Genomic DNA, 62,639 nt, shown 5'->3' with positions numbered 1-62,639 from the left:
TATTACAGTCTGGCTGATACGAACCCAGACTTTCTATGTGTGTTACCATCTGTTATAACAGTCTGACTGATATAAGCCTGGACTTTCTATTTGTGTTACATACTAAGTCTCACAGCCTGACTGAAAAAGCCAGGACTTTCCATGTGTGTTGCCTTCTAATTGTTACAGTTTGGCTGATATGAAACCAACTTTGTATGTGTGGTACCTTCTGTTGTAACAGTCTGACTGATATAAGCCTGGACTTTCTATGTTTGTTACATACTAATTGTGAAAGTCTTACTGATATAAGACTGGACTTTCTATGTGTATTACCTACTAATTGTTACAATCTGACTTATATAAGCCCGGACTTTCTATTTGTGTTACATACTAAGTCTCATAGCCTGACTGAAAAAAAAGACAGGACTTTCCATGTGTGTTACCTTCTAATTATTACAGTCTGGCTGATATGAACCCGAACTTTGTATGTGTGTTACCTTCTGTTGTAACAGTTTGACTGATATAAGCCTGGACTTTCTATGTGTGTTACATATTAATTGTTACAGTCTGACTGATATACGACTGGACTTTCTATGTGCGTTACCTACTAAATGTTACAGTCTGACTTATATATGCCTGGACTTTCTATGTGTATACATTAAAAGTTATACTAACTGTTACAGTGTGGCTGATATAAGCCAGGACTTTCTATGTGCTACGTACTAATATTAGTGTGGCTGATATAATTGCTACCGTCTGACAGATATACGCAAGGACTTTCTATGTGTGTTACATGTACCCACTAATTTTTACAGTCTGACTTGTATAAGCCCAGGTTTCCTATGTGTGTTACCTACTAACTGTTACAGTCTGAATGATATAAACCTTGACTTTTTATGTGTGTTACCTTTTAATTGCTTCATTCTGACTGATACAAGACCGGACTTTTTATGTGTGTTACCTACTAATAGTTACAATCGGACTGATATAAGCCCGGACTTTCTGTGTGTGTTACCTACTGTTACAGTCTGACTGTTATAAGCCAGGACTTTTAATGTGTGTTACATGCACGAACTAATATTTCAGTCTGCCTGATATTAGCCCCGGTTTTCTTTGTGTGTGTTACCGACTGTTACAGTCTGAATGATATAAACCTCCTGGTCTTTCTATGTGTGTTACCATTTAATTGCTAGTCTGACTTATATAAGCCCAGACTTTCTGTGTGTTACGTACTAATAGTTACAGTCTGACTGATATACGCCAGGATTTCTATGCGTGTTACAGATTAACTGTTAGTCTGACTGATATTACCCTGGACTTTCTATGTGTTTTACCATTGTTACAGTCTGACTGATGTAAGCCGGTTACCGGCACTGTTATAAGCCATGACTTTGTGTGTTACCTACTAATTCTTACAGTCTGATTGGTATAAGCCTGGACTATCTATGTGTGTGTGTCATATTAAATGTTACTGTCGGACTGATATAAAGCAAGAGTTTCTATGCGTGTTATATGTTATAATTACACTCTGACTGATATAAGCCTGGACTATGTGTGTAACCTACTGTTAAAATTGGACCAATATAAGCCCGGCCTTTCTATGTGTGTTACTTTCGGATTGTTACAGTCTGACTGATATAAGCCTGTACTTCTATGCCTGTTACCTACTAATTTTCAGTCGGATAGTCGGATTTTCGAAAGTGGCGAATTTTTCTCGTGCACGATTGTCACTTGATATTTCGCTCCCCCCAAAAAAATATTGGTAAAAAAGCCTCTGATGTTCCCATGACCCCATAATTGACAACTTGATTACCTTTCCCAAGCCAATTAGGGTTTTACAATAAACAATCATGACCAATGTTTTGATTGCATCACCTTATTATCCCGACAAACAAATTAATTAACGGTAATGATTTGTTTGTTGAGCGCTGTGACACGTTCTCAAAGTGTCATCGTATGTATTTACAATGGAAAGATGTTTGGATTTTTCAATCACAGTTCGAATCGCAACTATGTCTGCCATTACGAACTATTTTAGTTCGTCGTCACATGACAACGTACCTAAAGGTCAAAGTCTAAAAATAAGTCAACTACTACAAACAGTCGCAGTGATCGACTATTAAAGTCAAAATTTAAACCAGAGTGGTCAAAGATATTTCCATGCATATACTACATAGATGGGTATTACCACTTTGTCAGAAATAAGCATACTTGATGACTCACAGTGAAGCTTACAGGAGATGGCCAAATGCCATATAGTGTTAAGGGCATTAAGTATACCAGTAAGAACCGCTTCATACTTGATCCAAACAACAAACCTAATTGTTAAATGTGGTAGCCCATGTATGTAACAAAAGAATGTAACCAAGAGACAAAGACCAGATATAAAAAAAACAGAAAATCACCACAAAGAACATAAAGTAACTAAAATAATACACACAAAGTAACAAAAGTAAATAAACAACTCGGACGCCACTAAAAACTTGGAGCATGGACCATGTGCACCGGTAGGGTAGCAATCCTCTCCTTTTCTAGAAACACCCGCTGAATTGCTCATAAAAAGTCAAGTCCATGGTAGCCTAAAGAGGAAAGGAAAACTATGACACATTGAACAAATCAGTTTTCATGGTGCAAATGGATACATGTACATGTAAAACTGCCAATCAGAAAACATTGATCCCATAATCACTCTAACTCACAGCAAGGATATTGAATTCACCCCTGAAGGCATACAAATATAGTTTCATAAAATGTTTATTTTTCATACCAAGCCAATTACAAAAGTTATATAAAATCAATTTGAACTAGAAATAAAATTCAGAATACTTGAAAAATTCAAGAGCAATAACTTTTCTCTTAAAATAAACAAAAAACAAAAAAAACAAAAACAAAACAATTAGACAAATGATTAAAGAGTGAAATGTCTTCATAAAGTTTTTGAATTAATAATTTTGAATTGAAACTTTACATGTACTTCATACATTATCATAACTGCCATATGGACATTTGTACCGGTAAGTTATTGTCACAGCGATTTTAAGTAAGAGTCCATGCAAAGACCAGGCAGTTGGTGGCACATGACTAATTTTGTTTTCAATAAATTTTCTTCCATTTCATGTCCCAAATGTATCCTTTCTCAAAATAAACTAGTTAGTTAGATAAACTGCAATGAATGAAGAGAAATAAATTACATAGAAAGCATTGAAATTTGTTATGAAAGAAGACAACTCTATTTCATGCAAAATTTGGTTGCTTTGTTTTAACATTTTAAAGTCATTTTCTAAGCAATTTACTGTAGATTTCAAAAAAATCTCACGGACATTCAGAGGATACAAACATTGTGCCACCAACATCATATGACATAGGATCTGCCTGGGTTTTACATAGTCAGCCTCTTAAAACTTAAGGGGACGACATTTGATTCCGAAGGAAGAATGGGTTGAGATGTCAGTTTTTGATAAACAAGACCGCCTCGACTAAGCTGAAAATAAATCACCCAGATTAATTGATTATGTAAATAAATATTCTGACTGAAGCATACTTAATCAATCTGATTTATTGCAATTGAAAGGTACATGTATTAAAAAATCTGTCCTTTGAGCTCATGAAATAAATATACTGTCAATCGAAATTTTAATTTCTCCACTCTTCACAGTGGAGTCACTCATGTCCTCCACTGTGACTCCACCGAAGTAAAAACTAAGATAAAATTGCCCAATTTTAATAGTTTTCAATAATTTTTCTCTGTCCTTTACAGAAATGTTATTAAACTACATAATAAGTATTAAATATATCTTGGCATAAAGACAGGAGAAGTTACAGACAATTTTTGAAATGGTGACTCCACTCAAAACATCTCCACTATGGAGAGTGGAGAAATTAAAATTTGTGTTGACAGTAGTGTAAGTTGCCCTGCAACCTTTTGCAAATAAATATTCTGACTACTGAAAATGTGCACCCAACCCCTTTCCAGAATCAAATGATTGTCCCCTAAACTTGTCTTCCATTACAATCACAAACAAAACTTTATGTATACAAATTAATGACCTCTATTTAATAAGTGTAATAGTAATTTCAATCTTTAAACATATCATGTAAGTTCAAACAAATAACAAATAATAAAGACACAGTTTATAATACATGTATACATGTATGTACATATTTGAAAAACCCATTTTGTGCTAAGTTCACTATAAAAAATTCTTACTATACAATGTCCATCTACACAAAAAAATCAATAAACATCCAGCCTTTCATGAATTTCATCTAAAAACTCAAAAGCCACAACAGATGATTCCATGAATTGGCAAAATCTATCAAAATATATCCAGTGGTTAATAACAAAATTCAAATTGAGTGCATCCATATAGATTAATTCATATCAGACTTGTGCATCATAAACATCATGTCTCATCTTTGATGATGATGAAATTGAAATATTAGGTTTTTCATTAGCATTATGAATATCCATATCTATCATGATGAAATGTGTTGGCCTCGTCCCTAATGGGAAAATCTAAATTCACCAAGCGTGTAAAATCCACCATCCACCGGGCCTTGTCCATCTAAACAAATTAATACTGTCCTAGCCCATCAATAGAAAAAAACTCCAAATCATTCTACATGCACCATTCAAACTACATGTACATGTTATAGTCTTGTTAGTCATAAAAATACTACATGTAACTGGCATTGTTGATCACAAGCATCATTCAACATTAGATTTTCCTATTAAATTGTCAGAATTCATTAGATTTGAACTAATTATAAAATACAGGTGTAAGTGTTAACATAAGTACAATGGCGGATCCAGGGGTTCAGTGTGTAACTCCTCCTGATTTTTTTTTTTTTTTTTAATTCTTGCAATCTATGGACCTTAAGGAGCAAATAATAACCTGGCACCACTCCCCTTTTTTAAAAATTTCTCCATCCACCCCTGTTAGTGCTAAATATATATATAACAAATACACATACATACAAATACATTGTATATATCAACAACAACTGACAAAACAAAATCTGCATTTTACATGTTGTATATGTAAATCAATGAATTGGAGATATTTCTATATACAATGTATTATTGAAGTTGCAAGTACATGTAATCAATGTTGAGGGTAATTTAATGTCCTTAGTAGTATCTTTCAATTATATACAATACATGCAATTCATATTTCCAGAAAAAAGATATAGTTTGTAACAAAAGTTCAGAAATAAATCAATCTTTAAAAAAAAATCCATTTTAGTCAAAGCAATGAAGACTTGTAAGGAGATCTCATGTTGCCAAAAAAAATTCTATTAAATTAATTCAAATCATGACTAAAAAACGCTACATATACATTACATGACAGTACTTTTTATATTATTGTTTTAAAGAAAGTTATTTTTAAAGACCTACATGTACATGTAAATACTGTGTATGAATAAATCACTAATACATGTACTTAATTTTTACCACATTCATATTTTGATGTTGTACATGTATGGTGTTGGATATTTACACAAAGTAACAGAATTTTTGATTTTATAAAAATATCTTAATATGCTAATTTTTCACAGTCCTTTGCTTCAAAATTCTCAACAACTAGCCCGAATAATAGAGGACAGTATAGGATTCAACTAGCCCCGCTAAAAGCGATTTTAGTTTGTAAACAAGAAAAATCAATTTATTTAGAAACATGAAAATGCAAGTATAGACAACAAAAGGCTAAAATTATTTTCAATGATGACACATCTATACTCGAATTCACCTCCGAATTCAGCTCCGCCCGATTTCAGTTTTTTTTTTTTAATTATCTTGTAAATTACACATAAGTTCCTTAAAAAAATTGCCATTTTATTCATGTCATTCTTTACTACAACTCTCATACAATTATTTCTCGTTCTTACCTTCCAGATCGAAATATTTCCATATTTACACATGTATTTTTTCTACGAAAATTTTGCACTGAACGTATTGTTTATCTCACAATTGAAGAGCTGAAATACCAAGATTTCCTGTCATATTTCTGCTCTTTAGGTTTAGTGAAAGAAAAAACCCGAAATTATGAACATTATTACAACTGATACCCAACATCAGACTCTCACACCACATATAGTATCGAATTTGCAGGAATATGGCGGGAAATCATGGTATTTCAGCTCTTCAATTGTGAGGTAATAGGGAACATCACAAAATATCCATAGAAACAAAGATGGCGGGTAAACAATACGTTCAATAGAAAAAATAAATATGGACATATTTCTATAAATTAAAAAAAAACTGAAAACAGGCTGAGGTGAATTCGAGTATAGAGACTAGATACATGTATTTGACAATCTTGATGAAGACCAACACTGATTGATCAAAAAACATAAAATAATTTTTAAAAAATCATTTATTTTATTCTGTACTCAAATATTGTTAAGATTTTTGAAAATGAATTCCAAAAATTAAATCATGTTTCTTTTCCTTTAATCAAGTTAATTGTCATATGAAGAAATGTATGTTTATTTATGTCTGACAATTAAGAAAAAGGTAGAAATGTCTGATAAAAAATAAAACATGTTTTCTTACCTTGAAGTTGAAATTGAATTAATCTCAATAATTTGTTTATCTCAGTGATGGTTCTCCAAATATGTTCATTTTAGTTGAAGCAATGAAGACTTATAAGGATATCACATGTTGCCAAAAAAATTCTATTAAATTAAATAAATTTCATTTATTTAGAAACATGAAAATGCAAATATATACAACAAGCAAACATTATTTTCAATGATGACACATCTACATTTAGATACATGTACATGTATTTGACAATCTTGATGAAGACCAACAGTGATTGATAAAAAAATATCAATTTAATTTATTTTACACTGTACTCAATATGAAATTTCTGTACTATTTGAAAGATTTTTTAACAATAATTATCATATTTTTGTAATCTTATGGCTTTTATGCCAAGATAAAAGTAGAAAGTTCTGTCAAATATTGTAAAGATTTTTGAAAATGAATTCCCAAAATTAAATCATGTTTATTTATATCTGACAATTAAGAAAAAGGTGGAAATGTCTGATATTATTAAAATTACTTTAGAAAAACAAACCCTATATGTAAAAAATATTTAATTTTTTATGAGAATTTTGCAATGAACGTATTATTTATCCGCCATACCTATTATCTCACAATTGAAGAGCTGAAATCCCATGATTTCCCGTCATATTTCTGCTATTTACATTTAATGAAAGAAAAACCCGAAGTTCCGAATGAAAATGTTAAAACTGGTACCTAATATGAAACTCACCACATATAGTATTCAATTGGCAGGGAACCAGAAATATGGCGGGAAATCATGGTATTTCAGTACTTCAATTGTGAGATTGTAGGGAACATTTCAAAATATCGATAGATACAAGATGGCGGATAAACAATACGCTGAGTGCAAAATTCTTGTAGAAAAAATAAATATGGAAATATTTCGATCTTGGAGGTAAGAACGAGAAATATTTGTATGAAAGTTTTAGTACAGAACAACATGAATTAAATGGCAAATTTTTTAAAGGAACTTATGAGTAATTTAAAAGATAATTAAAAAAAACTGCAAACAGACCGAGGTGAATTCGAGTATACATGTAAAACAATAAAATGAATTCCAAAAATTAAATCATGTATGTTTATTTATGTCTGACAATTAAGAAAAAGGTAGAAATGTCTGATAAAAAATAAATCATGTTTTCTTACCTTGAAATTGAAATTGAATTAATCTCAATAATTTGTTTATTTCAGTGATGGTTCTCCATCAAAAGTCAATATACAGTAAATATCCTGACCACCTTATTCACATCAACAACAGTGAGATGATGGTTCACTTTATCATAATGTACACACCGAGGGCCACACAACTCATCATCTCCACTGACCACAACTTCATGTTTATCTCCATCCCTTGAAATTAGTAATAAATTATCTTTGTTATAATTACACACAAAAATATTCTGGTGTTCATCCATTGATATTCCATAAGGCCGTGACATTGTATTGTGATCCTCGAATGTAAAGATAACTCTGAGATCAGAATCTAAGACAGTAACTGTGTCGTTGTTGTAGCTAGGACAGGTATAACATATTCTGTTGCCATCTGTGTCTATATATGACTCACCACCATTAACAGTCTGGTCATCATGGAGTTTGTCTATTTTTTCTGTATCTATATTAATTTTTCGGATTCCTACCCAAGGTACACAGAAGTATAAATGTCCATCACTATGTGTAATTCCTCTGACATCACTCTTTATCTGAAGTGTTTTAATGATTTTACTCCTGTCTACATCTATGATGGAGATTGTTTTATGGCGAGGATTAGAAACAGCAACATGGTTCTCATTAATTACTGTTACATCCCATGGTCCTCCTCCATTAAATCTGACTGATGATTTGTGTTGACCATTACTGTGTAGTATGTTTACTACACCATTCTCATAATCAGCCAACACCAGGAGTCCATTAGGCAGCCTACAACAACCATAACACCAACCTTGATCTACTGTAAACTGTTGTTTAAGTGTCAGTTGTCTGGGGAATCTTGTCTTCACCTCTGCCTGACCCATGTTTGGTTTGTTTATGTCTATGGATGTTGTATTTTTTTCTTTTGATACTTTAATGTCACACAGAGTTTTTATTCCAAAAATTGTGTCGTCTGCTGTGATGTTTTCATTCATTTCTATGTCTGTATTATCCATGGCTCCTTTTTCAGATAATTTATGTAAGATTTCTTCTGATTCTTGGACTTCTCTCTCCATTTGTTTTGTTGCAATGAATGTTTCGAAATTTGATACATGGTTCTTAATGAGTTCTTCCTGTTCCAATAATTCACCAAGTTTTCTTTTATTTGATTCCAGGATTTTTGTGGTGGCTTTGATTTCATTTATATTTTCATTTACAACTGACTCTAACTCTGATAGTGTTTTGTTTTCTAGTTTCTTAATTTGATCAATAAGATTTTTTGTTTTCTTTTTCACCTCTGTTGATAGTTTTTCCTTCTTTTTCTGTAGTTTTTTCACATTTTCTTCCCTATCAATGATTGCATTCAAGACAGCTTGATGATTTGTTTTTATATTGGTCCACAAATCCTCGAAAATTGCAGATGATTTTACTTTACAGATGACATCTTCTATTTCTAAAGTGTCTTTACACTTTTTATGGGACTTCAGTCGACACTTTTGACAAATAACAGAGTCATGAGATCTACAATAATATTGATATCTTTGCTTGTGTTCTTCACAGTCGAGTTGAATTTTTTTGTCGATGAATGATGCCATTTTTCTGCAATATAAAGAGAAAACTATGAATTTTAATTTTAGTCCAGGAGACAATTCTCTTAAAATCAATTATATATAGCTTAGTATAATCACTTTTTGGGATTTGGCATTGGTTATATTTTTTTGTTTTGACAGTGGTGGTCAAAGCAAAAAAAATATCTCCAGCATCGAATCCAAAAACGGATAAAGCTTGTTACAAAATGTATTTTTTATTGCAATTTGAATGAGTTTAGACCTTTCATACAGATTAAAATCAGTTGCATACAGCTGTGCTGCGAAACGTAGCTTGGACTACTACTTCGTGATTTGGCACTGGGGATATTTTTTGTTTTGACAGTGGTGGATTCAGTTTATTACCAATTTTTTTTCGACTTTAGAATGAGTTTATATAAACCTTTCATCTTTCAACTACTCTGGACTTTTTATGAGCAACTCGGCGTGTGTTTCTAGAAAAGCAGAGGATACTTAACCTACTTTGTATGTATTATTTTAGTTTCATGTACTTCATGTTCTTCTTTTTTTTGGGGTATATATCTGTTTTCTATGTATTGTCTTTCTCACTGTATTACTTTCTTTTGATTTCTGCTAGAACCTTGGTTCCCTTGATTACTATTCATACTGTGGGTTAACCCTCATGGAGCCGAGTGGTCAAAATATGAAACCTCTTGACCCGACTTTGCAGATACGTAAATCAGTAATTTGAATTTTAGCGACAAATAGCAATATTTGACTCTTTTCTTGCTATTTGTCACTAATATTCAAACGACTGTGCATACATGTGCATTTAGCCCTTGTTTTCTGTTTCAAAAAATCCAGTTGTGATTATACACAGGTTAAACCTACTCCAGCAATGCTACAGGTTATCTGGCAAGCTATTTTCTGACTTGGTGCCATCCTAAGAGTTGGGGTATTGGGGAATGGAATTCCAACTTCTTACGCTGTAGGAGTAAGGTTTAACCTTTTCTGGAATCTCGAATTTAAGTAGTGGCATGTCTAATCCCTTTCGGGATCGGTGGTGGTAAGAACTAAAAATATCTCTTGCACCAAATCCCAAAAGGAATTGCTGTCATGTCTAAATTCGGCACAACCGTATATATCAAGTTTGAAAATCGACACAGTTATTGAGGGAAAATATGTTTGTATGACTTACAGGCATGCAACACAGGCAGGGATTTAAATTAGAGATGGCCCTGCACCTTCCAGACAGACGCGGAGTCTCTGTTTCAATGATGACGTATGTTTGCGGGTCTTACTAATTTGCGACAAGAAGTGACAAAAAGCGACAAGGAAAAACAAGTCGAATAGCGAAAAGAAATTTTTGTTTTCATTTAAACAGAGACATACAATTGTTTATTTATGTGTTTGATTTAAAGCAAAAAAAAAACAAAAAACAAAAAAAAAAAAAAGAATAGGAAGAATATTGTTTTTAAAAACAAGGAAAAGAATATTTTTCAAGTAAAAATGTGAAGATAAAAAGTTTGTTTAAAATATTAAAATATTTCCAAAATGATAGTAGCATCAGGAGAAGATTTTTTTTTCATTAAAAAAATAATAAAAAAGAAAGAGATAAATCAATAAAGTTACAGGAAAACTGACTTCAAAATATGTTATAAAGATTCAACTCTCTCATTTTTTAGAATAAGGCATATTGCTCAACTTGGTATTATTTTTGCAGTTTTCATATCTCTCTAGATAATAACCCATTTTATCATATATATTGAACTAATTTCTTCTATAACAATGCATTTTGCAATATTTTGTTTTCTTTCATTAAAGAAAACATATAAACAGCTGCGCTTTAAAGCCCATGATACGCCCGTTGCCCTTTTAACTTGTCCTAATGTTTTTAATGAATTTATATGATCAACTTGAAATACTGTGAATACCCTCCCCCAGAAAAGTAAATAAAAAATATTCAAAAAATTTTGCACTATCAAGACTATCTCAATATTAACTAAGTTTGTTGTCTTGATTTTTCACCAATACATTTCTGTTTAAATCACACTTTTCTGACAATGTTAACAAGTACCTTTTATATTTATTAGTCGATCATTAACAAATTTGTTCGTTTTAAACAATTTTCAACGAATAAAATTTCCTTTGCCGTTTCTGGCCTTTTTTAAAGAGTAAAACTTCATAACACGGAAACGTAAAATTTGACATTTATACAAATCATAAGGGAGCTTATGTCAATAGACATGCACAATTCACCAAAGTTTCAATTAAGTCGGTGAAAGCGTTTTTGCGTTATTGTCCGAAAACTTGAAAAACTCCCTTTTTAAGTAAAAAAATCATAACACGGAAACAAAAAATCTGAAATTAATAAAATTCGAAAGGAAACTTATGTCAATAGATATGAACGATTCATCAAAGTTTCATAAATTTGGTGAAAGCATTTTTGAGTTATTGTCCGATGTGTGGCCGACGGACGGACGGAAAACTGTATACCATAATAAGTCCCGTCTTTGACGGGCGTATAGAAATCACATTTTATTTGAATCATACCACTGAATGTTGAATACAAACAATTTCCTTTTTTCAATTTTTCCATTGTAATATCACATAAAACATGTTCCCATATTTTCATCAATTTGAAAGAGTAACCGAGGGAATCAAGGCTATAGCGGTAATCAAAAGAATGTAATCCAGGGACAAAGACCCGACTTGGAAAACAGACATACACAACAAAGAACATTAAGTAACTAAAATCATACATACAAAGTAACAAAAGCAAATGAGCAACTCGGACTCCACTAAAAACGTGAAGCATGAACGTCAAATCAAATCTGATATATACAGATATACAGTACTGTAGTTTCATTATGAATTGTAGTATCTAATTTGTTCAAACTGTTCATTGGTCAAGTTGAAAAACGATGTTTTTATATCTTAAATTTGTATCAGTTGACTTCCATTTTGTTTTCTAACTTTTTCTAAAAATAATTAACTCCTTTTTTTCAACAATTATCTGATTTTTTCCTATTTCACTTTATTTTGCCTTTAATTGAAATAAATCTTGTCGCTTCTCTGTATACTTTTTGACCTCTCGTCCCTACATGACACCTCATGTCACTAATTAATGAGGCCGAATTTCAGCTTCAAATTTTCAGTTCTAGAAAACTTTAACTATAAATTTCTGTATGAAACATTTTGTTACAGATTGCCAAACAATGTGATATTTATTCCCGATAATATAGCTATACTTGTCGCAGTTTATGTTAAAGCCTCCTGGCTAAATTATAATACAGTGTGTCAGAAGTACCTGTAAAGTCCGAAACGAACTCAATATAACATCTAACGAAACGAAAAACAAAATCAAAAGAAATAAAGTATAATAGAACCCATGAAGCCAGATTCATTATTTTAATAAGGAAATTGAAATATGTTCCAATAATCATTATAATCAATAGGATTTTAGGCTATGCCAATGATGGACGAAGCACTTGCACAATCGTCTTCTTCCGTCAGAATATTTCAGCTATTCATAGTTCTGGTCTTATACATTCTGCGTATATAGGTCGCTGACGTTCCGTAAATAATTACATGTGTATTGGGTATGAATGAAAAACTGTTTGAAAATAATATACGTTGTGAAGTGGCTCAGTTAAACGTACATAAGAATAATGAATAAGTTAACAATAGCCACATTTAAAAGTAAAAAAAAAAAGAACTGCATACAAATATATTCAAGTTACCTATTTATTTTTAAACGCATAATAAACCGTTTTGTTACAAAAGGGTAGCATACCCCCAAAACCATCCTGATGTTAGGATTGTTTAAAGATAATACGTCATCTATATAGATGGAAGCTCGGAGATAGCAAATAAAAATGAAACTTTGAATAGACGATGGCATGGGAATTTTGATAATGCGTTTCTCAGGAATTATGTCATTTTTTTGTCTGGTGTTATTGCTTTTTGCGATATTAATCATTCTATTTGGCTATTTCGGTCATAATTGGTGGAATTATATCACAGGGGCTTGCTCCAACTATCAAATATGCAGCCCGACTATATATTTTAAGAAATATTTGGTGGTGATACCTGTGTTTATTTATTAGGTTGTTTGCAGGGCAGTAATAAGTAATAATTGTGTTTGATTTTACTCGAGGGGGACGAGTTGAAGCGATTCACCCCAAAATCTGGAATCCCCCTTTCGTTGTTATATACTATTCAGACGGCATATTTGTTATCGTTTATGTTGATGGACTCTGGACTAGGTCCCCAGAAACTGAGCGCTTTCACGTGGCACATGGGTGTCTATGAAATAACTTGTAGAACTTAAGTCTGAACCTTATCAACAGAGAAATGTAGATAGTTGAGTGTAACACGTGTATCACGTCGATAAACAGAATTTTGACCTGAAAATTTAAAAACTGGGAATGGTCAACTAGTAGTTTGTAATTCAATTATGCATCATATTGGAGTTTTTAATGTCCATCGTAATCAGAATGGTGAATTTAAAAATAAAACGATGAGTTTAATATTAACCATTTATAACAATAAGCTTATGTTTAGTTACGTTTGAATTCGATTCCCGTACTTTCTTTTTATTCCATATTTTTGCAATACGACGATTATTTGGGGCGTAAAAACGATCGATATAAATTGATTCAGTACATGAGTACTTTGATTCTACACCATGAATCATCCCTACCATTGGCAGTGTCTGAATTCTAAGTCGATAAAATTTAAATTGAATATTTCGGATAACTGATATCCTTCCTCAGCATAAAACTCATAAAACTATATGAGCATAAAACTCACAAAACTTAACGAGCATGAAACTCACAAAGTTCAAGATCAAAACAAATTCAGAAGCTGAATCGCGTACGCTGTGGGTGATTGTACCTTTATCAAAGGCTCACATAAGCAACTGATGAGGAGCCTGAATGAAATAACAAAGAGGGTCTTTTTATTAAAGTTACAATTAACTGTGGAAAACAATTTAAAAAATATAAAAAGTCCAAATATAGTAGTACGGCGTATTGATGTATAGCAAGCAGTGCTGTACCAGCCTTAGACCAAGACCTAAAAATGAATTATTTTTTCTCGTTAATTCCATCTGGAGAAGTTGTTTGCAATTTCTTCATCCAAAAGCTTTCCCGAGATATATATGGCTTTTTCAATTTCGAGTTACGTCGCATAAAATGGCAAATTCCTTTCCAGTGCAGTAGCTTTTAAATGTTTTGGTGTGCAGCATCTGGGTACAGGTCTTACATTTCTTATCTCCACATGGTCGACACTGGCCCGTTGTATTTTGTTTGGGCTGAGATGAAATCTCTGCTCTTACTAGGGCATCTCTTAGGCTCCTAGGTCTACGGAATGCCAGGACCGGGGCCCCCGGAAGAGCTTGGAGAGCTTGGGATGTTTTTGAATGTCTTTCCAATTTGAATGCAGTAACTTCGAGTTACATACCATCCAGCCTTTGGGAAACTCTCGATTTGTTGTGACATGCATCATTAATTTGATCCTCTATCTTACATAATAACATCTAAAATGAACTATCCCGTACTACCATACATCGTGTACTAAGTTACAGCCCTAGATTAATCCTACGAGGAGGAATGACCCGGCCACCGAAAGCTATATTTTTATATAGTCTAGCTGGCCGAGTGGTCTAGGGCACTACACTTTGTGCAGGCGGTTTTGCCATAGATGTCACAGCGGTACGAGTTCGAGTGCCGCGGAGGGAACGACCAAAATTTGCCTCGCAAATTTGACAGTTCTAACATTGTTGGGAATTTTTCAGATCTTTCTATATGTTTATATATCTTCCCTGTATCAATTTGATCCGATGGAGCAGTGTAGCGAATAGAGTCGTCACGTTCTGAGACGTTTGTATAATATTGATTTGTTGTGACATGCATGATTAATTTGATCCTCTATCCTACATAATAACATCTAAAATTAACTATCCCGTACTACCATACATCATGTACGAAGTTACAGCCCTAGATTAATCCTATGAGGAGGAATGACCCGGCCACTGAAAGCTGTATTTTTATATAGCCTAGCTGGCCGAGTGATCTAGGGCGCTGAACTTAGTGCAGGCGGTGTTGCCATAGATGTCACAGCGGTACGAGTTCGAGTCCCGCGGAGGGAACGATCAAAATTTGCTTCGCAAATTTGACAGTTCTAACATTGTTGGGAATTTTTCAGACCTTTCTATACGTTTACATACCTTCCCTGTATCAATTTGATCCGATGGAGCAGTGTAGCAAATAGAGTCGTCACATTCTGACACATATATATATGAGACGTTTATGTATATATATACGTATGTTTATGTATATATATATATATATATGGATTTAATGTGTGTACATAATATGTGGCAGACCTCATTTTGTTTTGATATTTTCATAGTCTTAGTCTTAAAGTTTGACACTTGACATATTTATCAACAGTTATGAAATAATAAAGTACGGACAATATAGAAAGATGGTACAGTGAACTGAAGAAAAAGCTGAATGGAAAAGTAAATCTTACTCTTTACTGGTCAGTATTCCCAATTAGCACGAAATTAACTTATTGAACGTCAGCGAGGAAAACGCCCTGTTGGTATGGTATGGAATGTTATCTTTTTACTTCCTGGTAGAACCACCAATTATACACGATTGATTGACCTTTAAGTGGTATTATTTAAACGGTGAAATAAGTGTGAATGTTTTAATATTGTGAAATTCTTAATAGCAGAGCGTTATCGAGCACATTGTCTATTTGGTAAATTAGCCTAACTTAGTACTTTAGCCACGCTTCCTAACTCCATGTACGGAACTACTTCATTGCCAGTTGACACTATGTATATATATCAAAATCAAAGTCGTTTATATCCCATAATTTAACCATCAATTGAAAACAATTGGAAAAGGGAATAAAAAAGATGGCAAATGAGTAATTTGGGGATCAAATCATTTAAGATTTAAATTGGAAATTTGAAGACATGACTGTATCTAAACTGCTTAATCCCTTCTCTAAGGAACAAGTAAAACTTATCGGCTCCTTTTTGAAACAGTCATTAGAACTGAGGGTAGAAGAAGCATAACTTCATGTTCTACTTTACATAATTTCATATTTGCGTTTGACATTATTGTATAACTTGTTGTTGGCTTTTGTTTTTCATTATTATGTTTACACGACAATAAAAAATATTTGAATTTGAATTTGAATTTAAATACAGGTCTATTGGGGCCATGGAAGAAATTTGAAATGAGGGACTTCTCGATCGTAACTACACTACCTTATTGATAATATGGGCTTAATTAATCATATAAGGAAAATGGATAGGATGCCAAATTAAAAAGAAAACAACCCCACTTGGATGAAAAATATTAGCTCTATGCCAGCCACGTACGGTTCATCAATGAACGAAGAAGGAACCATCACACCAGTGGGCAGGCTACAGCTCTCCCAGAAACACTATAACACACAGACACAGCGAAATAGTTGCCCTATATACTCGAGGAAACAATTGCAAGAATACAGATATTCGAAATTCCGGACCTTAGATGCAGGCGCAAAAAATGCGCCTGAGTTAAAGTACTTTGGAATGATCCTTTTAAGATGGCAACCGTGGAAAAATATGTTACTGAATTAAACAAACCTAAAAATCAGTTCAGAAAGGTCCGAGTCAATGTATTTTTGATGAGTGTGTGCATGCAGGGAGTGTACATATAAGTCCCAGTGGCGGATCCAGGGGGATGATGCAGGGGGTTGGTACCCTTCCTATTAATTTGAAAATTCGTCAATTTCGTGTGAAAAATCGACAGAAAGTAGCAAATAATGTACTAGCCCCTCCCCTTTTTTAGACACACCGTCTGGCACCCCTCCTTTTCAAAGTGTTTTACTCCGCCCTTAAATCCCTGGAATCTGTAGTTATAATGAATATTCAATGAATGTTGAAATCAGTCATCTTTAATCCTCTTTTGGATTCTTTTGTTTTTTATATAGAACGCAGAGAAGTTTAGTCCAAATAATTACATGTATGTATGTTGTCTATGGAGGCTAATTCGGGTCCCTTCTAGTGAGGCATCAAAGTCAGATACACCTCTATTATTTGGAGAGTTTAGTGTGTTGAGTAGATTTTGATTAGATTAGGGGACATAACTTAGGGGCCGGAATAAATATTTTCATTTTTCAAACAAGGGGTTTTAACTGCTGGTTTTTTTTAACAGAGGGTTTTTTTATTGCTCAAATATTTTATGTGTACATATGTTAAATGAAACGGGGGTTGTTTTGTTGAGAACAGCCAATCGTAAGGATGTTTTACCAACTGAGATGAATTCCATAAAAAACCAAAAAAAAAACACTAAAAAAAACCACACACACACACAACACACAAAAATCAAAACGAAATAAAATATAAATTAAACAGACCATAACTTTATTTGCTGATGAGTTTTATATGAGTAGAGAATACATAGAGAATATAAAGAGTTGTGTCGGTTGTTTTGTCACTACAGAGTACACAGAGTTGTATAAGTAGTTCTGTCACTAAAGAATACACAGAGTTATTTCAGTAGTTCTGTCAGTACAGCATACCCTTAGTTGTGTCAGTTGTTCTGTCACTAGAGAATACACGTACAGTTGTGTAAGTTGTTCTGTCAGTAGATCATACCCTGAGTTGTGTCAGTTGTTCTGTCAGTAGAGCATACCCTGAGTTATGTCAGTTGTTCTGTCACTAGAGAATACAAAGAGTTGTGTCAGTAGTTCTGTCACTATAGAATACACACAGTTGTGTCAGTAGTTCTGTCAGTAGAGAATGCAGATTTGGGTCAGTGGTACTGTCAATAGAAAATACAGAGTTGTGTCAGTAGAGAATACACAGAGATGTGTCAGTATTCTGTTAGTAGAGAATACACTGAGTCATGTCAAAAGTTTTGTCAGTATAGATAATATATAATGATGTATTAGTTTCTCTGTATTGACAGTTATTGAAGTATACTATGCACAAATTTTTACAGTAATGGGGTCATAAATTAACCTTTTAGTTACTCTATGTTCTTTGTTGCGTATGTCTGTTTTCCATGTATGGTCTTTGTCCATGAATTACATTCTTTTGATTACCGCTATAACCTTGGTTCCCTTTATTACTCTTTGAATAGTGATACGATTTCCAAAACAGTATATGATACTTTGCTTCAAGAAAAATTCTCCACAAAAATGCAATGATACAGATGGATTATTCCGCAAAACCTTACACGTGTAAAGGATAGTAAGTTGCTTACTACAACAGAACAAATGTAATGTAGCTACTGTGTTATTCCTAGTTATGGCGGAGCTACAAAGGGTTCTATTAAAAGCAATAATTTGAACATGATTCACACAAAATTTGACCACTGATACATTTTATTATGCTCACCATTTTTTACAATTACAGAATCTGGCTAAACATAACGATTTTGGAGATATATGCGAAAAACTTCTGTCTAATTCCTATGTTCTGTGGCACAGAATTCAATAGAATTTAATGAAACATTCACATTGCTTTTTATCACATAGTGCTATTTGAACCCTCTTATATGGTTTCTGGTGAGGGGTATTTCGAGAGAGTAAAATTTGCTCACACACAGGTTTTTCAACATTTATTAATGAGTCTTTTTTTGTTAAACCACGTCTAGAAGGTTTTTATTTTATGGGGGAATTGAAAGATATATTCATGTACATAGGAATGGCAGATATGTTAATTCAGGACAAAAACGGTTGACTCAAGGTAAGACCACTGAGACCATCAATGTGGTTCTCTCAAGGTAAGACTACTGAGACCATCAAGAACGATTGACTCAAGGTTAGACCACTGAGACCACCAAGGCAGTTCTCTCAAGGTAAGACCACTGAGACCATCAAGGTGCAGTTATCTCAATGTAAGACCACTGAGACCATCAAGAATGATTGACTCAAGGTAAGACCACTGAGACCATCAAGGCATATCTCTCAAGGTAAGACCACTGTGACCATCAAGAACGATTGACTCAAGGTAAGACCACTGAAACCATCAAGAACGATTGACTCAATGTAAGACCACTGAGACCATCAAGGCATATCTCTCAAGGTAAGACCACTGTGACCATCAAGGCAGTTTTTCTTAAGGGGGAAGCTAGCGATATAATACACGTATATAAATTACAAGATGCGCAAAGATGTATACTATACTCATTTAGCCCCCTGTGGGTCCTTAATTGGCAATACAATATGTTCTGTTCTGTTGACTCGCAATGTTTCGTCATAGTTAAGTTGTTGAGACATGTGGTCAAAATATAATGAAACTATTTGTCACTTCCGTAATGGTATTAATTCAATGTGAATCTTGAAAAATTCGTAAGATCTTCTGGAAACCCTCAATTCAAAGTTATTAGAATATAATTGCATTAAAACCTATGATTTTTCAACTCTTTATACTTCTATTCCCCATACTCCATTAAAATCCCGAACCAAAAACATTGTTCATCGTTGTTACTCCAAAAAAAGACGGTATTTATTTATTTATTTATTTAATAATAATTTGAAAATTATTCGTTTGTAGAAATGTATTAAACTTTCCAAGAAGGAGGTCCATCACGTTCTCCTCACCAAATGAAATGTCGCATATAGGTACATAACAATAAATGAGCCCCGTCCATCACTGACATAGCCTACAATCATATTAATAATATCCCTTTTTCGTAGGAATCCCGGCTTGTACCCTCCTTTTCAAAGTGCATGTCTGGGTCCGCCCCTGTGTTAGGTCTGTGATGGCAGTGCTGTAAATGATATAATTGTACAATAAACATTATTACCCAAAAATATGTGACTTAAATAAGTGTAGAGACTCAGTATGCGACTTTAAATATATCTCTTGCCTCACTAGTAACGTTCAGTGACATAGACATAGAAAACTTTATTTTGATTCGGCATGATTTATAACATACAAGACTTGGTACAAGTTCCTCTTCATTATAAATGCATGTTTGACAGAATTTTTTTGTAATTAACCTCTCTGATAACACCACTACTAATTTCTGTGAACTCCCGGTTTAATTCGTAGATTTGCTATCAGAGGGATACTTGTAGCAAGTCTAATAACATACAAACATAAGCTATCACGAGTCTTTCACCGAACATAAATAACGGATACATAACATAAAAACAACTGTTCATGCACATATAAATAAATTAAAAGCACACAGTTTAGCATTATAGCATTCAAGCATAAACAATACAATTAGAAGCAAAAGTAAATGTAAGCCAAAATAAAAAAGATTTAAAAAAGCAAAGATAAAAATCTGACTATCTGCATGCACTCTGCATTCTGAGCCATTCCAGGACTGAAGCAAGCTTTTAAATTGTGAGAAGCTACTTTCTATCCTGAAAAGTTCAGACAAGCAGTTCCATAATACAGGAGCTGTATACCGAAATAAAGTTTTGCCAAAAGAAGTTCTTTCCCGTTGGATATCCAAGATATTGCTGTACGTGAAAATAATTGGATTGTTTTTTTTTACTGACCAGGTTATTGAAACAATTTGGAGATAAGTTAAGAAAGTGTGTTGTGTTACATTGGTGAGATGATTAGGGCCGTTTTGAAACTCTTTTACATTTAGCCTTTATAATAATATTAATATCACCAGAATTGAGAAAATATAAATGTGTGGCTGCTCTATGACATAGCTAATGAAAACGACAGGGTATTATCGTCCATATAGTTACAGAGTGATATAGAACCTTGTGGTACCCCTTTGCTAATGCCAGCCCAACTGCTATGAATGTTTTCGAGTTTAATTTGCTGTTTTCTAACAGTCGGTTAAGATTTTAGTCAGGAGACAGCATTTGCTAGTGGGTCTGGATATCGCACCAAAAAAACGAAATTATCCTATACGCCGGGTATAGGAACTCGGAGTGTGCCGAAATGAACGGCTTAATTTATAGGAGAAAAAGATAATGGCTGTATGCTTTTAGATACAAAAACCGAAGTCAACTTTGCGTTTTTGTCCTTTTTTAAATAAACATTTATTTCACGTAGGCCGTTATGGCGCGTTGTTTCTTAGGTCATAAGTAGGTTTATAGTAAAATTACTGTGCATCGGAATAAATTGACGTCACGTGATCAAACACAAAAGGTACCTGTCATGGAGGCGAAAAATTGACCGAAATCAAAGACTATGGAAATAATTCGACTTGCACTGCTTCTTGGTATAATATGTCTGGTTGATGGTAAGTCACACTCTTATTTTGTCGACCACAACTTCTCCAGTTAAAAAGGGACTTGCTTTATAGGATGACTTGACTGTGTGTCTCATGTTCTGTCAACACGACTATACTATAACTTATCAGTGTTCGTTCGTTGTTTATAACAGCGGAAAAACTTAATACAAAAGATGTGAGAAATTGGGAAACATTTGTAGACTGTTCGACATCCATTTTCTTTCTGAATCGATATGGTGTAGCCTACAAGTACAGGGCAGTATGTTTGTTGGACACACTAGACTGATCAGACTTAGTGGCACCATTGAACAATATTTCATTTGATAAACAATATAGATTTTAGGGTAATGCATTTTATTGGGGTCAAGATGCTCTGTTGTGTGAATTATTTTAAGGTCAATGTAAATTATAATTTTTTTATACTGAGGTTTAGTCCAGATCATCATGACCTTATGCCTCACAAACATAGGGAGCTGACCAAGGAAAAAAAAATTATTCTCTCAAACGGCATTTTTATTTGGACTTTTAATGAAGGTTTTGTTCTACCGAGGCCAATATACCCTGATGACTGAAAATTATATGCTATAATGTACATGTACATGGCAGTTGTATGGGTTCTTGGAATTTTTATTCATACCAAATGTGAATTTAATCACCATAGAAACATGTAAGTTCAGATAAAAAGTCACTGAGGTTTTAAATGAACGACAAATTTTGGAAATGTGTTATGTTACATTTTAGCATCTAACATAAATTTGATGTTGCATCAATCCAGTTGAAATTACAATGAAATTGTATTCAATATCCTTGATACTTGCATTACTAAATGCGTATCTACATTGTACATGTACAATGTATAGTCAAGATTAAGATATACATGTACATTTTACATTGTACATGTATATGTATATCAAAAGATGTCTATTTTTTACTTAATTTTCTGTATTTCTGCATTATGATTTTTGATGCTTTGAGATAAGGATAGAGGAAATATAAAAAAGGTTTGGTAACTTCACAAATAAAAACTCACTTAAAGTTGGAAAATAAACTTTGATTTCATAGCAATTACCAACTAAATATTCATTTAAATCCAACTCCTTTAGATCCTCACCACAAAACAGAAAGGTACATGTGTAACTGATCAGAATGATCACATGATTTGATGACACCTTTGCAGACACACAGAAAGGGAAAGTTCTGAGCATTAAGACGTGCTTTTAGGGATCACAAATTAACAATTTTATACAATATTGAAGGGAATAAGCAAACTGTCAGTTACTGAGGTTGAAACACTTGGAGAGAAAAAAAAATGAATGTTTGATTTTAAAGGTTTCCTCTGGTATGGACATAAAGTAACTCTACTGCTCATTACAATGTTTTCAAACATACACAAATTAGATTGATTGATTGTTGGTGTTTAATGCTGAAGAGCAATATTTCAGCTACATTTAATACATGTATATCCAGATGATGAACATTAAATGGATGATAAAATGAACATAAAATGATGAAATGAGAAAAACATGGAATGGGACACAAGGATAATAGGGTCAACGAGTTTTGCTTGCCTCTGGAAATTGGGAGAGGTGGGTAGGGTGGGACAATTTAGCCTCCTGTGGCGAAGCCAAAGCTCTTCCTGAGGAACATAGCATCTTTCCCAACATGGTGCACAACTATATTTGCGGTTAGGTCTTTTGTCTTATGGCCTGACCACCCCAGCATATTTTTTATTCAGGATGACTGAGATCTACATTGTTGATATTATAATTATAGAAACTATGATGTTATCTAAACAGAACAATTACAGTACATTCACCATTGACTCACATGATGATTTTGAATGGACTACATGTTCATCTTACATGTACAGTGTACATACTATACTTGTAAATCAATTGTCTTGCAACAACAAAAATTGTTAGTTTAATATTTCCCTTTGAAGATATTCATACATGTACTATTTTTATTAGCTACATGTATATTTAGATACAAAGAATGTGATTTGATTTTTAATTGATAAATATAATGATAAAGACAATTTTCATTCTAAAAAATTCAGCTCCTGGTGAATGGATTGATTTTTAATTTGGTTACAATGTTTGCGGTCCTTAGTTTATAATTGTATAATACAGTCATCCCTGTTGTTGTCTGTAAACACTTGGTTTTCGGGCATTAACTTGAACATTAGTTTGTTCATCTTTATTAAGTTTTATAACGAGGTTCCTAACAACAAAAAGAGGAAGCTTGGTATTTATTTGGGGGTTATCAACATATGGCCCCCATAATGTTCTTGATTAGGAGACTAATAAGAGACCAAAACAAGCTTTTCATGGAAATAAATTTCATGAGTATACATGTACATGTAGTTATGATACTCTTTTCCACACTATTCTGTACCCCAAAGGTCAAAGTTGGATTCAGTTTTGGTGTTACATTGTATTTATGACTTAAACTGTTGAGGAATGAGCAAGGGACAAACTTTTTCCTGATGTCAAAGATAATACATTTGTAAGTACATGTGCATGAAGTAAATAGATTGCTTTGAAATTGTAACAAAAGATGCCATACCACCAAAGGCAAAGAAATGCTGGGATTTATTTTGTAGGTTATGACTAACCAATTATGGATTAGAGGTATAAAATGGACCTGAAACTTGCATTTTCCTAATGTTCAGACAATAAGGAGTTGTGGGGCTCTTTTGAATTAGTGAAATGATGTGTACATATCTTGTTTCGGTCTAGTTGAATACTAAACAGTCCTGTACTTGTATTATTATCAAACTAGTCATTTGAAGAAAAGGACTGTATTGTAATGTACAACACCATGCTCTACCCCAGAGAAAGGTTGGGGTTGATTTTGGAGGTTGTAACTGGAACTTTTATGAATTGTGGCTGAAAAGAGGCCACTGTTATAATGGTCAATTTCTTATAATGTTTCTGATCAGCGATCTAGGATTTTTAAAAATATAAGGTTTCCACAGCGAAACTCTAAATACAGATTAACTTCCCCACACTTGAAGGCTACTTTCTAAATTTGACAATCCTTCTACTCACCAAAGGGAAAGTGGGCGCATAATAATCAACTTTCCCACACCAAAATTGCACTTGCCTTAGGTGACGGGAAAGTAGAATCCTAGAACACTGTCTGATATTTAATTCCAACCAAATTCAAAGCTACATGTACAATGTATAAACAAGTTACAATGGTGTATGGCTCCAACTGCTCAGGGTTTCAAACCTGGACAAACTGATTTTTTATTTTGGTAATGTGGCTTAATACGTGTAGATGTACATTGTACATGTTCATGCATGAACACAAATGTATATTGTAAGCAAATTTGTTGGTATTCTACATGAACTACATTGTACATGTCATGTACTATATGTATATGTTTGCATGTACATGTACCTAGTGTGACCATGAGTGTAACATAAGCTTCATGTTTTATTTTTGTAAAAACTTGTATTAATGAACAAATTTTAAAAAGCCTTGGCCTAAAAATTGATTAGCATGTTCAAGATGTGTATGATATTCAACACTGATGCTTGTAAATGACACTTTGAAAGCTCCAATCATGTAAAGCAAATAATTTGTTGCATACTTTTTTGTCAAATATACCTGACCAAATTGCCAAAACCATATGGTAACTGACACACTAAGGTCAAATAGCCAGGGTATCACGATCTTAAATTTTTGGTAATAAGCAACTGCACAAATATTTGATGCAACTTGCTAGCACTTGATATGCTTAAAAAGTAGGATGTTTAAAGATATTGTTTACATGTTACACCTGCTTATTGGGGAAACTTGAGCTCAGTGCTTGGTGTAACTTCAATTTTTTTTGTGTTTTAATTTTTACACATGCTGTTTGAATTATACTTAATTTACATTCATACCATAATCATGAATTAAAGACATTATTAAAAGCCATGCCAAGTTACATGTATGATAGGTTAAAGGTCAGTTGATTCATTTGTACATTTGCTTTATGATTTTGAATATCATCATAAAGTTAAGTTTAGTTTTTCTGCTGATCTCAGTCACAGGTTTAAGTAGCTGTCTTTGTAAGAATCGTGCAAAATCTGAGAAATGTACTACACCCCAACAGTGTTCTCCCCATAATTTTCAAATAGCACAATGCTTACTTTCATAGTACAGCTCTTTTTGTCTACTTCCAAAATTATAGCAAAGTGCCCATAGTGCATTCTAACTAAAATTAATAACTGATAGTACAGTGCTAAGAAATAGCGCTGCAAAGTACAGTGCTATAATGGCTTGGGGAGAACACTGTCAAAAAAGGCTACATATTTTTATTTTTGTAATTAAGTTGGTTTATTTTTCTGTTTTATAAAGTGTGTAATTATTCATTAAAGTCTGCCCACTCTTAGGAGATAATCAACATTGAAAATCCAATAGATTCTATTGTATTCGAGTGTCATTTACAGAGTTATTTCCCTTAATTTTGAAATCTGCAATGCATTCTATATTATTTTTATGTCCTATGAACACAGGTTAAACAAAAAACTGAATGTTAGTTGTACACATACTTATATATTCAAAAAAAAAATCTAGGTAATGTTTGAAAACAGTGAACTCAGAATAAGATCGTCAACCATATTGTCATGCGTTTGTGGGTTACATCACGAAACTTGCTGTATCGCATCACAAATTTCATCACAGATCGTCATCATGGTCGATCACAGGACTAGCGAGTTTCGTGACCAAACCGTGATTGTCAATACAAAAATCAATCATGATTAATGCTGTCGCATCCATCACAGATTACGACAAATGTAAAAAACTTGCGGAAGTGGTTTTCATTTTGTAATCAGTGACCTAATACATTTTGTAATTGTGATTAAATGTTAAACCATCAAATTATAACACATTGATACATGTACATGTATGTATTTTGGTTTTACCCCTCATTACATGTGCTACCCATAAACATCAATATTTATGTTGATAATTTACATGTACAATGTATGATCTAATTATTTAAACTGATGTGTAAAAAATAAAACAGGCCATTCCAATGGCAAGTATACGTACATATATGTATATACATCTTGATAGAAAGTTAACCCCCACCTGCACCTCCTCCGTAGAAGTACATGTTGTAGTGGTGCTACAGTGGTACACCGATTAGCTATCATCTTTCTGAATGTTATATCTCAGTAATATTTCTTCCTCCAATCTCCTCCATGGAAGTAGTGGTGCTACAATGGTACACCAATTAGCTATCACCTTTCTGAATTTTATATCTCAGTATAAGTTAAATAAAATCTTCTGTCATTTCACACTCCAGCTGAACAATTTAAATTTTAACTCCTATCAGTGAACATACTAGAATCCTATAAAGTAATTAATTTTTAGAGGCGTGATTTTTACAAGATTTTTCATTGACTTTTTACATGGAACACCTGGGGTTTGGTTAAATACAAAACATTCAGGGTGACATCTAAATTGAATAAGACCGAATTTTTTTGTAAAATCTCCACGATGAACTTGTTTTCTTTACAATTTGACAAATATGAAACATGGCGGAAAGAAGCAGAAAAGTGCCATAACCATTGCCTTTCACTGATGCGCATATAATCTGATTATGGCAAAATTCAACCAATTTTTATTAAGGATTAAAATTTTTCATTGAAAAGTAAAATTTTGAATTTTTAAATTTAGAAATGGAATAATTACGTGTAGATATAGTAATGTCTGTCTAAACTGAACCCATTTTGGACTGTAAAATTGGATTTCTTTAGACAGGTCACAGATTGTTTACCAAGGTTTAAAATTTGTTTGTTTGTTTGTTTGTTGGGGTTTAACGTCCGAGCAGCAATATTTCAGCTATATTCAGACGATGAACATGAAATGGATGATAAAATGAACATGAAATGAAAAAAAAAAAGGATGGGACACACGGATAATAGGGTCGACAAATTTTGATTGCCACTGGAAAAAGGGGGGATGGGTAAGGTCGGGCAATTTAGCCTCCTGTGGCGGAGTGCAAAGGTTCCTACTCCTACCGAATACCACAGCAGGGTTCTTTAACGTGCGAGGAACGTGGCATCTTTCCCAACATGGTGCACCACTATGGTTTGCGGTCAGGTTTTCCGTATTATAGCCTGACAACCCCAGCATGTAACACGCCAGGGGTACCCCATTCCACCACCTGGGGCACACATCCCAGTTGCTTTGTGGGCAGAGCACCTAGCCCCCGGCTAGGTTTCTGAGCACTATGTAGTGGCCTATTACGACAAGCTTAGCGCTGCTGCAGGCCTATTCTTTTGACACCCGGACCTGCACAGGGCCCAAGGTTTAAAATGTACATGTACTTACATTGTAGGTCTCACTAATCACTCGCTGGTCAAACGGCCACCCCTATGTAGTACCAAAAACACACTGAACCTAGAAATATGCGTTGTTATTGCATTATTTGTGTGTATTCTGATCAAAAGTAGTCAAAATAAATCTGAGAATGTGTACTTTAAAATCATATTTGTAATTTACTACAAAAGTGTATGAATATTGTTTACATGTGTAATTTGCCTCCATGCTGTCAGTTAGCAGAAAAGGTAAAAATGTTGATTTTCAGTATTTTTTTATGCATGTAAATTTTGTGAAGAATTTCTATGGTCATCATACCTTTAGAATAATGATTTTGAAAGCCTTATTGTTCCAAGCTCAGCAATGGTATGCAACGGTAAGGTGTCATTTGTTCTGGGAATTCACAGTGAAACATTGAAAATTACTTGTTTAACATGTAAAGTAATGGAAACTTTAGAAGTGGTTAGTGAGACCTTACTACTTTAATGATTAACATGTACTTGTACCAGTTACATGTATGTATCTTCAGTTTTAATTCTGGCTTTTTTAAAAAACAAATACTCCTTCTTTTATTGTGAAAAATGTCAGATTGGGAAATTTTGAATAACTGTACATGTACATGTACATTGCACATATACACAATCAAGAGTTTTAATTTTGTTAGAATTGTTAATTTTATAATGGGTAACACAGGAGAACATTTGAAAACACCATATAATTCAGCACTATTTGGTTCTATATGGGAAAACATTTGATCTTATTTAGAATAATTTTGAGTTTTAAATTTTTCTAACTGATTGGGAAATTTACAAAAGGGGAACAGCCTCATGAACAAAATCTCTTTGGGGCATTGTGGTAGTAAATTGAGAAGGGAAAATGCCATTTAAGGAGGTAGAGCTAGGGTAAGGGACAAAAATCTTACAAATCATTGGAATGTTTGTACTCTGCATTTTACATCAATCCCATGTAAGCATCAAAGTAACTTGGTCTGATTTCATTCTGTTTCAATTGAAAGCTTGATAGGCTTTGGCAAAATTAATGTCACTAACATACATGTATCACTGTTTTCAAGAGTTATGTCCCTTACCCTTGGTCTACCTCCTTAAACTACAATGTAAGGCAGAAAGTTGTTCCTGATCATTTATTACAAAAGAGGTCTTCATCTTGCAGGAGTCAGATTGGAAGGCAAGCTTTAATTGTAGGTACATTTACTTGCAAGAATTAGGCAAAATGGTGAAAATCAGAAACATGCATCAGGATAGAACGTTAAAAGTTGTCCTGGAAAAAGTGAACCATTCATGCAAGTAAAAGTTAAGTTATACTTGCCTGGAGGACAAGCAAATCTTATTTATTTTTATGTCTTTATATTTACTAAGGACAATCTAGGTCCTGATCTGACATTATATAACTTCACTCAACTTTAGTCTCTGCATCGCTGGATTTGCTCAGAATTTTTTTCAATAGAATGTTAGAAACATGAGATAGGTTTTTGACAGTGTAATGGACCTTGAATTGTTTATTTTCAGTGCATTGCAATGAAATTGTAACTCAGTTTTCAAAAATGATACTGAAATATTGTCTTTTTATACGCCCGTCTATATAGAAGGGATGTATTATGGTATTCCGTTGTCCACATGTCGCACGATAACTCAAATTCGCTTTTACGGATTAAAATGAAATTTTAGCACAATATTAATATTAACAGAAGAAAGCTCCCTTTCAATTTTGAAGAATTTTTTATTTGTCGCTCCAGAGTACGGAACTGTATTCACTTAAAAATTTATATTGTTGTCAAATCTGATGTAATAACTCAGCTGTACTGATACTATTCTTGAAATTTTGCATACAGTTTTACAGACATGCTAGATTATGGTTGTATAATGGTATACCATTGTCCGTCCATCCGTCCATTGGTCCTTCCGTCCATCACTCAAATTCGCTTTTACGGATTCAAATGAAATTTTAGCACAATATTAATATTCACAGAAGAACGCTCCCTTTGAAGAATTATTGATTTGTCATTCCAGAGTTACGGAACTTTTTTCACTTAAAAATCTATGTTGTTGTCAAATCTGATGTAATTACCACGACATAAGGTTGCTGCTTACTTACAGTTTTTGAAAAGCTGTATTATAGTGGGACTAACAAACAACTTCAATTCTACAATAGATTTGATTTTTATGAATACTGACAATTATCGGAGTGGTACCCTAGAAACTTATTATTCTGACCACAAGGCAATATGGACTTCCTTACAGTAGAAGTAGAAGGAATTGTACTATTAACTGTAGGTCTTACCTCATAATAATATTTTTACATAATGAATTATTTGTCCAGTTTTCAAATCTGTAGTTTGTTAAAGTTTTATCTAGTTCAAAAACAAAGAATCCCTTTTAAATGCTATTGTATACTTTCATCATGTCAAACAGTTGTAAGATCATTTATACTTTTTGAATAACTGAAGAAAAAACTTTGCTCACTATATATACAGACTAATTTTTTGGTAATCAGAAATCAGGTTATTGTTTTCTAAAATTTATACCATCAGCTATTCTTATGGACGGACGTATCTTGCGCTCTTCAGTGCAGCTGTTTATTATTTCCTGATTCTGATGGTGCAACTTAAGTCAAATGAAACTTTCAAAATCATGGTTTTTTTTTAAACTGTGTTTTACTCACTGTCCGATTCTAACAGAGACTGACACTTAAGTTACATGTACCACAGTAATTCGCCCCACAGCAAAGCTCTCTATTTTCGCAACCTCCTATACACAGTACAGTGTTTAAAAGTTTTATGGTCTGGATTGAAAATTGTGTAGTCATGGGATCAGATATTTACAGAAATAATTTTTCTCACCAATACTTGGATGGGGTTACATGAGGGTTAAGAACCCTTAATCTGGTTCACACTAAATGTGATAAGAACCTATTAGGATCCACTTACTTTACTTGGAGACCAAGAAATTCAATTTAGAAACACTTTCATCACTGCTTTTTATTTGAAATTTGTAGATTGGAAAGTATGTTTTTCTTGTATTTTGACAGTGTTTAGACAGGGATTAATGGAACAGTTTTAATAAGTTTTATTGATATTAGAATTAAAAGTAAAATCATGAATATTTATTCAGCGGTTTAAATCCAGGTGTTCATGTTGAATAGGGTCAGGCTAACTACCACAAAGTATCATTTGGTTAGTAAAATAAGAAAGGCCAAGCCAACATTTATTATAGGTTTAAATATTGGAGATTTCCTGAGACCAATTTAGCATGGTGCTGAACCATGCTGCCTTCATTATAAATTTTACACTGTGCCCCAATTGGCCTAATCCAGCTTTCAGTTGTAGTTTTATTTTGTAATTTTCTACCTTGACATTTGCAATTTTTAAATATAAATGTATACAAATTGTACTTCTATAGTGTTGGCTCCCTTTTATTATACTTTTACAATATCTTACTAAGATGAGGTTATTTGTTATAGGTTTTATAATTAAAAAAAAATGCACAACAGTTTAGTGCCCTCAAAATACATAAAGCCCCAGGCCTTCACAAGTTTTTGGGGAAAACACTATGTTAAGATTTGTATCTTTTCAAATTTATACAAATAACATTATTATATAACATGAAATATGTACATGTACATGTATTTGTTTGCACATAAAGTCAAAATTACTGTAAACCAACAAATTTTCGTGAGCGATTTTTTTTCAAGACTTTTGCAGACGTAGAATTTTCACAAAAATAAAAAGTTGCGAAAAAGCATACTTAGGCACTATCTTTATATGTTCAAGCAATTATTTGATTAAAAACACGGAAATAAATCTTTCCTGGACAGAAAACTGTGAAAAAAATAGTGCATGTGAAATTGATTTTTAACACTATATAATGCATATCAATTTCTTAAATCCGCAAAAATTGATACACGCAAATATACTCACTTGAGAGAATCTGAGAAAATTGATACACGCAAATATACTCACTTGAGAGAATCTGTGAAAATTGATACACGCAAATATACTCACTTGAGAGAATCTGTGAAAATTGATACACGCAAATATACTCACTTGAGGGAATCTGTGAAAATTGATACACGCAAATATACTCACTTGAGAGAATCTGTGTAAATCAGCAATTAATACGTTTACAGTTGTTGCAAAAATAAGTTGGTTTACTGTACATATATATAGTTTTTTACTGTTAAACTGTCCAGAAGTGAACCAGTTTAATTTTGAATTATTTTAGTAACATTTAGTTGTTCAACTTGCACATGACATGTACATTATAATACAAGACTTACATGTACTAGTACACCTGTTCGATGTTCCCAGTTTTTAGTCGAGACTCGGTTGCTATTTATTTTTATTACTTCGTGCACTTTATATTGGTTCAGTTCTGTGTTTAGAATGTGTTTTTCCCTGTTCAGCCTTTATTCTTGGATTAATATACAGTTATCTTTTGATTGTCATTTGTAAATCTTGGTTCCTTTGATTTCCCTTCGATAAAAAATAAAAACACTTAAGTTTTTTTTTTTATATTTGGCCTAAGTGCAAACAAATTATAATTGCCACCCAAGTATGAATAGATTCTCTGCTTGGTCATTGGTGTTTTGTCTAATGTCATGATCAGAATGAAACTTTCAACCCTTCTTTTATTTACACACTTCAGAAACTTTCATTTAATCCCAAAATTCAACATGAAGTTCCTCACATCATGGTTTTGTGAAGTGTAGATTCTCTTTATAACTATGATAAAGTGTTGATTTATTTGGATGCACAATTCAAAAGTTTAAATAGTTTTCAATTATTACTGTGGTACCACAGCTGTTGGATTAAATTTAAATGTACATTTCCTCCGAATATAAGTGACACCTGGAAAAATAAAATGTAAATTTCACAGTTGTATAAAATTGTTTGGGAATGGAATGAGAGTACATCATTTTAACATTTTTTTTCTTGTTGAATCTAGAGTTGATGTAGTACACAGCTTGTGTGTTTGAATGAATTGTGGTATTTTTGTTTAGACATTCTGTAAACAAAACAACTGCATTATGCATCAACATGCATTGGTTTTGTAATATGGTACTTTATTACATTTGCATGTGTGAAAATTTCTGAGTCAGATTTTTGTGCATGACGACAATTTCACGCTCTATACACTGTGTGTAGTAATTGGAGATTATTGGTGATTCTTTTAATTACATTTTACGTACAGTAGTTAGAGATTTTGGATTCAGGTAAGCTAGTTAAAGCTTTTTTTTTTCACATATTTTTGTATTAGTTTTTTTTTAATTAACACTCCAGCTAAGAATAATGCAAAATGTCATACATAGTTGGAAAGCCTACATATTAAAAAAAAGAGTTGTTTTGTATTGAAGAAGGATAATAGTCTTTTATCTGTGATATTTGTAAACAGTTCTTATAATGCAGTGTTTTTAAGTAGCACTCCAGCTAAGAATCATGCAGAAAGCCTACATGTGCACATGTTTTTATTTTTGATATTGTGCAGTGTTGTAGGATTTTTCAAAATTTTAAGTTTCCACAAGAGGAAAACTAATTGATTAACTGGAAATTTGCTTACCAAACTTAATAAATCCTTTAAAAATTCAAGCCTTCTACTTGCCAAAGGGAAAGTGGGGCATAATAGTCAACTTACAACAAGGTATTATTTGAAGTAGGAATTATTTTTGATTTAGAAAATTTCAAAAAAATAATTTGTAAATCTAACCCTTACTAAGGGTATTAGTCATGTCAGCATGGCTGAGGGGTAAGGTTAACCTTACTCAGGGTATTAGTCATGTCAGCATGGCTAAGGGTTAAGGTTAACCCTTACTCAGGGTACTAGTCATGTCAGCATGGCTAAGGGGTAAGGTTAAACCTTACTCAGGGTATTAGTCACATCAGCATGGCTAAGGGGTAAGGTTAACCCTTACTCAGGGTATTAGTCACGTCAGCATGGCTAAGGGGTAAGGTTAGTAGGATAACAAAAGGCAAGGAAAACTTACTTTATTTATGTAACTCCCTTTAGTTATTACCAAATGACTAACCCCCTTAGTAGGCGTAACAGATTTATAAAAAAAGAAAAAAAATCACTTATTTATTTAAGCTCAAAATAATTCCAAATTCAAGTAATATATAATGAGAATAAGGGTGGTGTAGATATCAAAGAGACAACCCCACTGGGATGAAAATATCAGTCCAAGGCCACCCATTGGAAATCCTTACACCACAGGGCAGGCTGCAGCTGGCCCCAAAACATCATTATACAAAGTTACAGCAGAACAGTTGTCCCTATATACTCAAGTAACTTAAAAATAAACTGCAGGTGAAAACAAAACAGGACATACAGAGGCCAGAAATTCATAACTTGGGACAGACGCTAAAAATGTGGCAGTGTTAAGGTACTTTGGCGTAATCATAAGCCTCGGTCCCCCTTGTTTGTACTTGTCCAGGATGCCTGGAAAGTTGGACCCTGTTCGGTTTTTTTAAAATGTTACAGTTAACAGAAATTACTTGTAACTTGGTTTTTCCTATAGTCCTTGGTCTTAGAAAATACATGTACAAAATGTAGAATGTATTTACATATAATTGTAAATTTAGGGTGATTACTCTGTAAATGGAATACAATATAACTGTTGTATTTTCAAACTGAACTATCTCATGATCAAGATCAAAACCATTGGAAAAAATTATTTTATATACATTTCATCATATACATATACATGTACATGTCGACCCACACAAACAGCTTAAAATTAAGAAGAGAAAGTTTGCGGCCTTTTTTGGAGTGTACATGTATTACATATTACATGAAATTTGCATGATTCTTACGAAGACTGATATACTTACATATAAGAGGCAGTCCATGTAAAAATCAGGCAGATCCTATGATATGGGTGACAGAGGGTCAATTTTATCCCACTGAATATTCTGTTCCTTTGTAATATTTATATCATATGTATATTAAAAAGTATAAATACATGTATTTTCTTAAATCCACAATGGATGGCTCATAAAATGAATTTAAAGTTTTCTGACTAGAAAACAATATTCTACAGAAAATAAAGAGTTATCTCCCCTTTAATGAATTTCGTTGCTTTCTTTGCCATTTTGTATGTAGGGCACTACAAAGTATTGGCATTTCCTCCAATATCTTGCTATTTTCTCAATTACATGTGTACATGTACCTTTTGGCATTCAGGGCAGTAACAAAGGATTGACACTTCTACCAATCTCTTACCAGCTGAGTGTGATTGATTTCATCAGTTTCCCTGTGAATTTAAGAATGATTTAACAGAGCTTGCCGAAACTACGCAGACTTTGTATCGCACTAGAACTCTTAACAAATAGGCTTCCGGGAACAGGGTTATGTTTCTACAAGATTGAAGTCATCACTACAGAAGTTCTATGGTCGTCATCATGAACTCGTGGATCGTTATGGTGTATCCATCTGCACCATGAAAACAGATTTATTCAATGGGTCATAGTTTTCCTTGCCTCGTTTGTCTACCTTGGACTTGACTTTTTATGAGCAACTCGGTTGGTGTTTCGAGAATAACAGAGGACGCTTACCCTACCGGTGCACCTGGTCCATGCTCCCAGTTTTTAGAGTCCGAGTTGCTCATTTGCTTTTGTTACTTTGTATGTATGATTTTAGATACTGTATGTTTGTTGTGTATGTCTGTTTTCCATGTCGGGTCTTTGTCCCTGGATTACATTCTTTTGATTACCGCTATAACCTTGGTTCCCTTGATTACTCCTTAACGAAATATTTGTACAGAATTACATTTGTACACCTTAAAGGAAATCTGAATGGGTACTAGCATTTTTTTTCTAACCCTGAAAAAGTTGAAAATCAGTATTCTGACTTACATGTACACTTAAAAAAGAAATAATTTTTTTGACCTCAGTCCAAATACTTCAAACTGTGAAAATGAAATATAATCTTGAAATTAAAGTTTTTTTTTAAAATTTCAATAATAGTAAATGTTTTGATTTTTAAATTTCCTCCCGAAGTTTTTTTTTATTTTTGTCATTTTTTAAGGGGGCAAGAAGGGATGAGAATCAACTTATTTATTTTTTGGCCTAACTTTGATTTTTTAACACTGAATAAACTAGGACAGTGCTGGTTTTTTAACAAGATACAACAGATGTTTTAGGAGTGGTACACTCTACTTGTGGCTTGTCCCGAATTTCAAAACACAATACTCTTAAGAATCTTTTCAATTCAAAATTTTCTGCGTAGTTAACTAGAGGGCCTAGGTTTCTACTTTGATCTGAGTGGATGGGAATATTCAGAAATACAACATAAAAAAGTGTTTACACTTTCTGTAGCTTCATAATTGATTTTTAAATTTTCAATATCGAAACTTTCTCAAGTGGTTCTAACTCAAGTTTGACACATCAATTACGTGTATTTTAAACTTCAAATAGAAGATTAGCAAATATGGTTGAGAACTGGACAATTTTATTTGCAAAATATATGCAAATAAATACTGGAAAGCGAGACTAACTAAATTTTATGCTTTGAGGTGAAAATAGGGAAAATTTCAAACTGGTTTTAATTTTAACTAATCTGCATTGATGAAAAATACAGAACATTTTGATGAAACATTATCATTGGATATTGCAGGAGTAGACTGAAAGTAGCAGATCAATGTGAGGAATGGGGGGTCCAGGGGTTTGATGTGAGGAAGTGGGGTCCAGGGGTTAGGTGAGAGGAAGGGAGGTCCAGGAGTTAGATGTGAGGAAAGGGGGAAGTCCAGGAGTTAGATGTGAGGAAGGGGGTCCAGGGGTTAGGTGTGAGGTAAGGGGTCCAGGGGTTAGATGTAAGGAGGGAGGGTTCAGGGGTTAGGTGTGAGGAAGGGGTTCAGGGGTTAGATGTGAGGAGGGAGGGTTCAGGGGTTAGGTGTGAGGAAGTGGGGTCCAGGGGTTAGATATGAGGGAGGGGGTCCAGGGGTTAGATGCAAGGAAGGAGGGTCCAGGGGTTAGATGTGAGTAAGGGGGGTCCAGGGGAAAGTTGTGAGGAGGGGGAGGGGTCCAGGGGTTAGATGTGAGGATGGGGGTTCCAGGGGTTAGATATGAGGAAGGGGGGGTTCCAGGGGTTAGATGTGAGGAAGGGGGTCCAGGGGTTAGAACCTCCCCTTTTTAATAATTTAGTAGAATTAAGGCACAAATGTGCATATGATAGCCTGAGCTCCCCTTTTTTAGAAAATCTTTTGATTAACCTCTGGCCTGAGATAGAAAATACTGGGCTATAAGAGTAAAGATGCCTATAGTTATGAATATATGTACAGTTTTCCAACCAGTCATTACATGTATTACATGTACAATATATGCATGTAGAAAAGATGCCTATACATTTGTAGTTATGAATACATGTACATGTGCTGATGTCTGATTAGTTTCTACATGTATATACATGTACATGGAGAAAAGATGCCCATAGTTATGAATATATGGGCAGATCTTTAACCAATTACGACATGTACATGTAGGAAAGATATGTATAGGTTCATGTATGCATACTTGTGGAGTTCTCTAACCAGTTACTACATGTATGTACATGTAAATGGTGCCCATACAAAACGTAGTTATGGATACATGTGCACTTCTCTGACCAGTTATTGTGAAAGTACTTTAATTGGTGGATACCAATTTTAATGGATAAAGAAAGGAACACATGTTGATAGATTCTTGAATTCATGGTTTTAAGGTTTTTAATGCACCCATCAAAGTAAATCTTTTTCGTTGTGAACCAAATTTCCTAGTTTGGCCTACCCATAAAAAACCATGAAAATTAGTTTCCCACCAACAATAGTTTTTTACAGTACTACATGTATGTCAATACTTCATGTACACTGTCACAACTACATGTATGTCAGCACTACATGTATGTAAATGTAGAAAAGATACCTATAGATATGAATATATGTGGAGTTTGGTGTTCTTCCCAGGCCATTAAACTTTGCAGGGCTATGATTTCTTAGCATTGCGCTATCAATAATTGATTTTAGTTAGAATGCACTGTAGGCACTGTACTGGATGAAGGCCAAAAGAGCCGTGCTATGCCAGTAAGCACTGTGCTATTTAAAAAATATGGGGAGAACACTGCAGTTACATTGTATTTACCCATGCCATTTCAAGTCAAGGTATTTCATAAATTGTTAGACAATCAATGCAATTTAATTGTCTGGAATCAAAAGATCATTTTACAGAACATTTTGTCATGCTGCATGTACTTGTGATAATTGGGTTTAGGTCTTAATTCCTTATGGCTGACTGGATTTTTAAACTATTGTGTTCTAATTCCATATGGCTAACTGGACTTAATGGTGCAGTACTATTTCAAAGTTAGACAACAAATCCTTTTTAATTGTCTGGAGTCAAAAGATCATTTTTGTCATGTAATAATCACTTTTGGCCTAGTGTGTTATGATTCTATATAGCTTACTGAATTTTGGTACAGGTCAAAGTTCAGTTACAATAGAATGAATTGATATGAAAAAAGTAAGTTATCTCCCTTTGTGAACAAATTGTAATGCTTTTCATATACTGTACATGTAATTACTGGTAAATAGAAATGAATATTTTGACCCCTTAAAAGTCAATAATAATTATTTTGGCCTACACTTCCTAGAAAATAAATAAATTTTCTGACCTCAGTCCAGATACTTTATACATTGACATGGTAATAAATTATCTTGATCAATTATTATGAGAGTGAAAAAAAATATTGGACTCGCAAAATATCAAAAACAAATATTCTAACCCGGTGAAATTTAACAGTCCTCCTCAAAATCTAATAGTTGTCCCCTAATAGTCTTGTTTAGGCAGTTGTTTGGTTAAATCAGGTTCAGTTAAGATAGATTTCACAGTACCTTATTTAAGGCTTTACCCAGTAGGGAACCTCAGTTAATTTTTCCTGTGCTTATTCAATTTCTATTCAGATGAAGTATCTATTTCTTGTCATGGATTTTCATTGTCCCAAAGTCAATAGACATTTACAATAGCTAATTCAATTTGGCTCTAAAGAAAAGGAGTTTGTTTTAAGAGCACCTTCTTCAAATATTCACATACAAAGATACACAACTAAAGTTTGAAATTGACGACTAACAATAGCTTGGTGCCAGAAAGACTAGCTTTCACAAAACTTCTCAAGAGCACTATGACACTACATCGTGTTAAATTTGAGAAGCTTCATGATAATATAATGAGTGTTGAGAAATCTGTAATTTATTGGGAATTAGTTTGCTACTCATCTTAATCAGTTAAAAAAAGCAAATTATGTATTAATTCTAAACCAACCCATGTGAATTTGTATGCATCATGTTTTTTATACTCTCTTGAGTATTGTGCAATCTGAAGAAAAGGGGGTGGAGCTGATTACCATAATGTTTACAATAGTTGGGAGAAAATTGCTGCATTGTGGTCCAGATTTATCATGAATTAATTCAGATTGAGGGAATTAAAATCAAGTCAGGATGTATAGATCATGAAATGCAAGTGAAATTTGACTGAAATAGTTGGTTGCTTTATAGCACTATAGATTAAACTGTGAGTTCTATTCATATAGAAGGTAAGAATGGCTTGTAAACACGATTTAAACATGCACACTGTACAATATATCTAATTAGTATTTTTTCTGGTTTATGGGAACTACAATTACATGTACATGTACATGTACCTCATAACCAAGCTGTCCAGCAGTCAGTTTGGCTAAAATTCCCTAAAAAACTTTTAAATTTGTTGAGAATTCCTATAAAAGTCCTTATTTTCCTGTGAATTCCTAAAATTTCATGTAAATTCACAGCTGTCTCAGGAGTTTCGAAAATTATCCTTGCAGGTTTTTTTTCAATGACTGCTTGTTTTGTATTTAAGACAGTGCATCCTTATTGTCTATAAAGGTTTTCTTCATCCCACTCATCAGGTGTCCTGTCAGGAATTCACATAAGAAATGAAAGAAAGATACAAAATTTTCTCAGTGTTAGTTACTTTCCTAATTTTGGCCCTAAATTAGCCCTAAAATTAGTCCTCATTTTTTGCCAAAGGTGCTGGAAAGCATTTTTCAAAGGATAGCAAAATCCTGGTCACTATGTACAGGTTAACTTTAGATAGGGACATTATATCACAGTCTTCACTGGTTACATGTCTGACTATATAGTGATATGATAAAATCTTCAACCAAAAATCTCAAAAAAACTTGTTAATAATAGTTATAATTGTTTTTCTGAAGGGGATGTTAAAAAAATATAAGTATTCAAGATAGTGGCACATAGGGTAATTATACACAAAGTTGTATGTATCATAAACATTTTTTGGCATGACATGGGTTGTGTCCTTATTTAATGACTTACGATGTACCATGACTCTCAACTCCGCATGGAAAGAACTTGGATTGATTTTATATACATTGGAGACATAACTTTTTGTAGGTTTAAACTGGTCTGGAGCTGGCATGTCAGTTGACTGCTAGTAGTCTTTAGTTTGTACATGTACATCTGTGTAATTTATATTCAGTTTCTTTATTTCTGTTGTAACAAGGGACTCAGATCTTTTCGAACTGATTTTTAGGTGTGTTTAATTGTGTAATATTTTTCCACAGTGGCCAGATTTAAAAGGGGGGGGGGGTTGTGATCATGCCAAACTACTTTAACCCTAACATATTTGTTTTTTTGCACCTGACACAAGTCAGGAATTTCTGGCCTCTATATCTTGTTTCATTTTCACCATAAATTTATTTTTTATGTTACTTGAGTATATGGGGGTAACTCTTTTGCTGCACTTGTGTATAATGATGTTTTTGGGCCAGCTGCAGCCTGCCCTGTGGCATGAGGGTTTCCTTGTCCTTCATTGAAAACTAAAGGATGGCCTTTGGCTGACATTTTTATCCCAGATAGGTTGTTTTCTCTTTGACAAATTATGCACCATACATGTATCTAATTCCGTTACATTAAGATATTACAAAACCTTACAACTAAGTATAAACATGCCATCATCAAAAAGAAAAAAAAAACCTTTTAACAATTCAATTTTTAATTTTTTGATCCTCAGGTCATTCTAAATTAATTTTTTGGTTTTCTAGACATTGGAATTTAAATTCCTGATTCTAAGGCCATTCAAAGTTTATTTCTTCATTCTTAGTATGCTGGGCTGGAGTTTTAGAGGTTGTTGGTTTGATCCTCTGCAGTCTCAGGTTAGCATGCTGGCCTGGAGTGTTAGAGGTTGTTGGTTTGATCCCCTGCTGTCTCAGGTTAGCATGCAGGCCTGGAGTGTTAGAGGTTGTTGGTTTGATCCCCTGCAGTCTCAGGTTAGCATGCTGGCCTGGAGTGTTAGAGGTTGTTGGTTTGATCCCTGACCAAGTCACACACAAGTTTTTGAAATTGGTAGTCAATATTTTATTGGCTCAGTCAGAAAAAATATCCTACTGGGATAGCAACTGCAGGCTGTTGCACGTGTGAGCTAACACAATAAAGATCTGGCTTAGCAAGTCAGCAGGGTCTGTTTGATTGGTCAACCATCAGCATATCAGCAAGGTTGGTTTGATTGGTCAACCATCAGCATGTCAGCAGGGTCTGTTTGATGTCAACCATCAGCATGTCAGCAGGGTCTGTTTGATTGGTCAATCATCAGCATGTCAACCATTTCATCCTGAAATGCATGAAATAAATATTGGATGTTAAACCATAATAAACCACTCAATCAATCAGCTGATTATTCAGATAAGGAAATGCCCCTTTTCTGTTGGGTTTTTGAATCTTATATCACCAGTGCATTTCAGGAACTTCCCTACTGAAGGAATACACAGAGTATAGTCCATATATAATTTCTTTTTATTAATTGATATCTCCATCAAAATCAGTAAATATGTTTCGGGCACTTATTCATCTGAATAATATTCTTTCTATGCTGCAAATAAAATTTAGATCTTTCAAATGAAGATTTGAGGGACTTCTTTTTGGCCTTGTAAGACGTTAAGTAATGTTAAGTTTTTGCAAAATGTGTCAAGAGCATTAAATGTCTTACACATGTTCTATTTTACACACTAATCTTCATCTTTTCAACAATATTTTATTATTGATAACAAGAAGTGAGGAGAACTACTGATATACAGATCATATCCCTACATAAAATATAAGATTTGTGGGAAGTTTTTGGTTAAAATTAATATATTTACTGTGAAAAGTATGATATAATTGAATTCCTAAATAAAATAATTTGCAATTATATAAAAATCCCTCACATTAATTGTTTCAATGGTTATAAACAGGAATGCATTATCTCTGAAAATATTAAAGATTAAAATTTACATGTGTATGTAGGTTCAATATTTAAGAAAAGAAAAAAAAAACAGTTCTAAATTATATGGGTAATGCAAATTTATTATTACAGTTTTATTTTACATCATATTTTCTTTGAAATTGACTGTGAAAATTCATCATTTTTAATCATTATTAGCAAGTTCTGATGAAATTCTGTCATTTTTTTGCAATTTTGACCATCCCTCCAATATGAATTTTGGTTGGAGATTTTGGATTTGTACCCCGATCAAGTCACACAAAAGGCTTTAAAACTCATAGTCACTTCTTCACTACCAAGAATTTAAGGGATACAATGGTATCAGGTAGTACACGAGCGGCCTAGTATGTCTACCTGTGGTCTGTTGCCTCTGGGAGTTTGTATAATGGTGATTCGGGTTAGTGTGTTGGACTGGCTAGCACATAACATGGTCTGTTGGTTGGTGTAGCATGTATGGATTATTTTCCAAAGGACAAAAAACCATAATCAATCAATTATTCACTTAAGATGAAGGAAGGCTTGTGAACCAATACATTATTTTTGTTTTAAAAACAATAAGAGGTATTTTTGGTTACTGTAAATGTACAGTGAAATCAGTCTAAACAAAACCCTGAATAATCAGAAAACCTGTCTAAACTAAACCTTTAATTATCTGAAAACCTGTCTGAACAGAATCCTAAAGATTTAGTTTTCTAAGGAAGGTGTTTGGAAGATGATAGAAGGATAATGAAATAGATTAAAATGAACAGGCATAGGTTGTTGTATGGAGTGGAAGTGTGGATTGGAATCTTTTAGTATAATTTGGTAAGGTAACTTTAAGTAAGCTTACCCTACTGGTGTACCTGTTCCATGTCCTCCATTCTTTAGTGGAGTCCCAGCTGCTTATTTACTGATGTTTCTTTGTACTTTTTTATGATGGTTGTGTGTATCTTTTTGCCCTGTCTTCTCTGGATTACCATGTTTTGATTTCCCCTCAAATCTTGGTTCCTTTGATTACTCTTTAATTGATATTTGTCAGATATGCATGTGGATGTAGATGTCAATAGTGGTAGTATGGCCAATTGAAATTAATTGATAGATTTTCTTCCCTGAACACCCCTGGAAATTACCCTTGCCCGGATTTTTTATCTTTTTTTCTTAAAATTTACGATATCCAGATTTTTTTTTTCACATCTCCACATCTGATGCTGTTAGAGTGTTTATCACACTTCCTAGAAACAAATATTAAGCTACATGTATATTAGTAGAATTGAAAATCCAGTTTTTATTCAAATTGCACTCCACATACATGTATCCATTCCAAGACTCCACACTATGAATTAATCCATGCCAAACAATACCACCCACTATAAGTAATGAGAACTTCAGTCCACAGGTGTTTAATAACAGAGCAGATAGTTTATTTAACAAAAAGAAAATTTATTGAGTTTTGAATTTTGGTAATTTAATACAAATTTAACTGTTCTATCCCATAATTTGCTGTTGTACCTAACATTTTACATGTAGTTTAATTATTCTGTAACATGGAGTTGTATTCTGTATTTATGTATATTTTTTGAATAATGTTCATGTACATGTAGCATGACAAATTGTTATGTTCTTAAATTTTTAGCTGTCTGGTCCAGAGTTTAAAGATTATGTTTGGTTTGTAAAAGTATTGAAAGAGTTGCATATTACTGTCTGTGGCTAACTGAAGTTGTTTTTTTTTTGTTCATTTAGAACTATAGGTTTAATGGATAAATTAGCTCTTTATTAAGTCATATTTAAATTAATCCAATCTTTTAAAGTATTATTCACAGAATTATTATAATTCTTGATTATACCTTCTTCCGTTTTTTTTTTTCTCCATATTTACTAAATTTCTCAGTAACAGAGAAACAGACCTTGCTAACATGCCAACGGTTGACCAAACAAACAGACCCTGCTGACATGCCAACGGTTGACCAATCAAACAGACCTTGCTGACCATCTACTCCCATATGACTTTTCGTATAGGTCTTGAAACATGAGGAACTTCAGGTTAACATGCATGTTTGATATCTAGAATTCTCCAAGTACACCATGTTAGTAGATTTATCTTGGAATCACTGATTGTGTCATTGATGTACATTGTACATTGTACAGGTATCTGGAATTCACTAATTATGTCATCTAAGTATAACTGCATGGAATTCACCAGTTATGCCTTCTTAGTACATGTACATTTTGTATCTTGAATTCACCAATCAAGCCTTCTTGATACATGCATCTTGATTTCACCATTTAAGCCTTCTTCATATATGTATCTTGAATTAACCATTAAGCCTTCTAAGTACATGTATCTCACAGGTATCTAGATTTCAAAAATTACACCTCCTTAGTACATGTATCTTGAAATCACCTTTTATGTCTTCTTACTACTTTTTTCTGGATTTCACCATTTTCTAATTCTTCTATTACATGTACATTGTATATCAATATGTACACTTAATGAAAATTTGGAAAACTGTGTTTCTGATGTGAATAAACAATTTTTAAAGTGATTTTGAGTGACTAGGTTTGCCATTTGTAGAAGCTTTACACTTAACACTGTATATCTGCAGGTCAGGCATCTCTGTCATGATCTGTAGTTGCACTAAGTACTGTATATCTGCAGATCAGGCATCTCTGTCATGGTCTGTGGTTACACTAAGTACTGTATATCTGCAGGTCAGGCATCTCTGTCATGATCTGTAGTTGCACTAAGTACTGTATATCTGCAGATCAGGCATCTCTGTCATGGTCTGTGGTTACACTAAGTACTGTATATCTGTAGGTCAGGCATCTCTGTCATGGTCTGTAGTTACACTAAGTACTGTATATCTGCAGGTCAGGCATCTCTGCCATGGTCTTTGTTTACACTAAGTACTGTATATCTGTAGGTCAGGTATCTCTGTCATGGTCTGTGGTTACACTTGGTACTGTATATCTGCAGGTCAGGCATCTCTGTCATGGTCTGTTGTTTATTATTGATTGTCAAAACTTATCTGGTTTTACCATCCAGGTGCCAGAGCAATAGTAGCAATCACACATGTAGAGGTTACATGTGCAATTTTTAGTATTTTTTTTTACAAAAACAAGTCTGAGATGTTTTGGTATTTCTATAGATTGATTCTGATATTTTTTTCTTCACAGATTGTATATTCTCTATAGTCCTTCATTTAACTCTTTTGAGGACATTGTGATCGACCTCTTCAGTTCTTCTAACCCCAAAAGGACAAAGAATCCTCTTGAGCTCACCAGGTCTAGTGGACCATGTGAGTTATTGCCATCACTTAGTGTCAGATGTCATTGTCATTGTTGTCTGTATTTTCTCTGAAACTATTAACAGATTTCAATGAAAATTAGTATGAATGTTTTTTAGGGTACCCTGCATAAAAATAGCATTTGGATTATTGATCTGTTAAAATAAAACATGGCCACTATGTCTCTTTATAGTACACAAGTGTAAAACCACTTATTTCAAGGTATACTATTAAGGCTAGAGAAATGAATGGTCCTTCTTACGCTTGAAGAGCTCTACTTAAGTCTCCATTTGGACAAAGTTGTAGGACAACTCCTTGTCAGAGTTGTTGCCCTTGAAAAGCCAAAAAATGACCATTACCAAATTTTGAAAACTATTGTAGATAGAATAAGAAAAACTTGCGTATGAAATGATCTTTACAATAAGGTTTAGAAAAAAACATGGGGTTAAAGTTTTTACTGTCGGACGACTCTTTGTGACAGCTATTTTCCTTGATATCTTTTGAAGTTTTTAGCCAATATCTTTAAAACTATACTAGGTAGAAAAAAATCTTAAAATTGATGACATGATCTTAACAATAAGGCCTACAAAAGGTATGTAGTTGTAGGATGACTCCTTGTTATAGTTATCCCATTGCCCTTGAATGGAGAAAAATGAACCATGTGAGCGATTGAAGTTCTTGGGAGCCTCTAGTTTATAGATCTTCTTTTATCTTTTGGGAGGACTGTGAGTCCTCTGTAGTTCTTATAAACTTCTGTATGGACTCTGTGGCTTCTTTCACTATTTATTGAAATGCATGGGAAATTGAGCTCAAATTCAATTTATGTTGGTTTGAAAATTTACTCCATGACTACATGTACATGTAATATAGTGCAAAGGGTAAAGTGTACATTTGTTTTTAGTACATGTACATATTCTACATTTGTAGATTGGAAGACTACAGTCAATCAAAATGTACTTTCTTAACTATGTAAGTACACACAGGTCTGTACAGTGTATTGCTGTACACTAAGCTTGTACATGTACATGTATAAAATTCTATATATAAGTGATTACATCTACATGTATATTTTTGCTTTGTGAAGGGTCAGTTAGAATGGCAGGGGAGTTGGATATACTGTCTTTATATATGTCTGTTCGTCTGTTCTTATTGTGCACCTCCTATTTCAGATTTTGATCCAAATTAATATTGAGATAAAAAGGTATATGTTATCAAGTAGGGCTTGTAAAGTTTTTCTAGTATTTATTCATCTTTCCAGGATTCCGTCCACCTAATTCTACCCTGGTTGAAGACGCCATTAGGAGAATGAAGAAATTCAAGTGTGTTTGTAATGATGAATATTGCACTGGAGGACGGAACTACTGTTTGTCTACTTATGAAGTTGGGGTAAGAATGATAATGAATATAATTACATTATGTAGCACTTGATGTCACTTACTGTTTGCTTCATCAGAGACAAGTGTTTTATTTATTTTATTGTGTCTTGTTTTCCTTTTCTTTAGTTTTTACATGTAATTACATGTATGTTATATTCTGTTTGCTACATGTAGGTCGTTTCTGTTTTCTGTTTCCATACAATATACATGTAGTCTGTATAACAGTAATCAGAGTATTAGTTCTGGTCTTCAGTACTCAATGTTGCAATTAACATTTGCCAAAATTAGAATCACTAACATTTTTTGTATATTTTTGCTTCAATTACCTGTCAAAATATAAGTAAACCTGCTATAAGGTACATTTTCTATTTAGGCCATGTATTTTGGTCTTATTTTTTATTTTCAGTATATTTGTTTGCTGATTTTGTAAACCTGATTTTTTTTTAAGTTGCTGTCTTTGTAAGAATCATGCAAAATCTGAAAAATGTGATACACCCGAAAAAAGACTTCATATTTTTATTTTTGTAATTAAGTTGTTTTATGGGTCTATACTATGAAATGTGTAATTATTCATTCAAATCTGCCTACTCTTAGAAGATAATCAACATTGAAATTCCAGTAGATTCTATTGTATTAGAGCGTCATTTACAGAGTTGTCTCCCTTAAATTTGAAATCTACAGTGCATTCTATATAATTTTTATCTCCTAAGAACACGGGTTATATGAAAAACCAAATGTTAATTTCTGTTTACTATGACATTTCAAACAAAATATCAAAAATAAAAATATGTAGTCTTTTGACCCATGAATCACATTTTGCATGATCCTTAGCTGGAGTGCTACTTAAATCTAATTTATGGATACACCAAATCTTAACCTTACAATGTACAATAGGAAATCTATTGATTTTATTGAAAAAAATAACAATAGGTTAAAATTTTGAATAGGTTCAAAGAGTAAGTGAAGAAGGTCACTTACAAAAACATGGGCCACCATGTGTGTTATGGGTACACCAAACCCTGAATAATCTGAAAACCTGTCTAATCAGTCCATGTTACTTTGATGCTTACACAAGACTGATGTAAAATGGTGAATACAAATGTTCCAATGATTTGTAAGAATGGTGTCCCTTACCTTGGTCTACCTCCTTAAGTCTATATTATTTGGTTTTTCTATTTTTTCAGTGCTTTGTTATGGCTGACTATAGCAATGATGTTCTTATAATAAAGCGAGGTTGTGGGCTTGATAAGGAGAAACAGATGATGACATGTAGGGGGCGCAGAGACGACAACTGGGTGAAAGGCCCTGTTGCTGTCAAGTGCTGTAGGGAGGAGATGTGTAATTCGATGGACCCTCCTGAAGTGATCCCTAAATTTCAAGAGAAACCAGGTACATGTATAAGGTTTTAAAATTCCAAAAACAAACAAAATTAGAAATAAACTATAAATTTCTGAACTTGATTCCTTTCCAAGAATAAGAATTATGAGCAAGTTAAAAAAAAAAAAATTATAAATAAAATCAATCAGGATAAATCTTATACACAGTGCAGTGAATTCCTGCTAATCCCATAGCCTATTTGTCAGAAAAAAATATGCAACTAACAGAAGTTATCATTTCAGTGGAAAATACCTAATGTTTTCAATGTTAAAGTGTGGTTTATTCTTTTATCGTGTCTAATTAGATTCCTGCCACATTGTCTAGTCAAAAGAAAGAGATAATATTGTTGTAAAAACAAAGTTCTTTAGAAAACTTAGGTATTTCACTAACAATGTTTCGTTGTCTTTAGATTGTAATTAAGCTGAAGTTTTTAGTAGCACTCCACATAAGAATCATGCAAAATGTAATTCATGGATGGAAAGCCTACATATTTTTATTTTTGATATTTTGTTAAAAATGTCATTGTTAACACAAAGAAACATGTGGCTTTTCATATAAACATCGTTCTTAGGAAATAAAAAACATATAGAATGTACTTAATTAAAAATTAAGGGAGATAACTCTATAAATGTCACAAAAATACAATGGAGACTATTGGATTTTGGGTGAGAATTATCTCTTAAGAGCAGAAAGATTAGAATAAATACATATACATTTCATCATATAGACCTATGAACCAGCTTAATAACAAAAATGAAAATATGTAGCATTTTTTGGAGTGAATCACATTTCACAGAACTTGCATGATTCGTACAAAGACTGCTACTTAAAAGTGATGACAATTTTTGTACATTTCTATTGTACACATTTTGGGGAGACGAATTGCATTTGCTCTGTCTGTCTGTCTGTCACACTTTAGTAAGCATAACTCATCAGTAACTACTGCACCAAATTTCAAGAAACTTTGTAGCCATAGGTTGTTAGGACAAATATTGCTTTGCATTTTACCAGGAACAGTTCCTCTACATCAATTTGAATGTATTTTGAACCTTGGATAAATGATAACTGAAAATCTGTCTAAACCAAACCAATTAAAAACTTGCTTTAATTGTGTAAAACACCAACACAGATGTTCCCCTAATGTTTCCATTGTTACAAGAGCTCTGAAAACAGTTTCTATGTCTATATGAATTTTTTTCATTTTTTTTTTCAAGTTTTATTTAGGTTATTGACCCATCACCATTTGGAATGGCAGCCATTTTTTTAATATTTCAATATTGCTGATGGAAGCCTTTGTGGTGACCTTTTGTTTTTAAACCAAATATCAAGTCTCTATTTTTCTCCTATTTTGTATGATTTTTTTCATCTTAAAACAGCAGCCATTTTGAAATGGCAGCCATGTTTGAAAATTCAGATAGTGATTGCACATCTGCATGTGGTGACCTATTTTTGTACCAAGTTTGGTTTTAATTGGTTTGGCTGTTGAGAAGATATTTGGACAATAAAATTCAGGAAAGAAAAACTATAAAAGTTAGAACAAAAACAATATGCTCTCCCATTACATTTTAGGAAAAAAGGATTTGGTTTAGACATGTTTTACAGTATCAATCAGTTCCTCATACACATTTTTATTTTTTCAGTAATGAAAGAAGAACAGATGTTCGACTATCTGCTTGTCCTTGCAATAATTGTACCAGTTCTTGTGCTAATTGTTTCCCTTACTGTGGCTTGGTATTGTTTCAAGAGGATGAGGAAGAATAGACAGGAGAGTCAGGAGAACCTCAGAGTAAGGGAGGAGTTACTCCCTGAAGAATATGGTATCAGAGCAACTCAAGTTGGAGATAGCACTCTCAAGGTATAACCACTTGTTAGGTAGTGGTTAAGGTGTCTATTTGTTCTTCTGTACACAATTTTTTGTACTGTTTTTTTCTGTAACCACTTGATACTTAGGTAAGCCAATGTGTACCATATTGTGGGATTTGGTTCAGGCTGATAGACATCAATTTCCTGTTTGAGGACTTTGTTTATATTTTTATGGTATTTTTAAAAGAATCAAAATATCCCTATCTTTAATAACTTTAATGAAAGATGATTTTCTTTCGTTTTTTGGCAGATTTCGGCTATTTCAAATCCGGATTTTACCATTACAATTTTTTTACTGTATATTTACTTCCCATTTTGCCAATTTCTGCTTTGTTTGTTGACCTCATAAAATCATCTCTGATATCTAAAAATAAATGTGCATATGTTACCGTGAACGAAAATAATGACTAGTGTTTCTTTTTAGGAGACTGCTTTGGTGGTCTTGGTAGGTTTTTTGCCATGAGGGCGGGAGTTGGTGGGTTTAAACCAAAGCCGATTCATTTCAAAAACTTAAAAAATTGATAGTCATTGCTTCTTGCGGGTGGCATATAGGAGATATAGTTTTGATTAGTTTGCATGAAGGGAGCTGCTTCTGTAACCATGGTGACCTTAACTCACAATGAAAAACCAGTTCAGTGTGTCTTACTAGTAAAATGCAATGTCTACCTGTTCCTAGCCAGGAACCTATAGTCCAGTGGTTGTTGTTGCTTTTTTATGTACATATTTATTCGTTTTATATTTTATCTATAGATTAGGTCAATTTTTTTTGTCTTTTATGAATAGTTTTACATTATTTATTTTGGGGCCTTTTACAGCTTCCTATACAGTATGGGTTTCGCCCATCATTGAAGACTATGTGGTGACCGGTAGGTGGAAGCATTTGATGGTTGACTTTCTCATTAGCAATCATTAAATGTCTTTCATTTTTATACCTATTGATTGGTCACATGTTCTTGTCATGAAATGCATGAAGATACATTTGTATATCACAATCAATCAGTTATCTTTTATAGGAGATTTTAGATGAGTCATGCACATCTGGCTCAGGATCTGGTCTTCCCTTCCTTGTACAGAGGACTATCGCCAGACAAGTCACATTACTGGAATGTATTGGTAAGAAATCAGTGATATGTTGGTATCATATTCAATTTCACCAAAGCCTATCAGGCTTTCCTTTGAAACAGAATGAAAATAGTCCAAGTTACTTTGATGCTTACCTGAGATTGCTGTAAAATGGTAAATACAAACGTTCCAATGATTTGTAAGAGTTGTGTCCCTTACCCTAGGTCTATTTAAACCCTCCAATTGAATTGGATGTAACTGTTTTAGTACATGTACTTTAACTGTAACAGCATGTTGGTCTGTATGTCTGTTCATGTATTTAGTAAGAACAACTACTAAATCATTTGATATATTGATTTATTGGAGGTTAGGTTTCATAAATGCCTAAATAAATGTAGAAGCCCCTTGTTAATTATTAGCAGAAGCTTTGGGGGAGATAATCTAGAGTTTTGGTTAAACATACTGCATATAATACAATGAGTGGGAAATTGGAAAAGGGGGTTGAACATTCATTGACCAACTCACAGGTATAATTTTGCTGCATCTCCCTGATCATTTGAACATTGCCATTTTAAATATTACCAAATTTTGATTTAATTGAAAATACAGGGTTATTTAATAACACCAGCATCTGATTAAGATAATTTGAGTATCCAATTTGAATTCATATGGTTCTGCCTTCTTTTCCACTTACAGTTGATTCCAATTAATCATGTTAATTGCATCAGAACTCAAAAACAAAACCATATTGGATTGTATCCTTTTCATTGCATAAATATTTACTGAAATTTATACCTAAATGGGTAAAATGATAATAAATCCTTAGGAGATAGAAGGGACACAACTCTTACAAATCATTGGAACGTTTGTATTCAGCATTTGACATCAATGTCATGTAAGTATCAAAGTAACTTTGATTGATTTTATTCTGATTCAAATGAAAGCTTTATAGACTTGGATGAAATTGAATATGATACAAACATGTCATTGATTTCAAGAGTTATGTCCCTTAAGGAATTTGTCTTATAGCATTCTATTATATAGATAGCAGTGTTTTATCGTAGATTCCTAGTGTATTAAATTTTGATTATTAACAGGATAATAAATAAATACGATAATTTCACTCTCAGACTTTCTCTCGCCAAAGTGTCACAACTTTGATATCAAACCACCAATCACAGAATTTTAAATTCATGCTGAAAATATTGACAAATTGTGAAGAAAATTTATTTAAAAGTAAGGATAATCAATTGGTTATTGTGAATAACCAAAATATGATCACTCAGCCAGAACAGAGGTGTTTACTTATATGGATTTTCTGTATTTTCTACAGATTTTGACTACAAATTACGCTCTACAGATTGTGAATATCTATAACATAATACCTTTGTTAAAATTTCAGAACGTTCAGGATTTTACAGATTATTTCCATAGACTACTGTGAAAAATATGAAATTTCATCAAGTAGTATAAACAGATCTGTAAGAACGCTTGAGGATTTAAATTGTAGTGGAACTCATTAAATCTAGGCGTCCTTCGGCACTCATGATAATATTTTTAATATTCAATCTTTCCAATTAGTTATCCTATTATTCTCTTTCCTTTGCTTAAACACTCAAATAGGTGTCTTATTACACATGAGAAAAGGACAATATTCCACTTAGACATGGAAAAAATATAGAATTTTCCCGTTAAGGATGTAAACCTAGGGTAAGGGACATAACTCATGAAATTAGTGATATGTTTGTATTATATTCAGTTTAATCAAAGCCTGTCAAGCTTTCATTGGAAGCAGAATAAAATGAATCCAAGTTAATTAGATGCTTACATAAGATTGATGTAAAATGCTGAATACAAACATTCCAATGAGGTTTACCTCCTTAAATGATATTTCCTGTTTATTGCATTTTTTTTCTGACATATACCATTTATAGGACTCCATTGTATTACTAAATCTGATTTTCCAAAACTATACAATAGCTCAGTGGTTCAGGGTAGCATGCACTTCTCAGTTGTGAGAGTTAATGTGTTCAATTGCTGACCGAGTCACACCAAAGACTTTAAAATTGGTAGTCACTACCAAGCATGCAGCATTTAGGAGGATTAAGCGCTATCTAATTGGCTTGGGTCAGAATAATGTGTCTGAGTAGGTTGGCATTTCTATCTCGGGCGACTTATGCTTTAGTGAGTTAGCATGATACAGATCTGGCTCAGTGTGTTTGACTAATACAAAGCAGTGTCTAATCCATTGGTAAATCGTTCTCATCGTGAAAAGCATGAATATATCTGCCACAGGGCATCATGTGACCCTGTGAATTCAACTCCCATTCAATAGCATAGTAGTGTATACTGCAATCTTATGAACTTACAAGGGACAAGGTAAAAATAAGTGTAAATTATAATATAGTCCACTTCTCCTTGTTTTGCAGGAAAAGGCAGATATGGAGAAGTATGGCGTGGAAACTACTATGGAGAAAGTTTAGCAGTCAAGATCTTCTCCTCCCGTGATGAGGCCAGTTGGGCAAGAGAAACTGAAATCTACAATACCTGTCTCTTACGGCATGATAACATTCTGGGATATTACGCCTCAGATATGACAAGCAGAAACTCGTGTACCCAACTATGGCTAATCATGCAATATCATGAAAATGGTTCGTTATATGATCATTTACAGAGAAATGTCTTAAATTATGATTCTATGTTGCTATTGGCAACATCAGCAGCAGCTGGACTTGTTCATTTACATACTGAAATTGTTGGTAACCAAGGGAAACCAGCAATAGCTCATCGTGACATCAAATCTAAAAATATCCTGGTACGAATGGACGGGACTTGTTGTATCGGTGATCTGGGTCTTGCCGTAACCCATTGTCAGGAGAATAATAAGATTGACCTTGGTCGGAATAACAAGGTCGGGACAAAACGTTACATGGCACCAGAGCTGTTAGATGAAACATTGAATGTGTATTATTTTGACTCATTCAAAACAGTTGATGTGTATGCTTTTGGACTGGTCCTCTGGGAAATAACAAGACGATGTAGTACCAGTGGTGAGTTAAGATGCATTTTAGCTGCAATTACACTTTTTTCAATACTAATTTTTATATTTCCACTTTTCATGGTGGAGATGGTGTAGTCACAGTGTCTCTTCCAACATGATGGAGTTACCATGTCATTGAGTTTCCTACCATTTTTGCAATGGGTCAGGGGCCCATACAATTTAGAAAAAAATCGAGAAATCAATATTTACACAAGCCTTTCTCTTTGGGAATGAGGCTGAATTTTAGACCCAACATAAGGGCTGGAAAACCACTGTAGTTCGTAGTTTACTTCTTCTGCCTACATGTGAAGATTGATTTGCATGTAAATATAACCAGAATGGATATGGGGAGTATGTCAGAGATAAAAAAATTCTGCTTAGGGTCTTCAAAAACAACAGGGAAACCCTTACACCATGGGGGAGGCTGCAGCTGGTCCCAAAACATCTTTATGCACAGGTAAAATAGTTACCACTAAATATCAGCTAAAAGCCATTTAGGGTCTTCTAAAAACAACAAGGAAACCCTCACTCCATGGGGCAGTCTGCTGATGGTCCCAAAAACAAGAAAACCCTCACTCCATGGGGCAGGCTGCTGCTGGTCCCAAAACAACAAGGAAACCCTCACTCCATGGGACAGGCTGCTGCTGGTCCCAAAACAAGGGAACCCTCACTCCACTGGACAGGCTGCTGCTGGTCCCAAAACAACAAGGGAACCCCCACTCCACGGGACAGGCTGCTGCTGGTCCCAAAACAACAGGGGAACTCTCACTCCACGGGACAGGCTGCTGCTGGTCCCAAAACAACAAGGAAACCCTCACTCCACAGGGCAGGCTGCTGCTGGTCCCAAAACAAGGGAACCCTCACTCCACGGGACAGGCTGCTGCTGGTCCCAAAACAACAGGGGAACCCTCACTCCACGGAACAGGCTGCTGCTGGTCCCAAAACAAGGGAACCCTCACTCCACTGGACAGGCTGCTGCTGGTCCCAAAACAACAAGGAAACCCTCACTCCATGGGGCAGGCTGCTGCTGGTCCCAAAACAAGGAAACCCTCACTCCACAACAGGCTGCTGCTGGTCCCAAAATGACAGGGGAACCCTCACTCCACGGGACAGGCTGCTGCTGGTCCCAAAACAACAAGGAAACCCTCACTCCATGGGACAGGCTGCTGCTGGTCCCAAAACAACAAGGGAACCCTCACTCTAAGGGGCAGGCTGCTGTTGGTCCCAAAACAAGAAAACCCTCACTCCACAGGACAGGCTGCTGCTGGTCTCAAAACAACATTGTACACAGATGCAGCTAAATACATGTACTTGTTGTTGCCATTATATACTCCAGCAACATAAAGTAAACTGAAAGTGAAAACAAGACAAGCAGAGAAATTCCTGACTTTGGTGCAAAAAATGTGACAGAGATTTAAAGTAATTTGGCCCTCCCCTTTTAACCTGGCCACTGTGAACATGGTGAATAAAATATTACGCAATTAAACATATATTGTACCTAAAAAAAAGGTCTGAGTTTCTTAAAAAAAGTATGAGTTACATGTTAAAACAGGATAGAACTGAGTTAGTAGCCTGCCCACCAGCCTGATACTGGCTATTTTTATGAAAGTTGTTAAAACAGATTAGAACTGAGTTAGTAGCCTGCCCACCAGCCTGATACTGGCTATTTTTATGAAAGTTGTTAAAACAGATTAGAACTGAGTTAGTAGCCTGCCAACCAGCCTGATACTGGCTATTTTTATGACAGTTAAACTTAAATGAAAGTAATTACATATTTATATTAGATAGATTAATCAATGTTTATTTAGTTGAGCTTAAATAATTTTTAATTTTTTTTTTTTGGGGGGGGGGGGAATTTTTGTTCTTGTTTTTATGAAAAATTGAATGCCAATTTTGAGAAAGCCTTTAAAGGAATGAATAAATAATAATAAATCACAGTTTTAAATAGTGGGACAATAATTATTACATTTATAACATTAAACTTGTAAACCTTTTCTGTGTTCTATTTGTATGAGGTCTTTTACATTGATTGGGTTTTTTATACATGTATCTCTGGTATGTTGGCAATACATGTTTTCCACATTTTTAACAAACAGCAGTAGAAGAATTTTCAGGACACATAAACTTATACTTCACCTTTACCTTTTTGAAAGTATAGATGTACATGTATTTTTTACACCTAGTATGCAAAATACCAAATTAAATAATATTATATCTATTCTAATTTCATTTAGTATCAAATTAAATTGCTAATAATGTAAAAGTTCCAAAAAAAAATCAATACTACTTTCTAATTTCAAATTAGCTGAAAACTTACATGTAAATGACCAAAAGACTAGTCTCGACAAACAGCTTTCGTAACTAAACAAAAACCAATGTCTTCACATGGCAGTTTTCATAGTAGAACTAACAAAACCATGATGTGTGTATATCAAACTTTGAAAATAAATAAAGACGTTGTTTTTTGGCATTTTGTATGCATCTACTTTCATTGCTGAAACTGAGTAAATTTTGAAAGACTTTATTACTGTGTTTGGAAAACATTTTCTATGCATTTTATTTTTAACTTCAAATATTAACGAAACCATCAAGGTTTTGTATTTATATATACATGTATTATATTATTATATACACAGACAAAATTATTTCACATGATTTTCACCTGAATTGAGCAAATAAACTAATTGACTGAGTTCACATGAAATTTGGGTGAATTGAGCCTTCATGTGAAATTCACATGAAATGTTCACATAAAATTCGTGTGTAGTGAATTTCTCATGAAAAGCATGTTAATTTCATGTAAATTTCACATGAATTTCATGTGAAGCTCGATTAACATGAATTTCACATGAAAAATATTTGCCTGTTAATATACTCTTGAAACCATGTACAATAATTTAACATTAACGTTTTAACAAGATTATCACTAATAAACAAAATCACCAGTTGCAAACTTGATTGGGAATTACTGTATGCATCATTGACTTTAATTAACGATCAATGGACATCAGAGAGCTGTGGTCATGGTCGGTCACTCGTGTGATGGCCGGCATGTGCTGGGGCAATTGCACAAAAGACTAAATAGTGAATGATTCAATGACTATTATTGTATTAAATTCAGAACAATAGATGCATTTTTAAATAACCTTTCCAATGGTAGTACTTAACCTTCGGAAAGATGTCATCTTATGGGTCTTAGGGCTACTTTTGTGATCAGTGCACTAATACTGGTCTTTGCGGTGTTTAGACATACCCTCTTGTTTCCTATTGCTTAGGTGGGTCCTTGGTCTCTTTGACAACCTCTTGTTTCCTATTGCTTGGGTGGGTCCTTAGTCTCTTTGACGGCCTCTTGTTTCCTATTGCTTGGGTGGGTCCTTGATCTCTTTGACAGCCTCTTGTTTCTTATTGCTTGGGTGGGTCCTTGGTCTCTTTGATGGCCTCTTGTTTCCTATTGCTTGAGTGGGTCCTTGGTCACTTCATCAAAATAGTAGGAAAATCACTATATTGCAAAAATTCTTATTTATAAAAATATAATAACTTTTCCAGAGCAAGAAGTTAAAAATGCATATGCTTCAATTGAAGTTTTTGATACATGTGTTTCAACTAGTTTATAATTTTAAAGTTGGGTCAAATTCTGGACAGATTCTTCCACCTGAAGATTTTGTGTAACAAGGAAGGTTCAGGAGTTCAGATTTGATTTGTCCAAGTTTATTTTCAGAGCCAAACTTAGATATAAATCAAACATACCCCATAGTGACAAAGTACAAAAAAAAATAAAATTAAAACAGTTTACAAGTAGTTGAGGGTTATGAACCACCATTTTGGCTTTTGTTCGGAGTAACCCCTTGTTTTTAAAATGATGTTACATATGGTTATTTTCATGTGTACATATACCTGGTAGTTGAAGATTTTTAGCGACCATTTTTGTAATTGTGTTCTGAGTGATCCCTTGTTTCTTTAAATAATTTTTCTTGCACTCATTTAAAAGTATATAAATGTAGATGAAGGATTACATGTAGCCACCTTTTTGGCATTGTGTTCCTAATGACCCCTAGGTATTTTTTTAGATAATTTTACATGTAATTATCACGATTATTTGTAGGTATAGTGGAAGATTATAAGCCACCATTTTGGGATGTTGTTCCGAGTGATCCATCATTTGAGGATATGAAGAAAGTAGTAGTTACAGATCAACAGAGACCGGTCATACCTCCCAGATGGAGTTACGATACAGTAAGTTAATAGAAAATCATGTACATTTATACATGTATGTGTACCCTATGACAGCTTATTTTTGCAGGTGTTAAATTTGGTAATTTGAGGCAAATAGGTATGTGAAACTGTTAAGTGTTTCTTATTTTAGCAGATGCCAAGTTGTACACTAAGTGTTGAAGCCCAGAGTTATATTTTGGTGACAGACATCTTAAATATGCCAAATTAAGAATCCAGCAAAAATAATCTGCTATGCGGTACATGTATATTAAAGTTCGTTGTTATGGTAGTGTGATCACCTCAAGTGAAGGAGGTTACATAGATGCCAACCTTTACGATTAGTTCTAAAGTGTGGAAGGTTACATAGATGCCAACCTTTACGATTAGTTCTAAAGTGTGGAAGGTTACATAGATGCCAAACTTTATAATTAGGCCTCAAGTGTGGGAGGTAACATAGATGCCAACTTATGTGATTAGTCCTCAAGTGTGGGAGGTTGTATACATGTCATTCTTTACAAATTGTCCTCAAGTATGGGAGGTTGTATAGATGTCAACCTTTACGATTTCTCTTCAAAAGTCGGAGGTTACATTGATGCCAACCTTTACAATTAGTCCTGAAGTGTGGTAGGTGATATAGATGCCAATCTTTAGGATTAGTCCTCAGGTATGGGAGGTTGTTGGTTTTATCCATAGCCAAGTCATTCCATGACTGTAAAATTGGAAGTCACTGCTATTTTGTCAGGTATACAGCATGTAAAGTTGGGATAGACTGACGATTGGTTGGCCTGTAGTCAGAATTATGTACATGTATACAAGCAAAGTGACAAGGCTACTTATGGACTGTGATCTATATATGTAATAAATCCAGCTCAGATTGTTGACTACAGATGTGTTTAGTTGTTTACACCCTTACACAGTGTTAAATGTAAGTGTTTGTAAGAATCAGGCAAAATGGGAAAGATCAGAAACATGCATGTCAAAAACCCACCAGTCTGACTATGTGATATCACTCAAGGATACTTTCTGTATTTAAAAGACCATTATTTGATCCCTGCATCGTTGGCTTTGCTCATAAATTTTTCAATGGAATGATAGAAAAATTAGGATTTTGACAGAGTATTCTGCCCTTGAAATGTTCATTTTTCAGTGCATGTCAGTGAAATGACAACTGAATGTGCCTTGACTCTGATAGTGCATATATTCAAATTACACTTTCAAAATGGTAAGTTTTTTCATTCCATGTTTCACCCACTGCCTGATTCTTACTGGGACTGACACTAAAATAAAAGCATGAAGTATCTGCCATTAGACACAAAGCCTCTTATTGAAAATAGGGAGAAAGAAAAAAAACAAAGAGGGGAAGCAACATGCCAAGTTCAGTTGTATTAAAGTTTTGAAAGGAATTTTTGATTAGTTGTCCTACTATATGAGATCAATTTCAAGGTCTTTATGTTTCCAACTGCATTATGTTAATTTTAGGAAGGGTACATAGTCCACCTCTTACTTGAATCCAATGCTGTATAGTTTCTCAGCATTGAAGATATTATGTTACCAAAAACTATAATTAAATTGTTTTTTTCCCACAGGTTTTGCATCAAATGACAGCTCTCATTAAAGAATGTTGGGCCCAGAATCCAAAATCTAGATTGACAATGCTACGTGTTAAAAAGACACTTAACAGTATTACTGCCAGGCCAAAAAAGGAAAAAATAGACACAGATTGTAACCTTGGCAGTCATTGCTAGTGTTCAGGATCAAGTTATATCAGAATATTCATGATTTACAGCCCAGTGTGAACATTAATTCATGGATGAACTGTCCAAGAGGAAAGAAGGTGGGGTCAATAAGTGTCCCTAAATTTGATTGGTCTAAAGCAGCATGATTGACATTCAATGCATTCTGTGCTTAACCAATGAAAAAGTCTTTTATTAGTTTATGTAAATGAGCTACTGAGGTGGAATATGATATAATTTTAGAATTGATCTGACTTATTCTGTTATATTTATGAACAGTTTGAACTACTGCAATTTTCTTCAAACTTTGTTGACAATAGAGACTTTTTATTTCTATATGATGTTTTTTATTGGTATTCTTACTTTAACTCTCAAAATTTTGGGTAAATTTTCATGTATATGAACAAGTAAGTTTTTAATTCATTATTGTGCAATCTACTCAGATATTATTTTTAGATTTGAATGCTTTATAATTTAAACTTACCCTACCGGAGCACCTGGTCCATGATCCCAGTTTTTTATGGAGTCCAAGTTGCATTTACTTTTGTTTCTTTGTATGCGTTATTTTGGTTATTTCATGTTCTTTGTTGTGTGTGTCGGTTTTTCTGTCAGGTCTTTAACCTTTGATTATATTCTTTTGATTTCTGTCCCAATCTTGGTTACCTTGGTTATTTTAAGATTGTTTGTGGTTATCTTTCTTGGTCTGAAAGTAGTTTTGAGCTTATGGGGACAGCTTTGCTGCGAGACATGTGTTTTGTCACTCTAGGGTAAAAAAAAAAAACCTTAATTTAAAAAAAAAATTGTGGTAAAATTTTTTAACTTTTCAGCCCTTATGGGGCTTTTGAAATTTGTATAGTTTTGGCCGGTGTTCATCCCTGTGGATGTCCTTTTGTTAGTGGGTACCAATTTTCATGGTTTAGGGGAAAAATATGTGTTTGTGGATCCTTGAATTCCAGGATTTGAAAGTCAGTCAAACAAATAAATTGAAAATTTCAAAATCGTTGGGAACAAAATTTTGTGGTTAACCAAACCCACGAAAACCACGAAAATTGGTACCCCATGAACAATAATACTTTCACGTGCAGTATATAGTAACATTATTCTTGATCTCTAATGTACTATTTTTAAATATTGTGCCGACCTACATATAACAGAGAGCTACAGTGAAGTTTGTGTTGATATGCCTTCATATATGGAAACTGAAAGTGTGTGTGAATAAAAAAATGAAATGTTTCAGGAGGTGCATGTGACTAAGAAAGTGAAATGTTCATGAGGTGCATGATATTTAGAAAATAGAATGTTTCATTAGTTGTAAATGATTGAGAATGTATAACAAATCAAGTAGTGTGTGTGGTTGAGAATATAAAATGATTTCAGGGGTGTGTTTGATCATTTAATGTAAAATGTTTAGGATGTGAAATAATGTTTGATAGAAAATGTGAAATGTTTTCAGGGGTGCATTTGATTAGGAGTGTGTCATGTTTCAAAAGGTGTGTTTGATTCAGATTTAAAATATTCATGATGTAAATTAAATATAGATAAGTATCTCCTGTGGGTGTACCAGTTATTCCTTACAGTAATTAAAGTACACTACAAACTAGGGGGAATTAGCCATTTTCACAATGCACCATGCTATTTTTTAACAAATACATATGCTCCAATCTTTTAGTTAATGATTTAGGAAAGACCAGTCTGTGCCAAAAATCAGATTTTACAGGTTGACTGTAAAGCTTTATTAAGTTATATTAACAGTCTGAATGATAAACATACATACATGTACTTCTACTCAATATTCTGTGTAAATAAAACTATAATAACAATTATGTTGAAATTGTGGAAAGTAATAAAAAAATTCTTAAAGTAATGTATGTGTTTTCTGCTTAAAAAGCCCTACCTCTACCTATATTGTATTTTTGTTTGTGTCTATCCTGTAATGTAGTTTATGAGATTTCTGGTTCAAATTAGGATATTTTCTGTGACAAGTACTAAATAATTATTTTTTTACATAAAAAAAAACATTTGCTTTAAAGTAAGTCTCCCAAATGAAACAGTATTAATGGAAGAACCTTCCACATTAACTGTTCCAAAGGTTAACAGATTTGGAAACCATGTCATTGTGGAGAATCTCCCAAATGAACTGTTCCAAAGGTTAACAGGTATGCTTAAACATTGTATGGTCACTGTTTAAAGTTTGAGAGTGTTTCCCTAATAACTGGATGTAAAAAGTTTTCAAAAAACATAAAAAAAATAATTTCCCTAGTACCTACCTACTTAAGAAGGTAAGGGACATGACTCTTACAAATCATTGGAACGTTTGTATTCAGCATTTGACATCAATGTCATGTAAATATCAAAGTAACTTTGACTGATTTCATTCTGTTTCAAATGAAAGCTTTATAGACTTAGATGAAATTAAAAATGATACAAACATTTCACTGATTTCAAGATTTGTCCCTCACCCTAGGCCTACCTCCTTAATGTACCAACACTCTACTCTACCTGTTTTTGTTCTCTTTTTTTTTTGTTGTTAACAGGCTGTCTGTTAAATTCATGCAGATCCTATGATATGGTTGGCACATAGTAAATGGATGGCTCGGAAAAAAAATTTTAAGTTCCTTAACAAAGCAACCAAAATTTAGCA

At 33.7% G+C, this 62,639-nt stretch overlaps 2 protein-coding genes across 8 annotated transcripts; one reads left to right on the top strand and one right to left on the bottom strand.

The window, feature by feature from the left end:
- Positions 1-2,719: 2,719 nt before the first annotated feature.
- LOC148599984 (uncharacterized) lies at positions 2,720-15,884 on the bottom strand. Of its 5 annotated transcripts, XM_088557454.1 has the most exons (4): positions 15,769-15,884; positions 7,133-9,280; positions 6,536-6,657; positions 2,720-4,564 (listed from the first exon to the last, which is right to left on the bottom strand). In XM_088557454.1, exon 2 carries the CDS (start codon positions 9,274-9,276, stop codon positions 7,765-7,767), a length of 1,512 nt encoding a protein of 503 aa, XP_088413580.1. In that variant the 5' UTR covers positions 9,277-9,280; positions 15,769-15,884; the 3' UTR covers positions 2,720-4,564; positions 6,536-6,657; positions 7,133-7,764. The 5 variants fall into 5 exon arrangements, with proteins under 5 accessions (XP_088413580.1, XP_088413577.1, XP_088413582.1 ...); XM_088557451.1 differs by having other exon boundaries at positions 6,536-9,280; XM_088557456.1 differs by lacking the exon at positions 6,536-6,657.
- A 5,439-nt stretch (positions 15,885-21,323) lies between these two features.
- LOC148599983 (activin receptor type-1-like) lies at positions 21,324-61,862 on the top strand. Of its 3 annotated transcripts, none has more exons than XM_088557293.1 (8): positions 21,324-21,464; positions 46,594-46,721; positions 47,896-48,100; positions 49,729-49,943; positions 50,965-51,064; positions 53,443-54,063; positions 58,156-58,286; positions 59,852-61,862. In XM_088557293.1, exons 1-8 carry the CDS (start codon positions 21,413-21,415, stop codon positions 60,008-60,010), a joined length of 1,611 nt encoding a protein of 536 aa, XP_088413419.1. In that variant the 5' UTR covers positions 21,324-21,412; the 3' UTR covers positions 60,011-61,862. The 3 variants fall into 3 exon arrangements, with proteins under 3 accessions (XP_088413419.1, XP_088413420.1, XP_088413421.1); XM_088557294.1 differs by lacking the exon at positions 21,324-21,464 and adding an exon at positions 32,869-33,011; XM_088557295.1 differs by lacking the exon at positions 21,324-21,464 and adding an exon at positions 39,202-39,352.
- Positions 61,863-62,639: the final 777 nt, after the last annotated feature.

Source organism: Perna viridis, chromosome 13, assembly GCF_037379345.1.
Source record: "Perna viridis isolate PV_CMFRI_1.1 ecotype Kerala chromosome 13, ASM3737934v1, whole genome shotgun sequence".
In the NCBI taxonomy this organism is placed as follows: Eukaryota; Metazoa; Mollusca; class Bivalvia; order Mytilida; family Mytilidae; genus Perna; species Perna viridis.
Note: the sequence above shows the minus strand (reverse complement) of the source record. Positions and strands in the feature narration are given on the sequence as shown.

What these genes read in the sequence shown, in the direction of transcription:
- LOC148599984 (XM_088557451.1), bottom strand. Translation starts at nt 9,276, where the DNA reads ATGGCATCATTCATCGACAAAAAAATTCAACTCGACTGTGAAGAACAC.
- LOC148599983 (XM_088557293.1), top strand. Translation starts at nt 21,413, where the DNA reads ATGGAAATAATTCGACTTGCACTGCTTCTTGGTATAATATGTCTGGTT. An exon ending in TGTCTACTTATGAAGTTGGG is followed by an intron (nt 46,722 to 47,895) that starts GTAAGAATGATA and finishes CTATTTTTTCAG; the next exon opens with TGCTTTGTTATGGCTGACTA. An exon ending in AAGACGATGTAGTACCAGTG is followed by an intron (nt 54,064 to 58,155) that starts GTGAGTTAAGAT and finishes GATTATTTGTAG; the next exon opens with GTATAGTGGAAGATTATAAG.